Source organism: Vigna umbellata, chromosome 11 (genome assembly GCF_029865625.1).
Source record: "Vigna umbellata cultivar VRB3 chromosome 11, Vumbellata_1.0, whole genome shotgun sequence".
Lineage (NCBI taxonomy): Eukaryota > Viridiplantae > Streptophyta > Magnoliopsida > Fabales > Fabaceae > Vigna > Vigna umbellata.
Window position 1 is genome coordinate 24,650,830 of NC_142175.1, and position 72,089 is coordinate 24,722,918.

The 72,089-nt window shown below is 33.5% G+C and overlaps 4 protein-coding genes across 7 annotated transcripts; 1 reads left to right on the forward strand and 3 right to left on the reverse strand.

Moving 5' to 3' along the window:
• Positions 1 to 3,293: 3,293 nt before the first annotated feature.
• Positions 3,294 to 9,081, reverse strand: PRD3 (putative recombination initiation defects 3). Its single transcript, XM_047299128.2, has 12 exons — positions 8,871 to 9,081; positions 8,422 to 8,581; positions 7,554 to 7,698; positions 7,234 to 7,368; positions 6,814 to 6,866; positions 6,524 to 6,715; positions 6,227 to 6,292; positions 6,043 to 6,092; positions 5,104 to 5,245; positions 4,807 to 4,897; positions 3,781 to 3,906; positions 3,294 to 3,536 (listed from the first exon to the last, which is right to left on the reverse strand). The coding sequence occupies exons 1-11, from the start codon at positions 8,936 to 8,938 to the stop codon at positions 3,794 to 3,796; spliced, it is 1,215 nt and encodes a 404-aa protein (XP_047155084.1). The 5' UTR covers positions 8,939 to 9,081; the 3' UTR covers positions 3,294 to 3,536; positions 3,781 to 3,793.
• A 12,422-nt stretch (positions 9,082 to 21,503) lies between these two features.
• Positions 21,504 to 26,742, forward strand: LOC124826333 (U-box domain-containing protein 33-like). 4 transcript variants are annotated; one of them, XM_088102065.1, is made up of 10 exons: positions 21,504 to 21,659; positions 22,239 to 22,576; positions 22,939 to 23,060; positions 23,133 to 23,254; positions 23,529 to 23,633; positions 23,852 to 24,302; positions 24,393 to 24,533; positions 24,751 to 25,278; positions 25,440 to 26,195; positions 26,358 to 26,742. In XM_088102065.1, the coding sequence occupies exons 2-10, from the start codon at positions 22,309 to 22,311 to the stop codon at positions 26,538 to 26,540; spliced, it is 2,676 nt and encodes an 891-aa protein (XP_087958191.1). In that variant the 5' UTR covers positions 21,504 to 21,659; positions 22,239 to 22,308; the 3' UTR covers positions 26,541 to 26,742. The 4 variants fall into 4 exon arrangements, with proteins under 4 accessions (XP_087958191.1, XP_087958189.1, XP_047155093.1 ...); XM_088102063.1 differs by having other exon boundaries at positions 21,521 to 21,672; XM_047299137.2 differs by having other exon boundaries at positions 21,521 to 21,672; positions 24,396 to 24,533.
• A 10,949-nt stretch (positions 26,743 to 37,691) lies between these two features.
• Positions 37,692 to 40,615, reverse strand: LOC124826335 (large ribosomal subunit protein uL18-like). The gene is made up of 9 exons (XM_047299143.2): positions 40,527 to 40,615; positions 40,200 to 40,269; positions 40,017 to 40,108; positions 39,767 to 39,893; positions 39,603 to 39,682; positions 39,396 to 39,512; positions 39,185 to 39,319; positions 38,912 to 39,081; positions 37,692 to 37,999 (listed from the first exon to the last, which is right to left on the reverse strand). Exons 1-9 carry the CDS (start codon positions 40,527 to 40,529, stop codon positions 37,891 to 37,893), a joined length of 903 nt encoding a protein of 300 aa, XP_047155099.2. The 5' UTR covers positions 40,530 to 40,615; the 3' UTR covers positions 37,692 to 37,890.
• Positions 40,616 to 49,068: 8,453 nt separating this feature from the next.
• On the reverse strand, positions 49,069 to 51,940 carry LOC124826334 (large ribosomal subunit protein uL18-like). Its single transcript, XM_047299142.2, has 9 exons — positions 51,851 to 51,940; positions 51,527 to 51,596; positions 51,344 to 51,435; positions 51,093 to 51,219; positions 50,929 to 51,008; positions 50,722 to 50,838; positions 50,511 to 50,645; positions 50,237 to 50,406; positions 49,069 to 49,384 (listed from the first exon to the last, which is right to left on the reverse strand). The coding sequence occupies exons 1-9, from the start codon at positions 51,851 to 51,853 to the stop codon at positions 49,276 to 49,278; spliced, it is 903 nt and encodes a 300-aa protein (XP_047155098.2). The 5' UTR covers positions 51,854 to 51,940; the 3' UTR covers positions 49,069 to 49,275.
• Between the last annotated feature and the right edge of the window lie 20,149 nt (positions 51,941 to 72,089).

Sequence of the window (72,089 nt, forward strand, 5' to 3'; positions counted from 1 at the left end):
CAATTTGAACATGTTGACTGAACTGGATGAATGGGTCGACAACATCTTCTTCATCATCTAGGATTCCTTGAATGTCATCATTATCACTAAATTCATCAATGTTATCTCTTATAAATGGTTGGTTGTCATATTTTCTTGAAGAAGATTCTCCAAAGCTCTATGAATACATTGCTACGTATTCTCTGAAGGTGTATACAATAATGCAAGTGAATTTGTGTTTGAAAGAAATTGTTACAGATAGAAGGATGGTGTGATGTGAAGTGATATATATAACACAAAATTTGCTCCAAATGAAGTTTGAAATGCATTAGTTATTACTACCTTCATGATATGTCAATTCCTAGTTCCCTATTTGACCTACTGCATAGTATAATGACATTGATTTAATTAAAGGTTCATCACAGTTGTGTTCCATCTTGTAACGTGAAGAACACAAATGAATATTATGCAGGTTATAAAACATAGTAATCGATTACATTACTCGAGTAATTGATTACCATGGGGTTTGGAAAAACATAATTCTTATTGGTAATCGATTACATTATTCATATAATTGATTACCATGACAAATTTCCAAGTCATTAAGTCACTGTGTAATCAATTACAACTCGTCACTAACTATAAGAGACCCATTTTCTCTGTCTAAGTGCACAACCCTATTTCACCTTCCTACAACGCCGTCTACACACAAAAAAATATCCAAATCTTCCTAATTTCTTTGCAAAATTACTTCCAATAACTTGGGAAACCTCTCCTTATCCAATCCCTACAAACCCTATCGATTGAAACTTCAAAAACCATCAATGGTAGAACCATCCAAGAGATGCAAGAGTTCTTCTTCCATTGTTGGTGGTCTTGGCTGTCGTCAACCCTCTGACAACCCAACATCACAACCAAATCCATCCATCCTCGCAACACAACCTCATATTATTTTCAACCAATACTCAGTATGAGAGGTATTGCTCAAAATTCTTCGATCGTGATATTCTTGAACCTAAGTACCTTGATTCTAATTTTTTTTATAAAGAAAATTTTGAGTGTTACAATGTCTTGAGAAATATTGGACTATTAGATTTCATGACTCTAATAGAACCATATTCTCCATAATTAGTACAAGTCCATTATAACAATATGCGTATTATTGATGATGGAGTTATTAATAGTGAAGTTAAAAAAGTACCAATTACAATAACTCCATCATTATTCTTTTCTTTGACAAAATTACCAAGCCAAGGCGTGTCTTTTGAAGAAAATATGGTAGATGATGATAAAAATGACTATTATAGTATTGATGCTAGAACTATGATTTGTAAAGAGAATGTGAACATTATTAGTAGATTACTTACTGGGTCTATGAAAGTTGACAATCGAATAATGCACTATATTATTTGTAGCATTCTGTTTCCCCGTGCCACTAATCTTGCATAGGCAGCTGAAGAAGACTTAATTTTGATATGGACACTTTTAATTGGAAGGGAGATTAAATGGGCTTATCTAATAAGACATCACATGAAAAAGGCCTTACAGGACAATGCACCTCTAACATATCTCCACCTCATCACCACCTTTTTCGATCACTTTGGCATTCCTCTTGATGATGGACCTTTTGTAAAAGTTAAAAGGTCTTTTAGAATTGGTATTAAAGGTATAACATAATTTGGTTTTATTAAAAACATTGATGATTAATGGGTTCACAGACATGACGATCCTCCAATTTCTAACAAGTGCATACCGTCTCCACAACTGCATGATACTTCCTTTGCTCTCCTCACAGATATTATGCATGATATTTGTGGTCTCTGTGCTTTTGTTGGTATCAGATTTGATAATTTTGGTGCTCGAGTTGCTCAACTTGAGAAGACACGGGTTACTTCGGCCATCACTTTGGGCCCTTACCCTTTTAAATTTAATTTTATTACATGTTTATTTGGACTTCAAAATTTACTTTTTGTACATGCTTATTTGGACCATGTTGACTATTATCTATTTATGAATTACTTTCACATTTATGTATTACTTGTTTTTATTTTATTTTATTTTTGTTCCTAAAGCATAAAAGATAGTAGTGCTATTTATCTATGACTAACAATCTAGGAACTAAATGTTATTTATCAATTAAAATAAATGATTCAATCAATGAACAACAATTTACAAACACTTAATACTTAATTATATACTTATATACCTTAATTACCATAAAATATATACCACAGATCATTTAATTAATTAAAATTTTCGTCAATTATAAGATGTGTTTCACTTTTGATAAGGACCAAAATACTTCGGTAATCAATTATATTGTAATTGTAATGAATTATAATTGTGCATTCTGGAAATAAATTTCCTTAGTAATAAATTACAAACATTGTAATCGTTACCAACAACAATATAAAAATTAGAAATTGTCATAAAAATTAGAAATGGTCTTCTACCAAAACGATTAGTCAGCTCTAATTAATTTTTATAAAATATAATCGATTAGATATTCATTATAATCAATTACATTTCAAGAAAATTATTAGAAACTGACGATTTCAATTTTGAATTGACATGAAAACAAAAATCTTGTGGAATTATACAACTTCTTCATTTAAAATCTTTCTCCCCTAACACGTCTGTTCTCGTATTTTTTTTTAAAATTGGCTAATAATTACGACACCAAATCTGCTAAATTTTATATAAAATTTTTTTTTATTTCATTGTTCAGCAACGGTCAAATAATTTGCAGTGCATAAGGCAGCGAAGTGATAGAATTGTTTCCTTACAAATGGTACAATTCACGACCCCTGTGTCGAGATGAGATTATATGATATTATTATTAGTAATAGAAAATATTAATCTCTCGCTAGTGTTAACATACAAGAAGAATCGTTTAGTTGGTAGTTTCTGGGTTCACCTGTCAAATAAAAAATATCCTATAATGCACTTGATGTTAATTAAAAAAAACCCGGTATATCAGTCTTTCCTCTCCATGGTGGTGTCTGTACACAAAAAAAAATATCAACGGCCTCCCAACAAATAAGATTTCTCAACACTCTCTTCTAAACTTCAATCCCTCTACCACTTCGAATTTTCCGCCAACCGGAGGCTCAAGAAGGCCCAATAATTTGAGACAGCAGAACCCAGTCTTACAAAGGGAAAATGGGCTATTGTCCACTGAATAGTTTATCCTTTTTTGGTGTAATTACTATAATGAATTAATGAAAAACCTATGCATAAGCTTTCGGTGAAGCTGAATATATTGCAATCCAAATAGAAAGAGAAAGCAACTTCCTATGTAAGGAAACGTGGCATTGCAAAAAAGCCCAAAAAGGAATAATTTCTGATGATAAACTTACATACAATTTAGTACTTCTTTTTTATACTATTTCTAATTAAAATTACACATGACATGAGTAGTACCTGTATAACTAAGATCGATACTAATTCTTAAAGCGAGACTTCACTTTATTAAGAAAAAACACCAAAAGTTCCACAATTATATCCAAGTTCCAGCCTCGGGTGTTTTCCCTGCATCTGAAAATAACAAACTTCTCCTGCACAACAAAGAAAGTGGATTAAAATCGCATGCGTTTTTGAATGGTAAAGATAGCTTTTGCTCCATACATTGTAAAATTGCATAAATATTAGAGAAGATTTAGGTTTGCCTTCTGTCATACATAATAAAACAGTTGAAAGGAGTGACCATTCAATCTAAAACTTGGTCAAGTGTACTAGTTGGTATTTACGTCGTAGCAGGAAGTAATATGACACAAGGAATTTAGAATTGAAATAGGTAACCTTCAGTATATTTTTATAGTATTACAATACTTTTCCTCTTACGCCTCCTTGCTTTCCGCAAAATTCGCTCAGTTTCTTCCTCTTCTTCCTTGGTCAATTTGCCAAATAGGTCTTCTCCTGATCTCCCTGGAAGAATATATTAAAAACAGTTACGATTTCTATCAAATAGCAACTTACAAAGAGTTAAAATTAAATTTATATATTTCAAATTAACAGATACACGTCGTGCTATAAATCATTATCATAACAAGTAATAAACTATATACAATGTACACTAATTTCCATAATTAACATAAGATTTTTAATTAGCCAATTAAGTATAATCATATAGCAGTTGTATCCATGACTGCTATATCCTCGGTAGTATTAGGGAAACAAATATTATACGATTATATTTCTTTTAAACAAATAAGTAATGTTTTCATAGTTCAAAACTACATCTAGAACTAAAATCACACTGTTGTATACCATGACTGCTTCCGACTATAATAAATAAAATTCAATACTACAATATTTAAAAAGCAAATAAAAAGATGCAAACACAATCCTTTAACTAAGATGTCCTCTAACTAATACAATTATGACATCCATCTTTTTAAATAACTATTTAACAACTTCTTTCTATAATAAAATATTACATTTAAATAGTAATATAAATTTGTTGGATGATTGTATAAGATATGCAAGTTGTCAAAGTATCCTTAGACTAATTTTTTTTTTTTACTTTTAAGGAGGATAAGATCTCTCTTGTTAAAGCTTTTTTAATAGTATTACTTATGTGTTATTATGTTGTTTTTATTGGAATTTACCTTATGTTTTAATAACTTTTTTGACATTTAATTTAAAGTTTTATGAACAAGATTATCAAAATAAAACTTCACCTATAATCGAAAACAACACCTAATCTAATTATGTGGTTTTGTCACTGAGTAATATCTAACAATCTACATCTAACTTTTGTTGTTTTCCCCATAACACACCATATTAAGAACGAAAATGAGGAAGTTCTAAGTTTTTACAAACTACCTGCGTTTTCTTTGACCAAGCAGGAAAATCCCACTTCAGTCTCCTCGTCAGATTCAATGACAATAGCACAGTCTATACCTCCCTTCATAAACTGTCATTCAAAAAGAACTTGACAATTGGTAAAGCACGTATAAGATTTGTAAAATTAATGAAAATAAATCATTTGCGTGAAAAATGAAGTGACAATTGTCATTGTTGAGTGCATCTTATATAACTGTACGCATCATATCAGCAACTTATAGAAGGGCATGCAACTTTCTGATCATGAAAGGGAACACTGAATTTCTTTTAGAATACCTTCTCAGTTTGTGGCTCTTTTTTCTTTTGTACCTTCTCAGATGCTTTATCTGAAAAAGTGACTCGTTCCTTTTTTACTGACTTCCAGCCGCCCATTTCTACCTCTGGAGCTACAGCAGCTTGTAAACTAGTATTCGCCTCTCTGAAAAATACCTTGTCCTTGGTCACACTACGTAACAAATGCTTTTGCAAGTGTCAAATATAACCAGTCGTAAATAGAGCCATTCGTTATTAATTATTAAGATTAACAATTCGATACATAGGGGATAAACAAATATATACTATAAAATAAATCATCCTTCCAATATACCTAGATTTTGTCTGCCAAAAGCAAATATGGATATATAATTTTATCATCTCTCGTGTTTGTCGTAAAAGAAAATAGGAAAAGCATAACTCTCCGAACAAAAGGTTGAATAGCATTCAAAAGAAATTACTTCACCCGCCGTTCAGCAGGTGAGAAATCCATTTATTAAGCAATTTTCTTTTATATTGTTGGATTAAAGAATATAGAGAGGCCCAGAAGGATCAATTGCTGGATCAGTGTTTCTGACAGAAAAAGGAAACTTGCACACACACGCATTGTGTGTATGGATGTCTCTGCTCTCTCTTCCTTATAGCGTAGTGTGCTTTTCACATATAACTCATCATCCTCGAAGCAATCCAGTAAAATCCGGGTTACTCGTCAACTATGAAAGCTGGGAAATAAATATTTGACACTAATCTACCATTTTCACATCCAATATATTTACAGCAGATTAGTTCTCACGTTTGAGACTGTAAAGTATATGAAAAAAATTAACAAATTGAGAAGCATACGAAATATATGTAATGTCAACGCTTAGAAAATTTTCATAAATAAAGCTTACTGAAATTGACAATGTAGAAAAAATTGACAGGCACTACACTATTAGTAGAGTAGATGAAGTTAATACATACTTAGCAAGAGGCTGTCGCTTTTTCGGTGTGATAACCTGTTTGCTTAAATTCTGCGAGCCAACAACGTATCAGGGATAAAAAAAACGATGCTTTGCACCGTAGAAAATAATCAGGATTCAGCAGACTAATTTTTCACAACGAAAAAATTCGAAGAAAATATGGTTCATCAACAGAGGTAATGAACCTTTAAGGACAAAGACGGCGGTGCCATATTCTTTTGGTTGAAGCTTCTAAGATTGGAAGAAATTCCCTGCAAGCGCTCATTGGAAAAGCATTATTTTTTGACGGCATTCTAGTGACGTAAACAAGAAGGAAAAGAAAGAGAGCTCGGGAGAAGGCATTTTCCTGTAGCAGTATAAAAATGAGAAGAGGGGTTCTAAGAAATCTTACTTTGTAAAAGTATCTGTATCTAACCTAAAGAGTTTAAAAGTTTAATTCGTCTGCATGTATTAATCATTATAAATTGCCATATGGTACGTGCCTGCATTTCCTTGGTGATGTTACAGAGATCGTTTTTTACACTTTGCATAGAGGCTTCAATTAGCCGAGGCAATGGAGAAACCGCCAAATATACATCCTGTAGCTTCTCTTTCTTTGAAACATGGCTCATTTGTTCAGATAAAGATTTCAAGTTCCCATCAATCCTTGCTTTGAATTCTTCTTGTCCTTTAGTCTGATTTAAAACCAGACTACTGCAATCAGTCTACTGAACTTCGATATCCATTGATGTTAGTGAAACCATGCGAGTCAAGGAAGGAATCAGGGCATTACCATCAACTGAAATGAGTTATCCTGAGCTATCAACTTCTGCCTTATGCATTCCACTGAATGAAAAGTAAGGAATTCAATAAAAGTAATTTATAGACCGAGCTAGAGAAAACTCAGAATATTATAAATTTGAAAATGAATGCAAACGTTCATATCCGATAAAAGTCCAGACTGAGCAAGCTGGCATCAAACACTTAATGTACAAAACATCGAGTCAGAAATTAGAGTTCTTAGTATAAAAAACGAGCATCCTTCAGTTGAATTATGTTTCAAACAATATACAATGATTGGAAAATGCAAGACAAGCAGATAATCAAAGGAGAGCCAAACATAATTTCAGTAGAACGTTTCTTGATTGGTATAAATACAACTCCCAAAACCTTTTTTAGAATATCGTCAATAGTTACAATATGAGTTACTTACCCTCCAAAATAATTTCCTTTGTTCCTTTGTTTACTTGCATAACGTCACTTTGAACAGAATCCAAGATCATCGCAAACCTACTCAATGAAGTTTCCATTATGCCTATTCGGTGTTCAAGTCCTTCACTTAACTGACCTGCTAGAGCAAACAATGAATTTATATCTTGAGTAAAGTTATATGCGAGGGTAAAAGGACTCTAACTTATTTTGCTTTCCGCCCTTGTATCATGAAACTCAGACCACTCTTAAATACGTCTAACCTGGATGCGAAAAATATAAGCTAGAAAAATAAAACCCATATTTTTCATTAAATACTCTTACCTTTATGATCTGCAGAGTTCCATTTGAGCATTAGATTGGACGAAGATCTAGAGTTAAGGGGGTGACTCTCTTCCCTTGAATATGTAGGTCGGGGCAAGCTAGAAAGCCTCCTCAAAGAGTTCTCTTGTTCTTGAGAACCAACTCTCTAAAACACAATAATAATATAATAGACATTGAAATAGAATCTTCAATTGCTTATAATTATGTTAGTCAAAAAACAAAATATATTCGCCTTATTTGCAATATTTAGTAATTGAGTGAAGGATATTTGAAGATGCTCTCTATTTACCAGGAAAATTTCCGGTTAATATCCTACTAGTACTATGCAATTCCTTAGGTGTTCTTAGTATTTTCAATCACGATTGAAGTTGCAGTCTATTAATTTATGCTGATAATTTCAATGGAAACTCTTGTTACATAGATTTTGAAGCTGAAATTCCAATTAAAATTGAACACAACACAAAAAATACTCAATGAATTGAAATTCAAATTTTGTCGTAAATTTAATGCAAGCTAGCAAGAAATATGATTGATAAAACTAAGGATATCCATGGAATAGATTCACAGTGTATCCTAAGTAGCACATGAACTAATTGACAACAACATTAGCTTTTTTCTCTCCCAGGACACGCTTTGATTCCACTTGTTTGACATTAGATTTTTTGTGAAGCCACGAACAATTTATAAAAGAGGAACAATTATTTTTCAACGTGAGCAATAATTACAATTATTTCCACCTCATATTAACTCATAAATTCTAATCATAATAAATTCTAATCAATATCAGTTTACTAGAAGAGTTTTTTTATGAAAATTGCTTATAAAATTAAGAATAACAGTATAACTACGTCGGTTTACAAGATCTAACCGGTTCATTAGTTGTGACGGCCTCATCGAGAGAGTTTTGAGAGAAATGAGACAGCAATCCGTGCTGAGATGAAAGTCCCTGCGAAAACGATTGCTGCGATGGTTGCGTGCGATGCTGAGAGTGAGAAACTTGCAATCCACTTGATACGTTGTTCGCTTTCCTTCATAAGCGATACAAAACAACAGATGTCAACATGAACAGTTCAGTTGAAACACGTCATGTGTTGTGATATATAAATCATTTTAACTCAGTTTCCAGATTCGTTAATTCGCAGGACCCAAACAGAGCGTGCCGCAGAAAACACAAAGTTCATGAATAAACTTCAAATGTAGAACTAAATCTTCTTCTCTCAGAGTGTGCGAACGAATAAAATGAGCGTTCTACGAGAAGCAATGGACTGAAAGAAACAATCGTAATTGAAATGTGTGAATCAGTGCGAGAGGAGAGACCTTGAATGAAGAAGAGGAGGAGGAAAGACGGAGATGGAAGAGAGATCGCAGGCTTTGTTGATCTTCATTTTCGTTTCTGATCGGAGATGCAACGGCTTCTAGTTCATCGTCGCCGGAATCTGCAGAAACGGCACGCGTTTGGAGTTTCCGACAGAGAGATGAGAAAGAAGACGGAAAGTGGAAAACAACAAATAAAGGCGGGAATAAGGGATTTGAAGTAGAGACCGTTGGTTCAGTTTGGTTTGGTGTGGTATTTATACCAATGGAATGTTTACACAGAAACGGGCCGGGTCGTTGGCCGAACCTTCTTTTAAAGTAGAAGAATTAGGAATGACTTTTACTTTCTACACCTCCATAGTTATTACATGCACTCCCATAAATCTTAAAATGATCTTTCTATCTTTCATAATCTATTTGAAACATTCTTTTAGTTTTTCTTTTATTTTTCTTCTTTTAGTATGAGGTGCAGATACTAATTATAGAGATATAAAAAAAATTCTTTCCTGTTTTTTTTTTACTATTATCGTGATTTTGGATGAAAAAGAAAACAGAAAAAATATTAGTATTTTTGTTTTCTATATAGTTAAATACAAATATTTGTAACTTGTTAAAAAATTTGGTGTGAGATGAAAGTTTTAAATTAAAGACCAATACTATATATTCATTAATTTAAAATTTAAAATTTAAAATTAAAGATAGGAATTTGATGTCTTAATAAAATCTCTTAAGGTAACAATATCTATTTCATGGAGGAAAATATACATTAGGATGACAATCTCGGATAAGACATAAATACTGTTTATCCATTATTTAATTTTTAATAAAAAAATTCAACAGTTATTTATCTCACCACTGTTAAATATTTGTTTAAAAAATATTTAAAATATTTTAAAACTTACAAGTATCTTGAATATTCAAAGATTATTTAAAAAAATGTTGTATAAATTTTAAAATAAAATTTAAATAAAAATATATATCAAATATAATAAAAATCAAATTTTAATTAAATTTAATCTTAAAAGGTATAAATTAATTTTAAATTTTAAATTTTTACAAATAATAAATATCTATAAATACAAATGATATAATATTAAAATCTATATATAAATAAATATTAAAATATTGGTTACTTTCTACCTAAAAATAATAAATATTTGGGAGTATTACCTGTTTGACTATGACGCTGCGCGGTGTTAAAGCTAGAAAATGATGGTGTGGCCTGCTTCGTGGCTTCCCTCATCATATTCCCTCGCATATTCTTTCACACCCTTCTCTAGGGTTGCAACTATATATATAAATTAAACTGTACCTATCAATGCACATGGTACTGATATTTTTTTTGTCTTTCTCTATTGTTTATTTTATACTTTATGTTTTATATCATTCACCTGTTAAAAGTTATAATTTGTCGGTTGTTATATAAATTTTAATAAATTTATTATAGATGAAAATAAATTAACAATCTTGTAAGCAGGCATTTCACATCAGTCACAATTATGTAGCTTTTATATTAATTATCTTAAAATTTATAGTTTTGATTTGACTAATATAAAATCAATTGATTTTATTATTCAAAGTGACGTTGTACCACAATAGCTCTTATGGTAGCACGCTAAATATCCATGATGCCAACTTGTTTTTAAGATTTGTTCCAGTTAGATAACTAAAAAGAAAAACCTAACATTCTTTTCGCCGTTCACTTCCATTTGTGCATGTTTCAAAGTTCACTCTAAACAATGCAATCGCACAAAATGGTTGCGTTGGCGTGACCGTGAAGTTATTGCTTCATTTGACTTCCACTAAAGAAAATTTGTGTAATGTACTTAAAAAGTTTTTCTTTTTCAGAAACACTCTTCAATTATTTAAAAAAAAAAATCTACGTATCTGAAATTTACATAAAAATAATATTTATATTGATATGGTTTCTTTTATAAATAAAATAGTATTTTAATATAATCCCACAATAACGATTTTCTCGATATTTTATTCAATTGAGGATACACTTGTTGGGAGAGTATGGGATGTGGCTCTGAGAGAGGTTTATATTGTTAGGCAAGTGGTATTATAATTGAGTAAGGATGTCAAAATAACTTAATATGGTCTGTTTTGACACATCTTGCCATTGGTCTGCCAAAAACGTTGGCCCACCACAAGAAAAGAGGTTGAAAATTCAAACCTGCTTCACCAAAGGATGGGCCACAAGATGACAGGCTAGTTTTTCTTATTTACTTTTAATTTAGTTTTTTAAAGTTTTAATTGACTAATTAATGTCTCTAATTAAATAAATTAAAATAATTATTATTTTTACATATTAAATTATTATATTATAATTAATAATTAGAATTTAATTTATAGTTTTTAATAATTTAAATTACAATATAATTATATATTTTCATCTTTTAAACAATATAATATATAGATATTTATTTTTAATTATTTTTATTTTAATTTCTATTTAAGAAAACAATCATTCTGTTCCGTCTCGTCTTTAGCTTTCCAAATTAGTAAGTTAGAGTCGATTGACGGGTTAAAAATTTCAACTCGACCTATCAAAATTTGTAGGCTAACGAGTGGACCTACTGTTTTTCATTCTTATCGTTCATATAAAAATATTTTGTAAAAATAAGAAAAAAAACTCAAGGTGGTTAAGTTGTTGAAATTAATTCACTAGACAAAATTGTTTGGATTTTGTTATAGAGTTTGGTCATAAAATTTTGAAAATCTTTATAGCTTTAGGGAAATAAATGTTAACTGAACTAAGTGCTTGCTAGATGACACATTTGTTACCCTCGTCAGACAATACATTCATCAAACAAGTGTATATGTCCACTAAGTGAGAGAGAAAAGAAAAAGTTTGTAATTATATGTAATTTTTTTAAAGATGAAAATGCATGAGATGATCTTGCTCTAGTAGAGTTTGTAGTTTTTTCAAAATTTTATTGATTTAATGTTTGGTCTAGTAAATGTCAGAACCCTTAAAAACCCAGAGTCAGTGGAAGTCAGGTATATGTGCAAGGGTTCTGAAATTCAGAAAGTGGAAGACAAGTGTGGGCTGCAGAGTGGACGATCGGTTTTAACGGTAGTTTATAAGTTAAGTTTTCAAAATTCGTGTCACTTTTCTGCATGCACCATTCTCTTCCAAATATTCTGAGTTCTTCATTTCTCCTACTTCTCTCTACAATCTTCTTCTTCTTCTCTCTAAAAATTCTAACTTTTTTCTTCTTCCAATCTTCAATCAGACCACGTCTGAGTCTTCCTGGTGTCAGGAGCTTTCTTTTGCACCGATCAAGTTGTTGGTTTGAGCTGGTAAGTTCATTCATCTCTTAAAACTGTTGTTTTCTGGTACATGCAAACCAAGTTTCTGGTTGCATGAGTTTATAATCTCATTCTGAACACACTTCTGGTCTTTTGATTGGTTTAGTTTCATAAATCTTGACCCGTAGGATTCTAAGATTTCTGGTGGTGAGTTATTCTATTCAAACTGTGAGCTTTCGGTTCAGTTTAAGAGGTAAGGGAAGCTTATATAATTTGATTATGATTCTTTGTTCTGAATGGTTGTATGTTTGTCTGATCATTTGATGAATATGAAGTATGGGTGTTACTGCATGTTTGTTTGAATGAGGGGATAATTTATAAATGATGTGAACTGGGTTGAGATAGTGTTTGATCTTAAGTCTGCAGCATTCTGCGTAATTATGGGTTTGTCACCGAGAGTCATTATTGACCGTTTGGTTTTTCACTTGGGTATTCGGTCTGAACCGGATTCTTCTTCTATAGAGAATTTCAGTTAATGACCGATCGGTTTTTCTCTTAGTACTCTGGTAAATAAGCGTTCGGTCTAAATATAGCTTTCTCTTTGTAAATTAGCTTAGTTAAGGTATTCTATAATATTTAAAGTCGTAGATATTATAATTATCCTTTATTAAAAATAAGTGTTATGTAATGGTATTAGATATATCTATACTCCTTCATTTCGGTATAAACTAAGTAGTGCTCGGTCTTAAACCCGACGCTCGGTCTCAGCGGTGCTCGGTTTTAATCCAAGCACTCGGTCTCATCATAATACTCAATTATATTATTTTTGGAATAAAAGTGTTCGGCCCTCGTTTGTAGTGTTCGGTTTAAACTCTTAGGTCGCAGATAAAAACTTTCATCATCTTTGGTTAGGTTTAATTATATGTATTCTATAGTATTCCATACATTCCTTGAGTTCTGTTAGTAAAGACCTTTCGGTCAAAATGGTTAAGTATCTAGGAAACGTTCCTTATTATTATAAGTGTTAGGCTTCTGATGAGTTTTGTCTCGTATGGACCGTTCGGTCTTGTTCCGTGGATAAGTGAAAGACTGCTTGGTCTTACACTAAGCGTTCGGTTATGATAATCTAAACAATATTCTCTTGTGTCGGTCTTACTTCTAAGATTTAGGTTATCTCTTTAAGCTCTGTTTTAAGATGGGATCTGGTTTTATTGGTTTGGTTTGACTGTATTGATAATGAAGTATGATGACTTTAAAGTATGATGTGATTTAAATGGTACGAATATGAAAGAGTATTCCAGGAAGGAATATCTCAGGATTTGTTATAGAATGGTAAAGTATGAATGTGGTCATGCTAAGGTGGCGTTTATCCTGATATTCTATGATTACTCATTCTCAAGTAGAGAGGAGTAAATCATGTGTGAGAATGAGAGGAGGTCCTAGTCCATAAGGTTAAGATGGGCGATGTAAGAACGGACTAACCTCGAGTGGCAGCTGTTGAGGGCATCCCAGCTACTACATCACCCGGGTGCAAAAATGTCGTAGCTACACATAATTCATTCAGTCCGAACAGTCAGAGTCAAATGGTTGGTCATTGCATGCATTGATGAATAATTATGGTTGGAAATGTATGATTGGTTGTTGAATAATTGACTATTGAATTATATCAGATTTATGAGAAATATATGTCTTACTAAATTAATTAAATTACATAAGCTTACCCTATTTCCTGTCTTATCTGTTTTGTCCATTCTGTTGTCATTCCTGTTGCAATGATCATCTTGTGGATGTGAGCAGAAGGGAGAAGAGTGCTTGCTGGAAGAAGCCTTAGAAGAAGTGGAGGTTAAGGCTGAACCTTAAGACCGTTCAGTAATTAGAGATTTTCATTATGTATAATCGTTCAGTTAAGATTGTTTTGTTGGAACCGTTCGGTCCAATATTTAGCTTTATAAAATTTTAAATTTTGTAGTATTTTATAATGTCGTTTGGTTATAAACGTATCCTTCCTTTCTGAATTGATCTGTAATATTGTTAATATGTGAGTATTCTTGATATGGTTTTATACTATATTTTTGGTATATTACAGTAAAGCATATGGAGCTAGAAATCTATTGATTCTCTGTTACGTTTTGCTAAAAATCTATCTATATATATATACACACACGTGGGATTCACCATTTTAGTGTACATATTTTATTTTTAATTTCACCTTTTAATAAGTAAATGTTTCTTTAATTTATATCATTAAACAAAGGAATTCACCATTTTGGTGCACACATTTTGTTTTCTAATTTTACCATTTAATTAATATCTGTTTTTTAAATTAAAATAATTAATTTATCAATTTTATCGTGAAGTCTTTTTAAGGATTAAGTATATTTAGTCTCTAAATTTACATACAGAACTAGAATTCGTGTATCTCAAAATTCATATAAAATTCATGTTTATATTTTAATAATACATCAAAATATATCCTTCAAAATCAACCCATTAACTTTTAAATGATATAACTAACTACCATGTTGGCTATTTTAAAAAATAAAAAACATGTGTTTTCATATTATTGACACATGTAATTTTAAAAATTAGATATATATTTTTTGTTTTTGTTCTGTTTTGTTTTTTTAAATTTTTTTTTTAGTTTTGGAAACGTATTTCATGAAATATTAAAATATAAGAATGAATTTTAATTAAAGTTTGAAAAAGAGAAAGAGAAATTCCAGATATAAGTGCAGGGAGTAAAGATGTGTCATTTTTCATAATAGGTCCTTTTTCATAATGAGTAATTTTTCATAATCTGTTTTATCTATTTTCATAATTGTTCATAATTAAGAATACATCTAAAAATGGATAATTTTCCATAATTTGTTTTCTATTTTTATCATTTGTGTATATTATGAATGTTAAGTCTTTAAATTTTATCTACTTTCAAATGTTTTAGTGAATATATAAGTACAAAAAACATAAGGAATGCTGATAAAAACATGGATGAATAATGTTTTGGACTATCAAACATTCTCTCTCATGAATGGACATTTGTAAACCTTTTATAAGGGTTCATAATTATTGAAATTAACAAAATTTATCTTTTGATCGGGTTTATGCTTTTTAAATTTCAGTACGTTTTCTCTAATTTTTATTATTTTTACTTTTTAATTTCATGCTGCCAGTTGATTGAAGTTCATGTGCCCAATATTTTAAATCTTTTGTCTCATTTAACGATATTGTAGTGAGCTGATATCTGATAACGTATTTATTTTTTATGTTTATTCCAAATTAATACACCATAAATTACTTATCTATTTAATTAATTGCTTTACAGGGTTTTCAACAAATGGCATGGCGTAATTCCTTCACTATTCTCTAACTAATTTTTAGTGCAATGAACCAAAAAAAAAAACTTAGATTTATGTCGACTTTAAAATTAATTTATATTTTTTTTTCTCTTTCTTTCTAACGGGAAACGTCCGTGTACCTTCCTAGATCTTTACGAGGAAGTTAATATTTAATATCAACACATTACGTCTGGCATGAAAACTACCTTTAACAAAACTATTAATTGTAATGATCAAGTTTCCAATGAATAATTCTAAATTAAATTATTTTCCTTAACTAATAGTTGTTGTGAAAAATGTTGAATAGATGACAATTAAAACAATAAATTATAGTTATGCAAAGAAAAATTAGTATTAACCTTTTAGTTTATAAGGTTAAATATCTTTTTGATTTTTTAATTTTCAACATAAATTAGAATTAGTTTTTTTTTAAAATTTTAAATAAGAGTGGTTTTTCATTTTTAAAAAGATATGGATTTAATTTTTTAAATCTGTTTCTCAATTTATATTTAAATAAAAATGTATCACATAATATAAATAAATCAAATACTAACGTCAAATAAATATGATAAAATTTCAATTAAAAAATTAAATTTACACGTTGAAAGAGACTAAATTATTAGATGAAAGTTTTTTAAAGAGAAAGTAACTTCAATTAAAAATATATTTAATTCAAAATATAAAGTTGTTATTCTGGAAATTTTATCCAAACCGTCATTTTATTGTCTAAAATTATGTGATGTGGTTGTGTTAAACTGTGAATTAAATAATTTTATGATAAGTAGTTTATTATCATTTTATCTTTGAATACATATTAACGTTTAAAAAAAATAATTATTGTGATTAATAGATTATAAAATTTCACGGATATTTTTTAACTTTAAGAACTAACTATGTTAAAATGATTGTTTGCTTCTAGAAAAAGATTATTCAACGACTTGTACTTGTTGGTCTCTCTCTCACTCACATCCTTTCCATTTGCCTTTGTGTCATTCTGTGTAGACTTTCATGGACATCTTTTAGCCATCTTTTAGCCAGCCATGCATGAAATTCAATAAGGGTGGCCAGGAAAAAAGTTTCTTTAATTTTTTTTTCTCCAGCAAATTTAAAAAATTCACAAATAAACTTTTGCAAAATTATTTATTAGATATACTTGTACTTTACTATTTATGTTGAAAATTTGGTTTTCGAAAAATCGAATTTAGAACATCAGGACTGCAGAATCAACCAAAATTTATTTTCCAAAAAGCTAAATTTTCAACTACAATAGTACTATTAGATGAATCTATTCAAAATTTAATTTTCAAAAAAAATAAAATTCTCAATTGTAAAAAATGTTGCTAAAATATCGAAAACCTACTTGAAATTCAGTTATTGAAGAGTTGAATTCCGGTAAGATTTTTCATATTTTAAAAAGTTAATGAAAAGGTGATAAAGAATTTAGACACAGTTTAGAAAGAAAAAGAAAAAAAAACTGACAAAAATTTAATTATTCAACAAATCAAATTCTAACCTGTTTTTCACATTACAAAATTGACGTTTTGAAAATGGAACTTTCGACATAATAAACACATATATTCTTATAAATAATATTGATTAAATAAGTTTATTCTAGAAAACAAAAATGCACATTCTCCTTTACACTGTCCATTTTCTTATAGTTGGAGATCTTCTAGAAAACAAAATTAATAAAAACATCATTTAGCTTTTATAAAATATAAATATATTGTGTATACCCTTGTTTTTAATGTATATACATTATGTTCTACCAATTAAAGACATTTTATGTATACATATTTCCTTCCTTCAACCGTAAGTTAGCTAAAATGAGGATGAGATGTATATCTAATAGATATGAAAATAATAAACAGTTATACATGTGGATGCCCAGAAGTTTATCTAATAAATAATTTTGCTCAAGTTTGAAATAATCAGGAAGGGAACATTGAAAAGAATAAATATTTGAAATGGGTTATATATTTAAGATCATTTTATCTTATGAAATAAACAGTTATACATGTGGATGCCTAGAAGAAAATATGAAAATAACTCCTTCATAACTCATTTCCAACTTAAAGTATTACAATATTTTCTTTAATATACTTTAGAAAAATAATCTTCAATCATATTAAAATAACTTAACCTTATTTCATTTGATTAAAAGAACTTCATCTACAAAATTGAGTGTTTATATACTAAACACTTATATAAATATTTAATTAAACTAATATTCAGGAAAACCACTCAAAAATATTTAGTAAAATAGTATATTATTGAATTCCTGTGATAGAAAATATCATAAATATTTGATACCGATAAATTATGAATAAATTATATAAAAGATTTCAACTCAAACTCTCAAAAATAATAAATTTGTTGGTTTCTTTATTTTATGCTATTACTTATTACTTTTTATAATCAAATTAATAATTGAAATCTTATCAAATGTCTCAAAAACAAGATTTCATAGGTTTAATAAAATAAAATTACAATTTATAAATAATTTAAAATGTTTAATATAATAATTAACACAAATTAATTGTACTAACATATCTTAACTTAGTATTGTGATCAAAACTTAACACATTCTAAAATTGAACATGTGACGTTATATTTTAGAGACAAAACAAATGTAGGTGTTTTCTTTTGTAAGGTGTATACAAATAGAACCAGTACAATTTTACTTATATGGCCACTGTTTTTCCTCTTTTTTCTCTAAGAAAAAGTATTGTTTTTGCTTTCAATCACAACATATATCCATTGTAGTTTTTCTTTTTTTTTTTCTCCTTCAAAATCTTTGCTTTCGAGGATATTTAAGCAAGATTTTCACTTTTTTTCTTTCAAAAATCAATTCTATCACTCTTTCAATTTTAACTCTTTCCTACATTTGCATTTTTTTCGGCTGTTGCATTTTTTAGATTTTGAAGAAAATATTCTTATCAACTCTTCATCGTGTCCTCTATGCTAATTTTGTCATTTTTGGATAAATTATTGACCAGAACAAATAAATAGTGTAAGAATTCAAAAACCAATTTCAAATTCAAAGTAATAGAATACATTTGGCGCCTAAAAGGTCGACCGGCCATGATAACACCCTACAATCAAACACGATCGGCTTGAGTCAATAGTGTGTACGATATCATGGATGGACGGTCACACAAACACACTAGCGCCAAGTCAGAACACACAAAGACAATTGGACGCGGCAAAATCAATGTGCATGACCGGACGACCGTAGGTAGGACGTCCAGCTTCCCATGCAAAGATTAAAGTAATTGGTAATTAAGGGTATTCGGCTGAAATTGGGTCGTGATTAAAATCTCACTGATCTCAAACGCATGCCGAAAATTATAAATATAGGTCAAAGGTAAGTGATAGTGTTTACATTTACGGTACATTTATTACTATTGCATTAAGCTACCATACAGACAATTCACTCACTTTAGCATCAGAGAACTTTTGGCAGATACACCTCTAAACATTAGAGTGAAGACAAAGACTTGGGTTAGTTCCCGGACAACTTTATTGAAAAAAATGTGTAAGTATTTGGAATGACTCGAGCTCTGAAACCACGCATATGTTCATTTCTTATATATTATTTTCTCTATATATATACATTAATGGGCATCATCTATTTTGTATCATTTTTTCTTAATGGTTTGTTTGCACTCTGATTCTCTTCTTTGACAATACAAAATGTGACAGCTAAAGATATGATCTTACTAAAGTTGGTTGAAGATGCAAAATGTATTTTCATTATTTGTTTGACCTTTTCTTTAGTTTCCAGGTTAATCTGCAACCATAACTATTTTAGTAGTACACGTGTTGGATTTACATGAACTAAAAACAAGTTAGCTTACTCAAATGTTTATTTTATATCTTACTGTACTTGGAACACCTACCAGCCATTATTGCAGTTAGGAAGTTATTGATTCATAAATCAACTACTTTGGCCAATCCCAGAGACAGAGAGTGTAGTGAGCAGTTCAGAACTTCCACGTTTTAATTCGTAAACGACAGAAACAAACTCCTTGGACCCACCACAAATTGTGCAAACCGCGTAAACAAGACCTTTTACCCAAATTACCAAATTTAACATTATTCAAAGATTGTTTACTTAACTAACCTATTTTTAATTTAAGAAACACAATATTAATAGTGTTAATTAAGGTAGCTAAAATTGAGATTATGATTAAAATTATGAAATATTTATAAAATTGTAAATCGTAAAATTATAATATAAATAGTATAGTATGGATGTATACCTTAATTAAGTTTTATTATTAAAATTCATCATATTAAGAAGATGAAGGATGCAACAGAAAATACTTTTAATATTCAAAAACATGTTTTGAGATTGTAGAAAGAGGGTTGTGAAGATAATGAGTGGTGGAGCCAAATCAAAGTCGCATCAAATGACCTGTATGTAAGCTTGTTCAAAAGTTTTCCACTTGATCCTCATATTTACACTTGAGTCGCAAGTCTTTACCAAAGCAATGAGCAAATGTTTTTAATAAAGGTCAGTTTACCAACACTGGCATTGTCGGGATTAGAAGAATTCCATAAGAAGTTGGGCAAAGGACTAAACTTTTAATTTGAATTCACGCTATGCGTGGTAACATGAACCAGCAGTTGGTGCTGCATCAGGCTGGGTGAGAATTAAGATGATCTATTATTGAAAACAAAAGAGGCTAGGATGAAGGCCAGGTTGGGCTAAGACAAGGCCATCAAGCAAACGAGCCCGCTCGGTTTACTGAACAAAGTCAGGGTCTTGAGGCAAGAGATAGTTGAACGGTTACTGAGGAAGGGCTGAACAACAACCACTAGCTTAAGGCAAGCAATGACTACATTGTCGATGTTTGAACAAAGCCGAGTGCATGCAAGTGCCGAAACTGGTTTACGTTGGTGGTGAGATTTTCTACTGTCACTAGTCAGGGCGAGGCCTGGCCGAAGTAGCGATGCTCAGGCCGAGTGCTCGTCTAGTTTCTTATGGTTACTGGAGAATTTCGTCCAGTCTCACTGTAGGTCCCAAAATATTTTGGATATGGGTTCAGATCCTTTGCTTAAAGCACTTAAAGGTGTCTTGAAGATCAAATAGACTTCCTGGTGGTCCTCCATCATCCAAGTTATGTTGTTCACTCTCTCTCTTTCTTGTCCAAGTCGTGTGGGAAGATACCTGTCAAAAGTAGTCTGACACTCAAGTCAGTGATTTTACATAATAACGTTGTCATAAAAATAAGTAATCAGAATTAATTATATAAGATATTTTATAAAATATATATTTATAAATCTTATAATGAACTTATAAATAAGTCTGATCCATTAATTACCAATAAATATTTTTTATTATTTTTATTAATTTTTAATTAATAACTATTATTTTTATTAATTATTCGTTAATAATTGTTATTGTTCAGATTAATTATTCCGAATTAATTAGTCATTTCGGTTCTAGATGATATCGTCCAATTTTTTTTGACGGATCAGTTATACAATATACTTTTCAATCTCTCACTTTCTTTGTATAAATACAAAAATTAATTATTTGTAATGACCAAAATACTTATAAAAGTAGGTTGTCAACATATGCAAATGGTGTAAAAAAACATTTTACATAATTAATATTGTAAAGTAAATTGATTATTAATATATGAGAGTAAGGTTGGGTTAGAAAGCGTTAGGAGTAGAGATCTTTACATAATATATCTCCTTGTATAAGAAAAGAACGTAATCTCATATTTTGAAACAGGTATCACATTAAAAGACCCAAACAAAAATAGCATGTATTCTATATAAAGGTAAAAATCTAACTCAGACTATATTTGTTATTCCTTTAATATGAGAAATAGTCGTATTCATTGCATGAACAATGACACGTGTCTATATGCAAGTATGTATATATTTTTTGTTCATATTCGCTCTTAATTGATCTTCATTTTCATTTCTTCATTCTATCTTCTGCTATCAAACACAAACAAGGGTGCATCACTTTCATGATTGTATATGAAGACAAGTTACACCTGTCCCGATGTATGACAGGTTTACGTTTACTGCACAGATTACTTCCAGAAGATTGGAAATTGGAGGTCCACGTAGTTGGGCTAAACTGTTTCGTCGAAACTTCATGTGAAGCAGTCGTAGGGAACAAAGAGTGGAAGAAGATGAAGAAAAATAAGGAGCACGACCGTGGCTGGAAGAGGTAGAAAAATGAGGTTGTTCTTGTAATTTCCAAGGTTTCACTGTGTTACTTCTTTATCTATATTTATGTCTCTTCTGTTTGTTCACTACCATGTTATGAGCTCAAGACAACCGTACTCTTTTCCATTCCTACGAGACAACATAGATAAATACCTGCACATAAAAAAAGGCATTTCCTTTTCATTTCATCATTTGGTCATCATGACTTTCCATCATCCTATGAACTTTGTTTATATGATGATAGACAACGGACATGTTTCGTGTCTTTGCAAATGTGGTCCCAGATTGGGTCTTCGCTAGGCGTAGAAAAAATGAATATTTTTGTTCAGCTGGGAGAGATTTTGGTTATGGGGTCTCTTAATTTACACCAGTGAGATGCTCTGGAGATATTAAAGAGAGTTTTTGGTTAGTTTGAGAGATTTTATTTATTGATTTATTCCTTTTTTGGTTTGGGTTAACTGGGTTTATCAAGTTTTCTTGATGTAACGTTTATGTATAGGTAGAGAGAAAATTCCCAGTAGTTGAATTCTTTTATAAGTTCCTTTGGCTAGAAAGTTGAATCGGCTCTTCTGAGTTACAGATTATCGTGATTCTCTTCAGAAGTGAAAGAAAGAGTCTTTTAAAGGTTCAACCATCCTTCATCTATCAGCATGGCTGTGGTGAGTCCTATGCCTGCAACTGCACCACAGATCAACCGTACGAGCAAGCTTCGTGATGTTGGGGTTCCTGGAATCATGACTAGTAGGAGTGAAATTGTGAGTGAGCCCAGTCCAAGTATGGTTGATGATACACTCTATGTTGCTGTGGCAAAAGATGTGAAAGACAGCAAATTAAATCTCATATGGGCAATACAAAATTCTGGAGGAAGGAGAATCTGCATCCTTCATGTTCACGTGCCATCACCTACGATCCCTATGAGTAAGTTTGAAACATGCGTGTGCACTTGCAATTGTTTGTGGGTTTGAGATAACTTAAACCTTTTTTCCTTTTTTGATTTGTACAACATGGCTGAACCTGAGATAACTTTATCATAACTTGGGTGCAAATCTTATTATTACTGTTAAAATTTGTTAGGCTTTTGATTGATTGTGCCTATGAACATTATTACTCGTTTGGTGTGAGTATATAATGCGTTGTTGAACATTATTTTTGAAATTACTAGGAGATTTGAACTAAAACTCAAAATGACCCAGAATATTTAAGAAACCACGCTATGACTTATGATTTATGGTGTGTTTCACAAACCGGATTTAACTTGGTTTATTTGGTTATTTTTACAGTGGGTGCTAAATTTCCTGCAAGTGCACTGAGAGAACAGGAAGTTCAAGATTATCATGAAAGGGAAAGGCAAAATATTCCGAAGACTATGGATCCCTATCTTTATATCTGTCAAAGAATGGGGGTAATTTTTCTAGTGAACCTTGTTTTCAAAGCTTTCTTCTTCTTCTTTTTTGCTAATAATTTTCTGATATAGGTGAGGGCAGGGAAAGTACTCATTGAAATGGATTGTGTAGAAAAAGGGATTGTAGAGCTCATCCACCAGTATGGCATACAGAGGCTTGTAATGGGAGCAGCATCTGATAAGAACTATTCTAGGTAAGTAGCCAGCTAAAATTCCTCAAGCAGCTATTACACATTATTTTAACCAAATTATCTGTTTGAAATTTGGAGCTTTTTGTTAACCATGTTATACTTTCACACTTTTTAATTACTATTTCTCAACATTCTTAGATATGGAGCTTAATCTTCCCCTCTGCCTGTTTGATTTTATTCCCCTCTTGAAGGCTTTGCTTCATGGAAAATTTTGTAGCCCTTTTGAAATTTATATTCTTATTGCTTTTAACGAGCTTCCACTTGCATGATACTGCAGGAGAATGATATCCCTCAAATCTAAGAAAGCTATATATGTATCTGAACAAGCTCCAGCTTCTTGTCATATGCAGTTTGTCTGCAACGGGTACCTCATACACACAAGGTATGCTGTCTTACGAATACTTGAATAGTGGTGGTGAGTACTGAATTCCAAGGAATAGTGTCACACGGAGATAAGTGTAACTTTGGAGTAAGCTTCAAAGGAACAATTTCAGAAAGCTTGTGTTTTGATTTTTGTTTGAACTTTGATTTGTTGTACTGTCCTAAATAGTATATTCTCATATTATATTTGGTACTGATACAAGTGCTATATCAACTCAGGGATTGCAGATTGGATAGAGGGAATGTAGAGGTTGGATCTCCTGTGCTGCAAATAGCAAACTCTGAAGTTGGGCATTCACCAAACACGGGATCCCCATCCTCAGTGGAAGGGCAAAATCGTTGGAGAAAACCAATTAATACCGGACAAGAGTTATTTCGTAGAGTTAGGACTATCAATGGTGCACTTCGGAAGAGCATTGGATCTGTTTCTTCTTTAGAAGGGTACTTAACTCCTCAGAGAAAGTTCGGTAAAGAAGCAAGTTGTGATGAGTTTGATGAGCAGTCACGAGGGAGTCCTTCAGTATTCTCAATGTGCTTTGAGAGCTGTTTGGGTGAAGCACAATTGATCCCAGATTTGATTAACAATGGCAGTGAGAATGTATTAGGCTTGTCATTGAATGACTTTTCTCTGGATAACAAGGATCTTCATTCACCATCTCCAAGTGTATTGGTGTGCACACTTTTTCCTCTATCAGAATTTCTATGTATACTATGGGGCTGAGCTTTATGATAATATTTTAATATTGTAATTGAACACCAGCAGGATGAAGGAATGGATGATGCTCTCTATGGTCAACTTGAACAGGCAATGGCTGAGGCTTGGAATGCTAGGAAAGAAGCACATCAAGAAACTGTTAGGCGCGTGAAAGCAGAAAAAGAAGCCAAGGATGCTATACGCAAGGTAATTTTCTTATGTGGAGTTCTTATTAGTTTTCAATGAGTAAGATGATCATGTTTGTAAATCATCACACCAAGTTAATTGTAGGTGTTTTATTCAGTTCTATGTTTTTGAAATTATCCTTACCAGACCGAAAGAATAAGATTGCGTTAGCTAACCTTAAACAAACCTCAACTGATTCTAGGATCATTTGAATGGAAAAACATCTTTTTATTGACAGGCTAAAGCCACTGAAAACCTGTATCAAGAAGAGCTAAAACTAAGAAAAGAACAAGAGGAAGAAGTACAGAAAGCAAATGAAGAACTTGATGATATGAAGAGCCAGATAAACAAAGTTAACGAGGAACTCCAACTTGCCTTAGATCAGAAATTATCTCTAGAGAATCAAATTGCATCTACTGAACTTATTGTGAAGGAGTTGGAGCAGAAGAATATATCTGCTGATGAGTTGTCTCAAAAGTACAGGGATGAACTAGATGAGTTGCAAATGCAACTTGATAATGCATTGGGAGAGGCTGAGGAGTTAAAGAGAAAACAAGGGGAATCCTCAAGCATGCACGGGCTTCAACCCTTCTCAGAATTCTCCTTTTCAGAGATTAAAGAAGCAACAAGAAACTTCAATCCATCCCTTAAGATTGGACAGGGTGGATATGGAAGTATATTTAAAGGTATCTTACGTCACACTGAGGTGGCTATAAAAATGTTGAGTCCTGACAGTGCCCAAGGTCCAATGGAGTTTCAACAAGAGGTATGGCTTCGGTTCAGTTTTACTTCATATTTTGTGATTCATCCTATTTTGGTGAGGAACAATCTTTTTGTGTGTTTATTTCACAAAATTTATTGCATGTCATTTTTTTTTCTCCCAGTTGTACAAATAATAGCTCTCTGACATGGTTTTGCTTGTATCAGGTTGAAATATTGAGCAGGTTGAGGCACCCGAATCTTGTGACACTCATAGGATCCTGCCCAGAATCCTGGACTCTTGTGTATGAGTATTTACCCAATGGAAGCCTTGAAGATCGTCTCAACTGTAAAGATAACACACCTCCATTATCATGGCAAACTCGAATTCGCATAGCTGCAGAACTCTGCTCGGCTCTCATCTTTCTTCAATCAAGTAAACCTCACAGCATAGCACATGGTGACTTAAAGCCAGGCAACATTCTCCTGGATGCAAACCTTGTAACCAAGCTCAGCGACTTTGGAATCTGTCGTATATTATCTTGTCAAGAGGGTTCAAGTAGCAGCACTACAGAGTTTTGGAGGACTGTTCCAAAGGGAACTTTTGTGTATGTGGATCCTGAATTCCTTATTTCTGGTGAACTCACACCAAAGTCAGATGTTTACTCGTTTGGAGTCATTTTATTGAGATTGATCACTGGGAAACCTGCTCTGGGAATAACAAAGGAAGTGCAATATGCATTACATAGTAGAAAGTTGAAATCCATCTTGGATCCATTGGCTGGAGACTGGCCAGTTATGCTAGCTGAAGAGCTGGTTCGCTTGGCTTTGAGGTGTTGTGAGATGAATAGAAAGAACAGACCAGATCTTCATCCAGATGTTTGGAGAATACTGGAACCAATGAGGGCTTCTTGTGGGCCCACTCAACTGGGTTCTCAAGGAAAATGCCAACCTCCTCCATATTTTATCTGTCCAATCTCTCTGGTAGGAAACTCTTTCTCACACCATCTTCAATTTTAGTTATATGCTACATGTGTTTGTTTCCCTTCTTGCATTACACTGCTCACAATTGTCTAAAGTAATAAAATTATTTACATATCCATGAGACACATGAAAAGGTTTTCCAAATCCTTGGATATTTTGCAGGAAGTGATGCAAGATCCACAAGTGGCTGCAGATGGTTTTACTTATGAAGCTGAGGCTATACGTGAATGGCTGAAAAGTGGTCGTCACACTTCACCAAGGACAAAATCTAAGTTAGCACATCACAACCTTATTCCCAACCACTCTCTTCGCCATGCAATCCAGGACTGGCTTCAAACTCACTGATCTGCAAGCTTCTCATTTTTCTCTTTGCTTCTTCAAACTCACTCTCTTTACACATTTTTAAAGTATGTAAACAACATTTTTATAGCCTACATGTTGTATAGGTTGTGCACATTTTGAGTTCTTGTAAAAAGGTTACATATGTATGTATGGTTAAAGAGATGCTATTTGTTATCTTATGGCAATGAGCAATGCTATTTGTTAATCTTAAACATCCCAATGAACCGTCCCAACAGCATTCAAGGAACATTCTATGTTTATATTAACGAAAATTATACATATGTGTTCTTAACTCAAATAGATAATATAGTAACATTATATTAACTAAAAAAAGATACGAGGAAAGGAAAACAAAACTTACGATAGAAACTTACCATAATATTAACTAAATTGGTCACTAATTAATTAATTAGTGGTTAATTTAAGCATTAATTTTTTGGTAATAAAAAACTCGATAACTAATATTAGTGATCAATTTAAAATCTAATTCACAAAGTAATTATAATTTTTTTAATAAAGATTATTTTAGATACTAATAGTTTTAAGTTTATAAATCATTATCTAAATTAATCATTATAGTAACTAATTATCTGTTGTTTCTAAAATTATATGTTATTTAAGAATTTTCTTGTAATGTATCTTGTCTCGTAGCACATGAAGTATGGTCTCAAAATTTTACTTACTATGCATCTCTATATAAGACCACAAGGTAGTTTTATATATAGGGTAGTTACTACACGTGACTGTAAAGTAGAAAGCGAAAAACTCCAACCCGTTTTGCAACTCCTATGCCAGATATAGAAAGGTATGAGAAATCATAAAAAAAGTTATCACAATCTAAGTATGAGTATGAGTTATAAATAGGTTAAGGTCGTTATTTTTTATTTTTCATTTCAAATGACTCTCTCCCTTATTTTTGTTCTTCATTAGGTTCTTAAATTGGTTTAACGACATTAAAATTACTTTGTTTTGGCATTAAAACGACATTAAAATTGATTTAACGACATTAAATTATTGACGTTACTTATTTAAACGACATGGTAGAGTTAGGGCATTTTAGGTAGGGCACTGACGCAAACTTTTGTATTTTAAGCATTAAAGAATAGTAAAATTTAATTAAAAGTGAATTGGGAGTGTTTCGAGTGAACTTACATTGTGCGAAATTAAGATTCCTTGATAGGATTTAGGGTTCCATCATGCAAATTTGGAATTGATTGAAATTGGGATTGATTGAACACAATTAGGATTCAGTGAATAGATTTAGGTGTTTTTTGTCATCTTTCGAACGTTCTTGGTTGGAATCACGAGGTAGTGTTAGGTCAATTGCGAGGTGGTTCAAAGTGAATCGCGTCGAAGGTAAGTAAATGTTGTATTGGGGGTTTCAATTTATTCTTCGATGATTTTTGTTGTCATATGTGTTTCATTTTTGCAAAGCTGAGTATTGTCCCACAATGTTGACATGTCTTTCATGTTCATTACAATGTGGTCCCCTTGTTGTCCCCCATGTTTAAAGTTATGTTGGAGCATTTGTTTCAGTGCATTCTAGTTTTAATAGGTGTTCCTTTTTGTCGATTTATTATTATTTCATAAGTCTACAAATATTTATATTTTGTTGTGCATAATTGAAGAGGATTTTGAGGTTGTTTTCAACCATAAGGCAAAGTTTGTAAATGATGGCAGGCTAAAGTATGAAGGAGAAACTTGTACATTATCTTTTGACCTAAACGTTTGGAGTTACTTTTTTGTAGTAAGTGTAGTGAAAGGGCTGGGGTATGTTGGATTCAAAGAGTTGTGATACTGTGTAGGAAGGGGTTCTGTGTAACAAGGGGTTTTGTCTTGGATGACAGGTTGGAGCCTTTGTGTGATGACTTTGAAGTCATGCATATGGTCAACTTAGCTAGGTTAAATGGTCAGATTCGTGTATTCGCGGTTCACACAGTGTCTAAACCTCAGGTGACACATGCTGAAATATGTTACTGATGAAATAGTTGAAGCAGAAGTTGTGCATGTGTTGCATGAGAGTGGTCAATGCATACATATAGGTGATGATGAATGTGAAGGTCAGAGTAACCCACAATCTGAGGTGCGTCATTATGAAGAAAATGTTGTTGTTTCACACGAGAGGAGTCAATGTCATGTTGATGTTAAAGGTCAAACTGAAATATAGCTTGAAGTGGCTCATTGTGAAGAGGATGTTGTTGTGTCACAAGAGAAAGGTGAATGTGATGTTGATGTTAAAGGTTAGGCTGAAACATAGGTTAAGGTGACTCATTGTGAAGTACATGTTGTTGTGTCAAAAGGGAGGGGTGAATGTGATGATCATGTTAAAGGTCAGAGTGAAACACAGACTGAGGTCCCTCACTATGAAGGAGATGGTGTTGTACCCCAAGAGAGGGGTGATTATCATGGTGATGTTGAAGGTCAGGGTAACATAGACCAAGAAGTGTGTAACTATGAACCTACATTAGTTGTACAAGAGGAAGTTGATGCTTGTGGTTGGAGTACGTCGAATGATGATGGTAATTTTGATGTAAATAGCGAGTGTATGGTGGGACTAGTTGACATAAATGTTGAATGTGATATGAATGTGAGTTAGGAGATGGAGATTGCACTTGTAATGTGGAACTTGAAGTGAAAAGTCTTTCACATTAATATGAAGGACCATCATGGACTAAGATGTCTAGCAGCGATTTTGATAATGATATAAATTAAGGTAATGAGAGAGGTTTGTCGGATGATGACTGACAATCTAAAGAATTTCTTAGTGTAACACATAATGATGAAGAACATAATGAAGAAGAGGATTATAGGAAGTTTGTGACCTTTTATATGCTGAAAAGTATGGTTGATTTTAAATGAAATTGAGGACATATTTTGGTGAAAAAAAAGACTTTTTGGATGTCATAAAAATCTACTCATTGAAAAATCACATAAATTTAAAAATTGTTAAAAACGATAAGAGAAGAATGAGGCTGAAATGTTTGGATGCAAAAGGACAATGCCCCTTGATGACATACTATGCTTATATGGATACAATCCATACGTGGCAGCTCAGGATTATTGTACATAACCACACATGCAGTAGAGAGTACAACCTTCGTTTACTTAATACGAAGTGGTTGAGCAAGAACTCGGAGAAAACCGTGAGAGAAATTCTAAAAGGGAAGGGAGTTGAAATTCGAGAGAAAATCAGTAGAAAAGGAAACATTGGTATATCTAGGAGTATAGCTTACAAGGCGAAAGCCATTACTTTAGACCAGGTTGATGAGTCATTCAAACTATAGTACAAAAGGATATATGATTATGCTCATGAGCTTTTAGCTTGAAATCTAGGATTGATATTGAAGGTGAAAGTTGACGAGAATGATGATTAACCAATTTTCAAGAGGCTATATGCATGGCTCAAGGCATACAAAGATAGTTTTGTTTCATGTAGGCCAATAATTGGCTTTAATGGAGCTTTCTTAAAAGGGAAATGTGGTGGGGAGTTGCTAAGTGTTGTGGGTTGAGATGTTAATGACCAAATGTTGCTTATTGCATATGTCATTGTAGAGGTGGAGAACAAGGATACATGGAGGTTGCTTTTGGAGCTTCTGGTTGAAGACCTCAGTGGGGCTCTAGTCTTTTCATCTATTACATTTATATCAGACCAAAAAAAAGGTAAATCTCATATACAAAACAACCTCTAACCTTTGCACATTAGATCTTTTGAACATGCATATTGTCAAAACTGACAACACTATACATTATGTTGTATATGACAGAGCCTACTACTAGCTATACAAGAATTGCTTCCTAGAGTTGATCAAAGATTCTATGTAAGGCACTTATATGTCAACTTCAAGAAGAAATACCCTAGAAAAAAATCTAAAGTGTCTAATGTATAGGGAAGATAAAGCAACAGACCCACAAACATGGAAGATGGAGATAAGAAAGATAAAAGAGCTTAATGATGAGGCTTTTAAACATTTAATAATTATTCCTCCAAAGTTTGTATGTGTGACTTAACCACAATTTATGCCATCAACACATTAGGGTGAAGGTCAAGCCTAAGAAGGGATGAAATTCAAAAAACATGATATTTTTTGAAGCTGAACTTTATGTTAATACTTTTGAAATAGTTGTCTAAACAATATGAACACTTTCATAATGTTATTATGTAATACTTCAATATTGTACAAAACTTATACGGTGATAACGGTTGATTTTACGTATTTTTGTGTATATATTTTGGTGAATAAATAAACTCCTTCACAACTTTTACCTTGGTTTATCGTCAAGTTTAGTGTGTTTTCTAGTTTTCTTGTGTTTTATTTAGTATATGCTTGTTTTTACCTCTAGTCTCTTTGTTTGAGTGCGTGAAATAAATGAATAAGAAGTCATTCTAGTGAAGAAAAACAAGCAAAAACTCAAGGGAACATGTTTTAGGACAACAAAAGATCAGTTTGAAGCAAATACCCATGTAGGACAACTTCGGAATCGCACAAGAACTTGAATTTTAGAATGTTGTCAAAACTGTTGTCGATGGGCTGCGACTGAGCGCTCTACTCTCCAGAATGCTATCGTTGGGCAGCAGCTGAGCGCTATGCTCTCTTGAATCCTGTCGCTGGGCTACTGCTTGAGCAATAACGACGCTGATTTGTCAAATTGGGTTATTTAAACATGGGTCTCACAATTTTTTGGGCATTATTCTTCTCCTTCTACATTTCATTCTTTACCTAGAGAGATTAAGAGAGGCCCTTTGAGGCTGTTTGGGATGTTGGGAAGCTCTCTCACTCTTCCTTGGGCCTTCAAGCTTCATCAATGGTGATTTTGTCCCTTTTGGATTGAGGAAGAAGATGAGTCACGAATTGGAGATGGAACTGCGAAGGGGAGGCGCACATGGAGCATGGAGTAGCTGCCAAGAACCTTGGGAAAGGCTGTGCGTCTTCTCTTTGGTTCCAATTTATTCCCTATCTCTTCAATTTTGTAGAACCCTAAGTTCTCCACCATGGAGGGCTTGTCTTATTTGTTGATATTAGTTGTAAAACATGAAATTCTTACGTATTTTGTGATGTTAATGATATATGCTTTTCCAATTCATGTTAGTATTCAATTTCTATGCTTAATGCTTGTTTTGGATTGATCACCCATGCATGAATTGTGGTTCTTGATGTATTGAGAAATATGATTTGAACCTAGAATTGAAATTGAACACCTATTGGATGGAATTTAGATGTTTATGAATGCATGAGAATGAAATGAATGAATTCTAACCTTGACAAATTGTAAATACACTATGTTAAATTCCTTGCACACCAACTGTTTGATAAAATATCAAAAAGAGTTTCTTGTGTTGTTTTGTGCACTTTGATGTCTAATTGAGTTATGAAAGGAAGAATTATCATGTGTTGCATAAGTCCCTTAGGAGAGGACGATATTTATCACTTGCTACGCTGCGATGGGTGCACTTGTTGTTGGTTTTGCAGCCAATAAATTTTTGGCGCTGTTACCGGGGATTTGTGTTCCAACACAAGGCAATTTGGGCATTTATGGCTCTTTTAGACTTTGTTATTTGTTTTGTATTTGAATGTTGTTTTGTCTGCAGGTTGCTTTAGTTTTTAAGACTTTCCATTGATTTAGTTTGAACTTAATGTTTGTCTCGGGGTACGCCTTAGAGCTTGATGCAGTTATTGAAAGTTCTTAGGGATGAGATTTCAATAGCGGAACTAACTAAATCAAACCAGATGTGCAAATCACCAGGGATGGGGTTGCATGTTTAGATTCACTGTTTTGGAACTTAAGGCAAGTTTGATGGACTTCTTACACCAAGGGATTGGGTGAGGGTTTGTCATACTTAGGTAGGCACAACAAGAGGGATATGAGTGTTCTAACTTTAGAAAACAGGGAAAGTGGAATTCTTTGCTAATTGTATGTCTGTTTTGTTTGTGTTTCTTATATGCAGTTTGCCTACAGATGTTTATACTTTCCACTGGTTTGGTTTATGCTTAAAGCTTGTTTCGGGGTACGCCTTAGAGCATGATCTAGTTGTTGCAAGTCGCTAGGGATGAGATTCAGCAGTCGAACTAGTTAAATCAACCCAGATATCGCAAGTCGCCAAGGATGGGATTATGAGTTTGGCCCCCATTGTTCTGGTTCTTAATGCAAGTTTTAATACATTCTTAGGCCAAGGGATTGGGTAAGGTGTGTCAGACTTAGATAAGCGCAACAAGAGGGATCTAAGTGTTTTTACTTTAGAGAACAAGGAAAGCAGTATTCATCACCTTAAGAGAGTACTAAGTGATCTTGCAACAAGAGGGATCTGAGTGAGGTTATTTAGGAAATTCATTTCAATCATTCTGCATATTGGAATTGTTGTTTGGTTGGTGTGCTTATGTTCTGCAATTTTTGTTTCTTCTTTTCCTTATTTCTTTGTTTGTGTTTTTTTTTTCATTTTTCTATTTTTCTTTTCTATATGTTATTTTTATTTTTATCTTTATGTTTTTCAATTCTCAAATCTTGGTTTCTATAAAAATTGGACTAACATGTTTGTTCGAGTCTCTTGGTGTTCTTGCAAGTAATAGGTATGAATGTTGATGAAGAAGAATATACAAGGAGCTGAGGAATTTGAGCAGCAAGTTGGTCCACCAAAAAAAGAGTTTGTTTTTTCCTTCCCTTCTATTTTCTTTTCTTGTTTGTTGATAATAAGTGTAACTTGGCTGGTCTGACAAATATGATGCATTGGTTATGTGACTTTGAGTGAGTTTTGCATGACTTTGAGGATAACCATTTGTGTTTGCTCATAAATTAGTTTTGGAATACATTGAGAATGTGTTGTGATTTAGCGAAAACTAATCCTTGTGGTTGTTTTCATGTGAGTATATCGAGAATGTTGTTATTGTTTTTATTGTGGTTAATGATTGTGGCAAGGTGTATGACAACCATAGGAAACTAAAGAACTTAACCGGGTGAGATTTTGTGCCTTAGAGTTTTTATCTATGAGTGTTACCTCTTTTGGTTACAATTAACTTTGCTTGAGTTTCATTGCTAGTTGTTATTCATTTGCATGCTTACATTGAAACAAGGTCGTCTTTCTTTCCCTCTTTGCATCATATACCCAAAATAGTCAGTTGTGTTTCAAAGATTAGAACCCTTGTGCAATCCTTTGAGCATTAAAAGAAACTTACCTTTACTTTTGAAACCTTAAGCCTTATTGAATATGATTGATCATCTCACCTTAATGGGAAAAGTAAAGTTTCCATGGTCAGTAATGTGATTCAAGTGTGGGGTTTGGTTGATGTGTTGCATTCTTGTATATATCTCATCTATAAAAAAAAAGAAAAAAAATGGAAAAAGAAAAAGGAAAAGGAAAAGAAAACATATGAATAAGGTGACTGCAAGTTGGTGTTTGGTTGTTCTAGTTCTCAGGTAAAAGAGAGTAGAATGATAAGATTGTGAAATTGATGTGATTGCTCTCTATGATAGTTCATGCTATCTAGATACACCAATTTCCTTCTTTGCCTTGTCCCAACATCAAATAAAGCCCTTATTGTGTTTGTATGTTTTGATAATTATTGGTTCTTGAAATGAAAAACAAAGTCAAATTATGTGTTATTAGAGGTAGATGAGAGACTGACACACCCTTATACACTAGTGTGCTTGAGTGAAAACACTTTCTCTAGTGAGGATTGGTTTGGTTGATCAATGAAAACATCTTTGTCATGGTTGTTAATCTCTCATAAAACATGTACATTTATTCTTGTAATATTTGCATTGTGAGCACCATAGCTAAGGATTTACAATGTTACACATATTGTTTTTGGATTGTTGATGAAAGAAGAACATTCATGAATGTTATCCGATTTGATTTTGTGAACTTGCTTTCTAGTTATTTGACCTTTGTTGAGTATATGTTTTTCTTGGCCAAGTTACCTTTTGCTTGAGGACAAGCAAGGTTTTAAGTGTGAGGGAGTGATAACAGTTCATTTTACGTGTTTTTGTGCATATATTTTGGTTAATAAATCAACTCCTTCACAACTTTTACCTTTTTTATCCTCAAGTTTAGTGTGTTTTCTAGTATTCTTGTGTTTTATTTAGTATATGCTTGTTTTTACCTCTAATCTCTTTACCTGAGTGTGTGAAATAAATGAATAGGAAGTCATTCTAGTGGAGGAAAACAAGCAAGAACTCAAGGAAAATGTTTTGGGACAATAAAAGATCAATTTGAAGCAAATACCCATGTTGGACAGCTTTCAAATCGCACAAGAACTTGAATTTTAGAATGTTGTCAAAACTGTTGTCGCTAGGCTGCGGCTGAGCGCTTTACTCTTTGGAATGCTGCCGTTAGGCGGCAGCTGAGCGCTCTCCTCTCTTGAATCCTGCCGTTGGGTTACCGCTTGAGCGTGACGATGCTGATTTGTCAAATTGGGTTATTTAAACATGGGTCTCACAATTTTTTTGGCATTATTCTTCTCCTCCTACACTTCATTCTTCACCAATAAAGATTGGGAGAGGCCCTTGGAGGCTGTTTGGAATAATGGGAAGCTCTCTCACTCCTCCTTGGGCCTTCAAGCTTCATCAATGGTGATTTTGTCCCTTTTGGGTTGAGGAAGAAGATGAGTCACGAATTGGAGATGGAACTACGAAGGGGAGGCGCAAATGGAGCATGGAGTAGCTGCCAAGAACCTTGGGAAAGGTTGTGCGTCTTCTCTTTGGTTCCAATTTATTCCTTATCTCTTCAATTTTGTAGAACCCTAAGTTTTTCACCATGGAGGGCTTTTCCTATTTGTTGAGATTAGTTGTAAAATATGAAATTCTTATGTATTTTATGATGTTAATGATATATGTTTTTCCAATTCATGTTAGTATTCAATTTCTATGCTTAATGTCTGCTTTTTATTGATCACCCATGCATGAATTGTGGTTCTTGATGTATTGAGAAATATCATTTGAACCTAGAATTGAAATTGAATGTTTATTGGATGGAATTGAGATGCTTGTGAATGCATGAGAATGAAATGGATGAATTTTAGTCTTGACAAATTGTAAATACACTATGTTAAATTCATTGAACACTAATTTTTTGATAAAATACCAAAAAGAGTTTCTTATGTTGTTTGTACACTTTGATGTCTAATTGATTTATGAAAGGAAGAATTATCATGTGTTGCACAAGTCCCTTGGGAGAGAATGATATTTATCATTTGTTACGCTGTGACCGATGCACTTGTTGTTGGTTTTGCAGCCAACACACGATAGATCAAACCTTTTGTTATCAATGCTATCATTTTATTCTATAATACCATTTTCATTTATGTTTTGATTATATCATTTTCCTTAAACCATTTTCATTAAACCATTTTCATTAAACCATTTTCATTAAACCATTTTCATTATACCATTTTCATTATATCATTTTCATTAAACCATTTCCATTATACAATTTTCATTAAACAATTTTCATTAAATCATTTTCGTTAAACCATTTTCATTAAATCATTTTCATTCAACCATTTTCATTATACATTAATGGAAAAACACTTATAAACAACTACAACTCTTTAATTCATTGAACAACATTACATTCAAGAACACACTAACACTAGACAATATCAATTGTCCATCCTATACAATGCTAATTGTCCATCCTATACAATGCCAAGTATACATCCTAACAACAAATAAATTAACTTAACTAACTAAACACCATAAGACAGTTATAGCACATCATGGAGTTGTTATCAACATTGAAACTAAAATTATGTTGATGGCGCATAGAATACAAACCACACCTATCAACACTTTCATCCACATTTGAAGAATCAACACAACTTTATCCAAATTATGTATCATCTTCTTAATAGCTTCCTTTTCTCCAATGTTCACCAAGTTGTCATCCTTTCCTTCGCACTTCACATAGCTACCAATTTTGTCAAACTCATCATCAATGCATCATCTGAAGTAGTTGCAATCAACATCTTCACTTCCATTATGTTAAAAAAAATCAATAATGACATCTTTTGAAAACCAGCAATACAAATACATAGGTTCTATGTATTTTACATTGTAAACCTAAAATTGTTTCCATCGGTTCTTAAAAGTTTTTGTAGTTCTCAACATTGAAAAAAATCATAAATTTAATCTTATAAATATTAAAAAATTCATAAATTTATTTCTTTTAGGATTTTAGATCGAAGGTTGTGTGCAGTTTTTTTTTATGTAGTTTGATTATGATGTTGTTGAATCTCTCATGTAAGCCCATCACAAACAAACAATAGCATACAACAATTTCTACCTCTATGGCAAAAATATTAAAGCGCTATGGACCGAGGTTTAGCTGACCTATGCACACTAGGATAAGCTTCTCTTTTCACCCTCGTATTAAAAAGGACCGGACCAGATACACAGAAGGAATGAAGGAGGGTTTAAAACAAACAATCCATAATATAATAGACAACATAAGCAAGACTTAATTAAAAAGTTTGAACTAGTTGTACCGAAAACTCCCGTGCATGCATGAAACAAAACGTTAAAAGCTTTCTTGCCATCGAAACTTCGATTGTGATAACAGTCTTGAGCCCTTGTTAAGTACCTTTTATCGTGTTCAGTTTTAACAAAATCCCAGAAATCCTCCGAATGTAATATAGGGCAGACCACGATGTCAATTCAAAGAATCAAGAAGTTTATTGTTGAATTGTATTTTTGTGCAAGATGAAAATGCATCATTGGGGAAAATTAAAGACATGTGCAAATTATCATTAGAAAATGATATAAACTGGAAACCGTGAATGAATGCAGAGAAAGCAATGGATGAATGAATCAAAGCTGGACAGTAAACTAAGGGCAAAACAGTGAATGCACTATGCATGATAGGTTATTAATATACAAAACTGAATTTGATGCAATGAGATGAATCGAATCATGAAAATGATTTAGAATCATGCCAATTGAATCATAGAATAGAGAATTGAATCAAAACATACAGAATTAAAAATCCTAAAACTGGAAAAACTACCTAAACTATGTTACCAACTTTCTAAAATGGGTAACAAAGCAGAAACCAAAACTAGAATTGAAACTATGACTATGATTCAAACATATAAACACACCTTCAGCAATGCACAACCGAGAGTTGAATGCAGAAAATGAAAACTGATATTCAATTGCAATGCAGAATTAAAAATCAAAGAACTATATTAGCTACCCTTACAACATATCTGAATGAAATTAAAAATAACACATCAATCAATCCCAACAAAAAATGAAAGGCTAACTCAACTCCAAAATTATTCAAAATTTGTGATCTGCAAATTATTGCTCATAATGACAAAATGCAAGTTAAGACAGATCCTATTACATCATCAATGATGAACTTTCACTCATCATCCTCATCATCATCATCACCGGCAGCAGAGTTGAGAGCCTGCAAGCGTGCAACCAATTTAGCCTTTCTCTCCTCATAAGTGAGTTTCTTCAGATTGTACCTGCACAAAGATGCAAATATTCTCAGGAACATCCTCCATTCTAAAAACTAAATTACCAAAAATAGAACCAAAAAGGTTCAAAATGTCGACCATGCAACAACTTGAAATATAGCCAAAATAGAGTACATAAGTTAAATACAAACAAACTATTATTATTGTGTAATTATTATGAAGTTTTGACAAATAATACACAGCTAATCATAACTTAATAATTATTATAATTGAAGCATTTTTTAAAGAAATTATTGAATAATGTAAAATCGTAAGTCCATCCTGATATAAATTAATCAGGTCTATGAGTACTACACTTGGGTATAACAATTTTTATATAATACTAAGAGTGAATTAAATTAGATCTACTTCATACAACCATAAATAAATAATTATAGGACTGATGAAAATTTTATGTAACTTATAAAAGAAACATGTGATTCTTATTTCTCAATCCAATTCTTTCATAACAAGACTTAGTGATTCATATTTTTAACATAAAATGTCATCTTAATATATATATATATATATATATATATATATATATATATACACACACACATATACATATATATATACACGTGTGTGTGTGCATGTATACATAATATTTAAACATAAAACCATAATATATATTACTAAAAACTAACATTAACATTAGATTTAGTAAATTTCAATACTAAACCAAACCTAAATATTACATACTTCCAAATCAATTAGTCATACGGAACCAGTAGCAAAAATAAGATGAACAAAAGATAGATAAATAGCAGAAACAAGATAAACATCACAGGATTAGTTAAATATACAGCCAATCCAACAACAGATCCACTTAAAATAGCCAGAATTCAAAATGACAAAATAGATATATGCATTTCCCTAATTCTAGAATCTATATGCATTCAAAAATTATCAGCCACTTACCTCTTATGCTCCTTTGGTGCCTGTTTCTCGGATTTCTTGAAAGTAGGATCAGCTCTGATGGCAGCATGAACCTTCTTATACAGATCTTCCAGACCATCAGGCTCTATTCCCCGCTTGATATAATCACTAAAGTGTGATTGGTATTTCTCTGGCTCATCCTCATTCAATGTCTACATAATACATAAAATAGTGTCGGAACACATTTTCTTAAATAGTCATAATATAGTACTACCTTTTCAACACAATTGTACTCAATAAAACATCTGTCCGTACCTTCATATAAGCAGCAACATGTCCACCAAAGACATATTTGCGATGAACCTCAGCATCAAGCTCCTTCTTATCCTTATCAAAGCCAGCAAACCTTTTATCACTATGAGGGATATCCAAACCCCCATCCAGAGCTCCCTGTAAACACAATTATTCAATTTGGCTATTAATAAACAAAAATCACACTAAAAAGCACTGTATTCAAATAGATTACCTTAAGGGCACCAAAGACACGATTGCCTGTTGTGGTCTTAATAAGACCAACATCAAGGAGAGCACGGAATGGTCTCCTGGTGTCGGCTGGTTCCACTGAATAATCCTCTCCGGTGGCCTGAAAAGAGAACATCCAAATAACTTAGAAAGATGTCACAAATAAAAAAAAAAAAGAATAAAACACAGAGCATAGAAACTTCGTAGATACCTCTACATTTCCTTCATATTCCTCATCCATTTCAAGCTTCTTGAGCACTCGACGGGCCAACAAGAGTCCAGTGCAATAAGCTGATGACAGAGAAAAAGAATGAAAAGATAGACACAAACCGTGGGTCACAAAATGGTTGGGAATTAGATTTCCTCACAAAGTACCTGCGGCATAGTTTGTAAGGCCCACTTCGAGACCATAGCGTGGCAGCTCATGTGCATATGCTGCAGCAAGAACATTATCACCAGCAATGGTAGCAGATGTTATTTGGGCAATGATGTCCTTGTTAGTCTAATATCAGGTTAAGGTTTATGCTCACAGAAAAACATCAACTGAGCCAAGAAATTCAGTTATTCACATGACAAAACACAACAATTCAAGCTCAATAACAAATTCTTCATAACAGTAGGATACAAATCGAACTACAAAGCGATATTTTGGTGTGTTGTACTTGTTCTTATCCTGGTTAATCAACCGAATCCTGGCTCGGTAATCGGTTTTTCCCTCTGCAGTAAATAAAATCACAGTTACAAACGATGATTGCAACGAACAAGACATACACTGAATACAATGAATCAAAACAAGCAAACAAAATACCTCTTCTTCTCTTGAACTTCACCTGATATCTCTTGAAGTAGGCCCTTGATTTCTGAGCCTTAACAAACGCCTTTAACATGCACACAAAAAATGTTGATACAGATTATGTGAGAAAAAAAGAAACATTAGAACATAAAGACTGATCCATTACAAGCTAAGCTACCAAACGTAAAAACTCAACACCAAAACCAAAATGGGTGACACAGATCAAAACTTCGCCTTTCCACTAAGCTCAAAAACTATAAATGCATAACACTAAAACGTAGCTGAAACGAAACACGAATAGTAGAAATCTGAATCTGCAAAATAATGAGGCGTGATACGCACCATTGTGAGCTCGCTCCCTTCAAACGAAAGAGGCGGAAGAAAGTCGGGGAAGATTAAGGGTTTGCTTATGAGGTTTTTTTTTCTAATGGGCCGTTATGAGTTTTGGGCTTTATTGGCCCAATTGTTTCGGTTTTTTTATTCTAATTTATTTTTTTATGGCCATTATTATATTCTAATATAATCTTCATTATTTTTTCAACTGTGATGTGATAAAAGAATCGTACTCGTTGCATATTTTATACTGTGTTAGGTAAAGAAGAAAGAAATAAATAAGGAAATAAAGAAATATATGACAAAAACATAAAAGTAAACTTTATTTTATAAAAAAAATAAAATTTAAGTTTTTATTATCATTTAACTTAGGAAAATAAGAACCATTATTATATTACCATTAATTTTATTAAGTTAGTATTATTTAGTATTAATATTGTTTTCTTTAACTATATTTTAGTCTAATAAAAGAAAATTCCTCTGCGTATTGTATTTTACTAAATAATCAATTTAACTTTTAAATTAGTTAAGATAATATTTTAAAAATTATAAAAAAAACATTATTCACTTTAAACTGCAGTGTTTCGATTATAAGACAGGAGTATTTTTTGGGTCTATCAAAACAAAGTTTTTAAAATAATCACTTTATTTTCAATTTATTATAAAATAATCCTTCTATATTTTCCACTAAAATAATTGTATACTTGTTGGTAGGTTTTATCTATTTTTTTTATTAATTGTCAAACTTAATTATTTAAATTGCGTATGTATATATGGTTAAGCACACTCTTATGTGTTTATCTTCGGCAATGAGCAATGCTATTTGTTAATCTTAACCATTCCAACGAACCGTCCCATCAACATTAAATGCTCTAAGTTTTTATATCGTGTATATGTAAGAAAGTTTTAAAATAAAATAAAATAATTCATACTTCTTTTTAAGGTTTAAGATTATAAATTATTTAAAGTCTTTTAAGTATTTTCTTTTCTTAAATATTGTTGAATCTTTGCTGTGAATCATTTCAAAAACTTCCCAAAAACAAACAATGACATGTAAAAATTTCTATTTTTTTTTTCGCATAAAATATTAAAGTTTTATAGACTGGGAAATTTAGTTAACCCTGTACACACAGATAACTGTAAAAGATAATGTCTATTAATATATTTTGAAAGTTCAAATGAAAAATAACACTGAAAATTGATGAACCACTTAAACAAAACTAAATTAAAAGGTTGAAACTATTGGTAGCCAAAACTCACGTGCATGCATGAAACAAAATCGCAAGAGTTTTATTCCACTCCCAAAATAAATTTTTGGAATTAATTATTAAGTTGTATATCCTGCAATATGCAACTTTACTTGCATGTGAAGCATAACTATTCAGATTGAAAGCTCTATTTTTATACATTTACTAATTTGTATTTTGTATTAGTTTCCATTGTTAGATCATATGGGAGATAATTTTGGTGCATAGAAGAAAATATACTATTACTTATCTAAGCGAGATATTGGGTGTGAATTTGTAGGCAAGTGTCAAGATTTTATATTGGGTTCGATTGAAGGGATAACATTGTTTAGAAGGATTAGAGAAGATGGATTTGCGAAGTGAAGTATGTTTACATTAATAAATTTGAAAAGAACGATTATCACTGATTTGCGGGATGAAATACTTTTTTCATCTCCGCGGATGTCATGCAATTCGAGGGTTATTTTAGTGGAAACCTGTTTTTATCTCTAATAAAAGTGATAAAATAAGTGTTATGCAATTTTAGGATTTAGGGTTTAGGATTTGATTCCAATTTTGAGTTTTGTGATAATTAATGTCACATGGTTGTAAAAGATAATGATATTTTTTTAATATAAAAAGTGTTATGTTTCAGTGAGACTAATAGTGATGGAATTTATTGCTAAAACCCATTTAATGTAATTTAATTAGTGCCCAATTGCATATGTTGAAAGTGCAAATAAAGGGTAGGTGGTAGTCTGTTTGATTTTTATCCAATTAATATTGCATGTAAATATATGAAGTTTTAGCTCGTTATTTGTTCCAACCGCGTAAAATATTTTAGCAGGGAGCATTACAATATACAAGGCAAGGCCACTAGTAAATAGGATATAATATGCTTATATTAAAGATCAGGGACACCACATATTTGATTACAAAATTCATGCAATAAGTTACAAGACCGTGTATTTCATTTCAAAAAGCGGGAACCGGTTACACTTACAAGTATTATCGATTATATGTCCACATATGTATAGGCTTTCACGTTCTTTTGTTTTTACCGATTTGATACCCTCAAATCCGAACATATATGCGAGGAATGAAAATTCATCTAATCCCGCAAATCATCGTTTTTTTTCTCTTTCAAATTCACTTAAGTGAGCACAATTTTAAGATCCAATCCATCTCTACAAATATGCTTCTACAGTGTTTTTCATTCAAGCGAACACAACATTAGTGATGGTAACTTGAAAGCTCTTACTGATCATAATGGAATTTCTTTCTATTCAAAGAAGAACATTGCAAAAAACTCTTCGATGTTCAAATCAATAAGCGAGTTTAGATCTATGAGTATGAGTATAAAATATTGGGTTAATATTAACTGAGTATTCCTTGAAAATACTGGTTGTTGTATTTATAGGATCCACATGAGTCGTTGACCTATTTTATTATTGGAATAATATTTATCTCAAGAATAATAACAAAGTATTTGATAATAACAAATTGATACATCGTCATAAATAATAATCATAATATCAAATTTTCGAGATTAGCTATGATACGTGGATATTACCCAAATAGACATAGGTTTGGATTGTTCTAGAACTAAAAGGCTTAATGGATGTTGTTGAGTTGTGCTCTTTATATGTCTATTAGGTCGGGTAGTAACAACTATAAAAGTGAATATTGCTAATGAAACTGATGCTTTAGCTTTAGTCATCCTTATTTTAAATTACCGTACAGGTGTTGCATTTTCTTTTTAATGCATTTTGAGATCATACAGTGTATTTTGTTTCTTAATTGTCAACCTTATTGAGCAAGAGAAGCTTTTAAAGGTTACCTAGTTCCATTTTGTGCCAACATTACTATGTCTCAATAGTGAAAGAAACAGGAGTACCAAGATATGGAGGATAAGATGTTACTTAGCCAAATAGAGCCAAACAAAAAAGTGTTGAACAGACAAACACTTTAAAACAATCAAGCTTTTGCCTTATTTGCTACCTCTCAAGGAGGCTTATACAACAAGTTTTTTCCCCTTTATAACAAATTACTTCCCCTTATTTGGAAATTCATGATCTAGTTACTAATATATGGCTAAATTTATGTACTCGCAGGATGCTTCAGACGGCTATGCTAATACAGAAAAATGTTGGTTCTGGTGGTTATGTGGAAATTAGTACTATAGCAGCAATATTATTCCTCGTGATTGCTTCATGTTTCTTGGTTATGCTGTATAAATTAATGTCATTCTAGTTTGTTGAAGTTTTGTTTTGCATTGGTTGGGTTGTATGTTGTTCTTGTTCCATGTTGAGTATCCTTTTCTCTAATCTAGATTATAATCACTATATCGATCGACCATATTTCCATTCTTTTCTTATCATCATTTTGCATCTTCTTTAAGGCAAAAAATTCCGAAGACTATGGATGCCTATCTTTATATATGTCACATAATGGGGGTAATTTTTCTAGTGAACCTTATTTTCAAAACTTCTTTTTTCTGTTGCTAATAATTTTCTGATTGAAATGGATTGTATAGCTGCGGGCAGGGAAACTACTCATTGAAATGGATTGTGTAGAAAAAGGGATTGTAGAGTTCATCCATCAGTATGCAATATAGAGGCTTGTAATGGGAGCAGCATCTAATAACTACCATTCTAGGTAAGTAGTGTTGTAAATCTAAAAGTTAAATTACAAAAGCTTTTCAGAGAAAGTAATTTGAATTTGTTTTGCACGTGGTCAAAACCGTTTGGCAGTAACGTTATCATTCAAAACTACTTCTTCCGCAAGCCAAGGCACTTTTGCTTGCAACATTCCCTTTATTTGTTAAAATTGTTTTGCTCAATTTTTTTTACGAGATATTTTCCTGGTTTAGTGGCCACGTTGGCTCTCAACCAGCTCTATAAATAGAGCCTTTCTTTCATTCAGAAACTCTTCTCTAATTCTCTCTTCTATTAATTTTATTCTTTCTCTTTTTCTTCTCTTTCCCAAAAATATTGTGGATTTATTTTATTCTCTTTTTAGAGATCCTTGCTAGTTCTGAGATTCTCATAAATTTCTGAGAAGTTCCTGTTGTATCCTGAGGGACTTGCGCAATATATCGCGGATAAGTCCTTAAGGACAGTGATCCACACGCCTCAGGAAATCCTTTGTTCGTGATCTTCATTATTTTATTGTCAGCTTTTACAATAATCTTAAGGACTTATGGCTGACATCAACAACTCAATCCCAGAGGATCAAATCCCTGTTTTCAGAACTCAAACGGTATTTGCGAAACCATTTCCGGACGTGTCAAAAGTCAAGGTTTTCTCTAGAAGAACTTTCGAAAGCAAGCAAGGTGCTCACAACAATGGTGGTTTTTTATCACATTTGTAGGGACCGCGGATGAGGATGAAGAAGAGGGAGACAAGGCGACAAATTGGAGTTCGTTGGAGTTAGGATGATGAATCCTAATTTTACTGTGTCGTGCCTTTGTAATGTTTGAGGAAAGATTCCAGAGAAAGAAAAAGAAATAAGAAGATGAGGCTAGGTACTTGAGTAATTTTTCGTATACTTTACCTACAAATGAGAGAAGCACAACCAGGTATTTTCTCTGTTTACCAATTTTAAATATTTTAAAATTGTGGGGTGTAGGTAATTTTACGTAATTACTTGAAGAAATAACTTTGGCTTTTCACCTAACGATGTTGATAAATGTGTGTACTCTAAATCTGAAGACAGTGATTGTGTCATTATATGCTTGTATGTGAATGGCATGTTAATCTTTGGTACATGCAATGAGATTGTCGCTAGAACTAAATTGTTTCTACGATCAAAATTTGAAATGAAAGACATGGGTGAAGTCAATGTGATTTTAGGTATTAGAATCATAAGGAAGGGAGATAGTATATTACTATCTCAAGAACAATACATTGAGAAACTTCTTAAGAAGTTTGGGTTTTATGACTTAAAACCAGTGAGTACCCCTTATGATGCTAACTCTAAATTAATGAAAAATAGAGGAGAATCATTATCTCAGCCTCAGTATGCCCAGATAATTGGGAGCTTACTACACTTGATGAGCTTTTCTAGACCTGATATTGCTTATGCAGTAGGTAGACTAAGTAGGTACACTCAATGTCCAAATCAAGAACATTGGGATGCACTTTCTAGGCTTATAAGATACTTAAGAGGTTCAATGAATTATGTCATTAAATACAATGGATTTCCTGCTGTACTAGAAGGGTATAGTGATGCTAACTGGATCTCTGATTCAGACAAGACAAAATCCATTAGTGGTTATGTATTCACAATTGGGAGTGGTGCGATTATATGGAGATCAGTCAGGAAAATAATTATTGCAAGATCAATAATGAATTTGAGTTTGTTGCTCTTGAGATGGCTGATGGTGAGGCTAAGTGATAGAAAAACTTCTTAGCAAACATTCCACTAGGAATGAAACCAACTCCATCGGTATCAATACACTGTGATTGCCAATCGACAATAGCTATAGCTAAAAACAAAAATTACAATGGAAAGAATAGACATATTCAATTGAGACACAATTTTGTGAAGCAGCTGCTAAAGAGTGAAACTATTTCCATTGATTATGTGAAATCACAACGGAATCTAGCAGATCCTCTGACAAAACCCTTGGGAAGAAATATGATCTTAGAAACATCGAGGGGAATGAGACTTAAGCCATTGGCAAACAAACAAGTGATGGTAACTCAACCTTTGTGATTGGAGATCCCATTAATAACGTTCATATGGGTAAAAACAAGTCACTTGTTAGTTCTGATAACACTAATTTGATTTTAAATCAAATATGTCCATTCCTATGATGTGTGTGAAAGTGCTAGAGACTACATTATTGAGAGGTTAAACTTTGTAATCAAACAAAGTTTTTAATGATCTTCATATCCCTTACGGGTGATGTATGATTTGCAGCATACACTTGATGAAATCACCTATATGAGTGTCTAGTGGGGCCACTTGCATGAGATCCTGGCATGATCTATAGAGCACTCATGAATATCGGGCACACGCATGGCCTAGAAAGTGCATCACAACGATAACAACAAGGATTGTGGGGGTGTAGTGTGATTGATAAACCTCTAACACACTCAAGTGTCTTTGGTTCATATAGCTTGCTATACCAATTACACTGTGTGTTAAGTTTCTTGATTTAGGACTGGTTCATATAGCTTGCTATACCAGTTCTGATGCATTACATCTTATGAAACCCAGTATAATTTTCTTTTCTTGTCTTTTCCGACATTTGTAATTTGTGGGAGATTGTTGTAAATCTAAAAGTTAAATTACAAAAGCTTTTCAGAGAAAGTAATTTTGAATTTGTTTTGCACGTGGTCAAAACCGTTGGGCAGTAACGTTATCATTCAAAATTGCTTCTTCCTCAAGCCAAGGCACTTTTGCTTGCAACGTTCCCTTTATTTGTTAAAATTGTTTTACTCAATTTTTTTTTATGGGATATTTTCCTGGTTTAGTGGGCACGTTGGCTCTCTCCCAGCTCTATAAATAGAGCCTTTCTTTCATTCAGAAAGGAGGATCAGAAACTCTTCTCTAATTCTCTCTTCTATTAATTTTATTCTTTCTCTTTTTCCTCTCTTTTCCAAAAATATTGTGGGTTTATTTTATTCTCTTTTCAGATATCCTTCCTAGTCTGAGATCCTCAGAAATTTCTGAGAAGTTCATGTTGTATCTTGGGGGGCTTGCGTAATACATTGCGGATAAGTCCTTAATGACAATGATCCACACGCCTCAGGAAATCCTTTGTTCGTGATCTATATTATTTTATTGTCAGCTTTTACAACAAGTAGCCAGCTAAAATCCATCAAGAAGCTAATACACATTGTTGTAACTAAATTATCTATTTGAAATTTGGAGCTTTTTATTAACCATGTTATACTTTCACACTTTTGAATTACTATTTCTCAACATTCTTAGTTATGGAGCTTAATCTTCACCTCTGCCTGTTTGATTTTATTCCCCTCTTGAACGCTTTGCTTCATGTAAACTTTTGTAGCCCTTTTGAAAGTAAACTGCTACTAATATGAAAACAACAAACTGAATAGCCACATTAGAATTAAAAGCAATAACAGACTTGCTACTTACTCATGTTCTACATTCCTAAAAACAGTAAATAAAATGAAAAACTCTCAAAGCAGACAAATCCTTAATCTATGCAGCAAAAACAAAGGTTGAACACATAAATTTAAAACTGCAAACTCTGAGAAAATAGGCAGAAAAGCAAAAATTTGAACCCTCCCCCTACACTTGAATTACACATTGTCCTCAATGTGCAAAGGAAGTAAACCAGAAGTGAAAAACAGAACTAAAACCAGTGCTAAATTTGAGATCAAAATTTAAAAACAATAAAGAAAAGCTGCAGATGAAAACAATGTATCAAATGGAATGTATATATGAACTGGTGCAAACTGGTGGTAGAACTAGACAACTAAAGCTAAATCTAAAACACAATTAAAAATAGTAAATGTTAAAAGAAAAGAATCAAAGCTCAGCAATAAAACCAGCAACTGTAAAATGAAAATGAACAACGATTAGCAAAAGAAATAAAAAATGCAATGCATGTAAACTGAACAGCAGTGATAGCAGAAAAGGAAAGAAATTATGAATGGTTATTGAAATTAAAATGCAATGGAAATGCAAAACTAAAACTGGCTTTAACTAAAATACAATGATAAAACATAAAATGGAGTGAAAGATGCAATGACTCTGAAACTATAAAATGCGAAAGTAAACTTGAAGATGTTAAGATAAACTAAACTAATGCAAAAGGAAAATAATCAATGCAGCGACTCCCATAAAACTAAATCCAACTTGGCCTAACTCAAATTGATCACAAGCCAGTTTATTCTCTTTATTTTGATATAATATATAACTAACCTTTTATACTATTCTTGGTGCTGTACTCACTACTAATACTAAAGTCTAATATTATATTTTCAAACCCAAAAAGCTTGCATTTTTACGTTAGTTATTCCACATACTACCGTGTGCTTACATAATTTTGGGAGAAGGTTTAACTGCAATTATACTATTAATATTTTATTTATAATTTTAAACCTTTTATTTTGAATTATTTAATTTAAATTAACATTGACTGAGAAAAGACATAGAAGTTACTCGTGTCCATATCAACCTTTCCAATGATCAGTTCGAATTAAAAAACCAAATCTAATCATGTAAGTTTGGATCATAATTTGATTCTCAAGATATCAAATTTAAATTTAAAATCTTAAATAAGTTTTCTGTCATTTTCTGAACCCAAACTGATAAGTTCAACCTCTAATAATAAAAATTTAGAATACCACGTAAACAATCTGATTATATTGTAACCAACATATCTGTAAAGCATGAGAATAAAATATAACACATTAATCAATCCCGACACAAAATGAAAGGCTAACTCAACTCCAAAAGTATCCAAAATTTGTGATCTACAAAATAACTGCTCATAATGACTAAATACAAGCTAAGACAGCAGCTCATATTACAGCATGAATGATGAACTTTCACTCATCATCCTCATCATCATCATCACCAGCAGCAGAGTTGAGAGCCTGCAACCGTGCAACCAATTTAGCCTTTCTCTCCTCATAAGTGAGTTTCTTAAGATTGTACCTGCATAAATATGCAAATATTTTCAGAAACACCCTCCATACTAAAATCTAAATTACCAAAAATCGGAACCAACATGTCAACCATGCCACAACTTGAAATATAGAGTACATAGGTGAAATACAAACAAATTATTATTATTGTGTAATTTTTATGAAGTTATTATAATACACAGCTAATCATAATTTAATTTAATAATTATTACCATGGAAGCATTTTTTTATGAAGTTATTGAATAAATTAATCACATCCATGAGTAGTATACTTGGGTATGATCATTTTTATATAAAACTAAGAGTGAATTAAATTAAATCTACTTGATACAACCATAAATAAATAATTATAGGACTGATTAAAATTTTATGTAACTTAAAAAGGAAACATGTGATTCTTATTTCACAATCCCAACATTTCATGACCTAATGATTCATCTTTTTAACATAAAAAGACATCTTACTATATATGAATATATACGTATGTATACATAGTTTTCTAACATAAAGAGAACATGTCTCATAAAATAAACTAAACCATACTATATATTATAATATTACAAAAAAAATAGCATTGACATTAGATTTAATAAATTTAAATATTAGATCACACCTATATATCCATGAAATTGCTTACTTCCAAATCAATTATTCAATGCCATACGGAACTAGTAGCAAAAATAAGATGAACAAAAGCTAGATAAAAAGCAGAAACTAGATAAAAAGCACAGGATTAGTTAAATATACAGCCAATCCAACAACAGCTCCACTTAAAATTGCCAGAATTCAAAATGACAAAATAGATATATGCATTTCCCTAATTCTAGAATCTATATGAATTCAAAAAATATCAGCCACTTACCTCTTATGCTCCTTTGGTGCCTGTTTCTCGGATGTCTTGAAAGTAGGGTCAGCTCTGATGGCAGCATGAACCTTCTTATACAGATCTTCCAGACCATCAGGCTCTATTCCCCGCTTGATATAATCACTAAAGTGTGACTGGTATTTCTCTGGCTCATCCTCATTCAATGTCTACATAATACATAAAATAGTGTCGGAACACATTTTCTTAAATAGTCACAATATAGTACTAAACTTTTCAACACAATTGTACTAAATAAAACCTCTGTCCGTACCTTCATATAAGCAGCAACATGTCCACCAAAGACATATTTGCGATGAACCTCAGCATCAAGCTCCTTCTTATCCTTATCAAAGCCAGCAAACCTTTTATCACTATGAGGGATATCCAAGCCCCCATCCAGAGCTCCCTGTAAACACAATTATTCAATTTGGCTATTAATAAACAAAAATCACACTAAACAGCACTGTATTGAAATAGATTACCTTAAGGGCACCAAAGACACGATTGCCTGTTGTGGTCTTAATGAGACCAACATCAAGGAGAGCACGGAATGGCCTCCTGGTGTCAGCTGGTTCCACTGAATAATCCTCTCCAGTGGCCTGAAAAGGGAACACCCAAATAACTTAGAAAGATGTCACAAATAAAACAATAAAAAATAAAAAACACAGAGCTAGCAACTTCGTACATACCTCAACATTTCCTTCATATTCCTCATCCATTTCAAGCTTCTTAAGCACTCGACGGGCCAACAAGAGTCCAGTGCAATAAGCTGATGACAGAGAAAAAGAGTAAAAAGATAGACACAAACCGTGGGTCACAAAATGGTTGGGAGTTAGATTTCCTCACAAAGTACCTGCGGCATAGTTTGTAAGGCCCACTTCGAGACCATATCGTGGCAGCTCATGTGCATATGCTGCAGCAAGAACATTATCGCCAGCAATGGTAGCAGATGTTATTTGGGCAATGATGTCCTTGTTAGTCTAATATCAGGTTAAGGTTTATGCTCACAGAAAAACATCAACTGAGTGAAGAAATCCAGTTATTCACATGACAAAAAACAACAATTCAAGCACATATAACAAATTCTTCATAACAGTAGGATACAAATCGAACCACAAAGCGATACTTTGGTGTGTTGTACTTGTTCTTATCCTGGTTAATCAACCGAATCCTGGCTCGGTAATCGGTTTTTCCCTCTGCAGTAAATAAAAGCATAGTTACAAATGAAGATTGCAACGAACAAGACATACATTGAATACAATGAATCAAAAGAAACAAACAAAATACCTCTTCTTCTCTTGAACTTCACTTGATATCTCTTGAAGTAGGCCCTTGATTTCTGAGCCTTAACAAACGCCTTTAACATGCACCCAAAATATGTTGATACAGATAATGTAAGAAAAAAACATAAGAAAGCAAAAACTGATTCATTTCAAGCTAAGCTACCAAACGTACAAACTCAACAGAAAAACTATAATGGGTAACAAAGCTCAAAACTTCGCCTTTCCACTAAGCTCACAAACTATAAATGTATAACATGAGAACATAGCTGAAACGAAACATGGATAATCGAAATTTAGAATCTTCAAAATATTGGGACATGATACGCACCATTGTTGTGAAGCTCGCTACCTTCAAGGAAAGTGGAGGAGGAAAGTTCGGTAGAATAAGGGTTTGCTGATATGATTTTTTCAGATGGGTCGGGTCGTCATGGGTTTAGGCTTTATTGGCCCAATGGTTTTAGTGTTTTTAGGCTGTTGGGCTTATTGCTTTGGTTTTAGGTATTTCCCTGCACCTCCAAGTTTTCAGTTTTACCCTTCAATAAAAATTTATATAAAATAGAAAGAAAATATGTAATTAGTAATTATTGTTTACCAAAATTCATTCACTGTGTCTTTCATATTTTCTGAACTATTCACCTCGAGTCTTTGAGTTTTCTTCTACTGTAGTTATTTTTCTTATTTTTATTTTTTTTATGTATTGAATTTTGAAATCAAGTTTAGTAGTTTATTGAATTTTGAAATCAAATTTAGCTCACCAGTCTCGTCCTATACCTTCTAATTTTTGTATTATTTCAATTGTGCCCCTGTCACCCTATCAAAACAATAAAATATGTTGACTGCTTTTATTTGATGAGGGTTGCATAGTTGTCCACACTTGGAAGTGCGGCGGCAAATGGTCTAAGCGCAGTTGGAGATGCAGTAAATCATGCGCACAGTTCGAAATGCGGTTCTCGCACTTGAAAGTGCGGTGAAGCTTTTTCATTCTACATTTACTACATTTAATTGTTTTTTAATTTTATTTGTTTTTGAATTTAGAAGTGCGGTGAAAGCTTTTTCATTCTACATTTATTATATTTAATTGTTTTTTAATTTTATTTGCTTTTTATATTTTTTTTATTAGTTTATTTAAATATTAATTTTGTGGTTAATATTTTGTAATTTGTATTTTATTTTTGTATTTCATATCTATTTAAATTTTATTTTTAATATAATTATTTTTTCTGAATTTTGAAATTTTATTTTATTTTTTAAAGTTTTTGAATCTATAATTATTTATTAATATTTTATTTTTTAATATGAATTATTATTTAGTTATTTGTTGTATATTTTTTGTTTTTATTCATTTATTAATTTAAATTTAATTTTTTGTATTTTTGTGGTTTTTTTAAACTTTTTATATTGAAATTGTTAACATTTTTTAATTTTTAATTTTTAATTTTTATTATATTTGATATTTATTTAATATTGTTTTAATATAATTAATTTGAAATTTATATTTGTTTGTTAATATGTAATGTTTTTGAAATTATTTATTTATTTAAAAAATATTTATTATGCGTAAATTTTAATTTTTAAACTAATAAAAAAATAAAAACAAATCAAATTCATAAAATAGTAAATCAAAACAAAAAGAAAGAGAATAAAATATTCATTCATCGCATTTCTAGTTACGGCCCAATGAGCTGCACTTCCAAGTGCGGCTACTGCAATTCCTACAGCGGTGTCGTATGAATCGCGCTTCCAATTCTGACGAGATGTGAACCGTACTTCCAACTGCGGTTACGGTGGACGCTCAACCCAATTTCCAAGTGCAGTAACCTTTGCAACTGCTCTTTCACCAGCGTGCTATCAACCACTACGTCTCGACTCGACCTTCGTCGCATTCAACCCAGAAATGCATCCAATATAGACCTTCGTCCCACCCAACCAATAAATGCATCCAACCCAGCATCGGGTCCTCTCAATCACTACAGTTAAGGTTTGGACCTTCATCCCATCCAACCCAAAAATCCATCCATCCCAGAAATGCATCCCAGCACATACAAATACCACATACAAACAACAGTCAAAATATTCTCTATGATTATGTGGTTCTAACAGGAATACAATTGGAATAATAAAAAAATTAGAAGATACAGGGTGAGGTTGGTGAGGTGTAGGCAGAAACACTCAGTTTAGAAATATATAAATTTAAAAGTCCGTATTTACTATTTTTAAATTTTGAATTTCAGTATTTATTTTTTCTAAATTTTAAAATTCGTTGAACACTTGTTTTAAAATTTAATGAGCATAAATAATATATTTACGTATTATAATTCATAAATGATTTATTATTAATGTTATAATTGATATAATATTACTAATAATATTATAACTGATAATATAATAGTATTAATGATATAATTTTTCATCATTAATTATTGTGATAATAATATATCAATTTTTACTATTTTTATTTATTATAACCAAATTCATTTGCGAAAACAAATTGTATTTTTTAAATAATTAATTTAATTTATTATATTCCTTCATATTTACTTATTAATAATAAATGCATTCCAAAGCCACTTCTATAATTGCGGAGGAAATGTTGTTAAGAAAAGAGAAAATGTGAAAAAAAAGTCATTTTGAAAACCATATGTTCTGTACAGATTTTTTCGAAACATGTTTTAGGTGCAGTGTTCCAGAAAACTTATTTTAAAAAATATTACCTTCATTCTGCAAAAAATATTTTAGAAAATCTATTTCACAACGTATTTGATGTATTTCAAAAATTTGTTTTGACAATTTTATATTAGAAATTCTATTCCAAAAATCTTAATTCAGTTTTGTTTTAATCCAAAAAGTGACTTTTTTTAAAAAAAATTAAAATAATCATTTTAAAAAGGAAAACTTTAAGGGTGCAAGAAGCAATTTGGGATATAGAAAATAAAAGCCCCCATAACTTTGTTGGTTAAATTTTCGACATTGGTTGCCCTTTTGGATACTAGAGTCAAGAACTACTCTTTCACACTTCATTCTTTCACTTCGTTCATAATATTCACACTTTATCATTTCACTTCGTTTACAAGGTTGTTCCTCTTACTGTAGTTTCTTATTTGTTCTTCTTTAGAGTCTGAATCGAACGGGTGGATACTTGTCAATTTGAAGCAATTCCGTGAAGAATGGTATTCAGACACCTCGAAGCAGCCTTTCTAGAGTTCCTGAAATGTTTTTTCGTAGTTTTATTCGTCAAGAATTGAAGTGTTTTTTGTCTTTCTCGAATTAAAAACCAATCCATAACTAAATAATTCGCTTAGCGCACAACTATGCATGCGATGAGCGAAAACTCAACTGTTGATCTCTTAACTGACCCCATTCGTTGTGCGAATGGTAGTGGTGTGTTCAACGTATAATATTCCTTGTATCTGAGCGCATGGTGACTGGCTTAGCGAGAAACTGATGGCAACACTCCAATGATGTATAAGATTCTTGTACAAAGAACTACACCACTTTCCTACTAACTATTACATATTTACTATGAGGAAAACACATAATACATGAATAATTACAACTTTGAGCTAGTTAATAAGTATGAAAACAAGTAGTTCTCACACTTATCAGTATGACAAATCCACTGATTCAAACGAGCATATATAAATCTTCATGAACCAAATGTCGTTGTACAAGATGAGGGACGTCATATGGTGTAGAGTTTTCCCCATCTCTCTAGAGGAGGAAATCCTTGCTTGGTTTTCTCTATCATCATTCTTAAACTGCATTGCGACTATCCACTCCAAATTTAGAGCTTAGTTCGCCACAAGTCAACCACACCATTTAGCATCGATCACTTTGGTCAATGTTAGGCGGAAGAAAGATTAGTCCCTTTAAGCCTTCATAGAAAGGTTTGAAAATGTCCCTAACATGCATGAGTTTTCCCTTTTGAAAGGCCATTTGAACATCAAACTTTCCTTTGTTTAAGGGGATGTTGTATAAGTAGGTCGTCTGATCCAAAGCCTTTTGGAAGTTGGTTTTGTGTTGAGCCATGACCTATTGTCAGTCTTGTCAAACTCCTTAGCCATGGACTTATATTTCTTCTCCACTCCTCCAAGGCCTTATGATCGACTTATTGCGCCAAAAAAGAGGTCGTCAACCTACTATTGTAATTGACGTGTCTCGATCAACAATTTCTCTCTCTCTTTCAACCAAGGTAGCAACCTTGGCTACCGAATCATGTTCCTTCTGCGCATACTAGGCATAAACGACCTTAATATCCTCTAGTTGGGTCGTCAGGACCATTAGCCTTGAGTGCGGTGGCAAGATCTATTTCAGGAGTTTGCCAAGTGTTTTTCCAATTGGACCACCTCCAACGCTTAGACATAGAGCGGTCACATGCAAGCTGAATTCTACCGCATCAGCTTTGAACAAGCCCTTTATCAACTCCTTCTATCTAGAGATAAGATGATAAGAGACTTTATTCCTCATCCGCAAATTAATGCTAGAAATGCCACCAGCAAGAGGGGTCAATGTCTCCCCACCCTAACGGTCATGTTTGTGATAGCGGGTAGAGGTAGACCATTCACCATGTTTCCTATTTCCTTTTCTTCTATGAGCTTCTTTCTCAATTAGTGGGAGTGACGAAAGCAATCGTGAGAGGAGGAATATTAAGGATAAGCAAAGGGGAGGTCGTTGTCCCATCAATAGGATCGAAGGACGTTCTTTCCTCTAATACTCTAGTTGAGGGGCCTTCTTGCGTGTTTGGAGCGACCTTGGAATAACTGACATCAATTAGGTGCTTATCCAACAATTTCTTGAAGAAATTAAGGTTTAGGGGATTAGTGCAGACCATTATAGCTATAACACAAAAGAAAATATAGCTAAGTTAAAAACTAACTATAAATAAACCAAATAATGAAAATCTATTTATCATATTGGTCGTGGTTAAAGGATCAAAAGCATTTAAGAACCTCTTTGGTCATGAGCATTTAAGAACTTCTTTGGTCATAAGCATTTAAAAACATCTTTTGGTCAAAAGCTTTGGGGGAGCTGGTATAAAATCTCAAGAGCAAAACATTTTTCGAGGTTCATCATCGACGATTTCTAAGAATCCAACCGAGTAGGATTTTAGGTATAGTATAGAGGGAATTTCGGTTGATCGTTCCCATCAAAGAATAGTTTGCGGCCCTTGAGCAAAATGGAAATCTTGAAGAACCATCCCTTAAAGCCATAAAAGTAGCGAAAAGCTAGAAGAGGTTTCGACCAGTCTCGCTTATTTAAGAAACTCATCCTTTTTGAGCAATAAAATGAGCACGATAATGATAAAGGAATAAAGTTGGGGTAGGAGTGAGGCTCAAATCCTTGCACAAAATATCAAACGCTTGCATGTTGCCCAAGCGTTCGGATGAAGCTGAGTGGGAGCAGCGTTGAACTCCTGCAATACCCCAACTTGAAAGTCTTCAAACGACACGTGTATGAACAAGTTAGTGAAAAAGATGGAGTAAACAAAAAACAAATCCAACTTTAAATTCTCCCGACTGTGACACGCTCGATCGTTTCTTCGACACACGTGAAGGTGCACAACATCATCATCCACCTCATCCCTCAAAATGAAAGTCCAACCAATAAGGACCTTTATACCGTTACCCTATTTGAAATGGGTAGCGTACTTGTAAACCTCGTGTGCGACCTACTCATATACGAGAACCTCTAGAAGTTTCAACTCATCCCCCTCAACGATGGTGTTAAAGCGAATCTCCCCGACTATATGATCACTCCTTTACCTTGTGGCTGTCTCTTGGCCCTCGTTCTAGATCGGACCCTTATTAGGAGTTTGTACATGTGTTGTACATTGTTCACAATCACCAAGCTCTACTCGAATTACCCATGATCCTTGGACAATGACCTAAATGATGACGATGACATAGAGGCGTCATTTGCATACCCCCTACCCTCTCGACCAAAAGAGCCTTTCGAAGATATGTTAATGGCAAACATTATTGTCTTAAGACTTGAAATAATTTGAAACTGCGGTGCAAGAATGCACAAACAAAAGCGGTGAAAATGATGGGACCGCATGGTATGTGCTTATATAACACTCAAGGGGCAAATGACACCCTCATGAATGTTATATCTTTCACCATCCAACGAAAGGGACATGTGACGTTAAGTATTCAGTGTCAACGCTAATAATGCGATTTGCGAGGCAATACATTTGTCCATCCCAGCGATCATATTTTTAAAGGTGGGTCGAATCGTAGTAAATCTTTTTTCGCTTGTGGTCTTTAGACAAACTTAAGGCTTGAGAGTTATGTGTTGTATGTATCAATCAATATATTTCAATCATAATAATATGATTGATTGTTTGGACATAAGAAAATCAATCAATCATGATAAAAAAGTCAACTACACATCTAATTAATCTATACATGTCGATAATCAGATTTGAAAATATTATTTGAAGTGAATGTTTGATTTTACAATCCAAAACATAAAAATAAACATAATTTTTCTTAACAACAAAAATATGGATGTTTACATATCTGTTTCTAGAAAATTTTTTAATTTATATAATACGTATGAACAGAATATTTTTAAAATTAATATTTAATAGGAATTCAGTTTAGGAAAAATGGTTTTATTCAAAGAACCATATTATATATATATATATATATATATATATATATATATATATATATATAATAATAATAATAATAATAATAATAATAATAATAATAATAGTAGTAGTAGTACGTGTTATTTATGACTTATTGGGGACATTGAATTCACACTATTTGAATATTTTTATTTATTTAATATTATCATCATGATAATATTAAAACCAATTACGTGTTCGTTATAGTTTTGACTAAAATTAGTTAAAATTTTAAACCTCGTATTGGAATTAATAATCATTACTAGTTTGAAGAGAAAAATGGTCAGAGTGCAGTGAGTGCCATCTTAACTGTACGGTACATACGACATTTGAGACTTGTTGAGTCGGTAGCCGGTGACCAGACCCTGTCGTGATAAAAAAAAGTGGAGAACAGGTTTTGTCGCAGACACGTGGCATGTGGTAAGTGGAAGAAGCACCGTACGAAAGCATACTAATTAAGCTTTATGAAGTTGTTTTTTCATGTGGAAGTCGAACCTCCATTATTATATTCTGATTTATTTTTTATTGGCATTATTATATTCTAATCTAATCTTTTCTAATGTGATGTGACAGTGCAAAAATTGTACTCATTGGATATTTTATACCGTGTTCGGTAAGGAACAAAGAATTAAAAAAAGAAATAAAAAGTATATGGCAAAAAGATAAAAATAAACTTTATTTTATTAAAAAATATTTTTTAAGTTTTTATCATTATTTATAAAATAATAAGTTTATAGTTTTCTACAGATATTTTACCAATTCATTCTCTCGTCTCGTCCACTATATTTTTCTATTAACACCTGTTTCGGTGTACATTTTCCTGTGTGTCTTTGACTGTCTGGGTTGCTTGCTGGTTGTCTGGGACGCGTGCTTTTCTCCAATCATTGTTGTTCTTCATACTCGCCAAAGGAGGGGAGGTACCTGCAAAGATACTCCGACGCTCAAGTCAGATGTGAGTTATGGAGCTGAAGCTCTCAAGAGAATGATTACGATACTGCTCTGAAATATTATTCAGGATCTCTAGAGCATAAAGAGAACGTACCTGGACTTTGGTCCTGTCACTGTATTTATAAGCAAAATAAGAATAACCACCTTACCTAAAAATGTGGTTAGTGGCTTTGACAAATATCTAAGATATTTATGTTGTTACATAAATATCCTTACTACATAACATGCCCCCCAAGTCCGAGTTAACCGTTCCGTTTTATGGACGTGGTAACTATAGGACTTATGAGTTTGAGGGAGGCTGTCTTTGCTGTAATTTAGAGAGCGTGTTCCTGGTTATTGCTCATGTGTGGATTGAACGTGACCGAGTGGTTGAATTTGATGGACCAAAAGGAGGCAAAGTCAAACGGCAAAAAGCTGGAGCAAGTGAGGCCGAACGTGAAGATACGTATGACCGAGCGGTCGAGGCCGAGTGGCATGCGAGGCCGATCATGACGACTGTTTGAACGTTCGACACATAGGTGGTCGAGTGGTCGAGTGGCATGTGAGACTGAGTGGTTGAAAGTAAAGGGAAGTCGAACGGCCGACTGTTTTGAACGCTCGTACACATGGGTTGTCGAGCGCTTAAAACCAAAAGGCTGAACAAATTGGAGGCCGAACGGCCAACTTCTTGAGCGCTCGTAAACATGGATTGACGAGCGCTCGTTGACATGGATGAACGAGCACTTCCTGAACGCTCGTTGAAGTGGAATGTCGAGCGATGTTGGGACGTTCGTTGACATGCATTGGCGGGCGCTTCTTGAACGCTCGTTGAAATGAATTGACGAGCGGCTCCTGAACGCTCGTTAAAATGAATGTCGAGCGATGTTTGGACGCTCGTTGACATTTTGATTGCCGAACGGTAAGGCGGAACGACTAACTGAATGGACGCTCGTTGACATTTGATTGTCGAGCGTTGAGGCCGAACGACGGGCTGAGTGGACGCTCGTTGACATTTGATTGTCGAGCGTTGAGGCGGAACGACTGACTGAGTGGACGCTCGTTGATATTTGTTTGTCGAGCGTTGAGGCGGAACGACTGACTGAGTGGACGGTCGTTGACACTGATGGTCGAGCAGTGAAGCCAAAAGACGAACGCTTTGAGGCCGAACGGTCGAGTAAGGGTATATCGGGTGTTCAAGGGAGAACAGTTACCCGTGGGAGGGTATCCCGAATGTACTGGGTGTTCTTGGGCGAACAGTTACCCATGGGAGTGTATCCCGAATGTACTGGGTGTTCTTGGGCGAACAGTGACCCATGGGAGTGTATCCCGTAGAACGCTCATGGACATGGTTTGTCGAGCGGTTGATGTTCTGGGTGTTCTTGGGCGAACAACTACCAGAGGGAGTGTGTCCCTTTGTTCAATGCACCTGGGTGTTCTAGGGCGAACATCTACCAGCGGGAGTGTGTCCCTTTATGTACCTGGGTGTTCTTGGGCGAACATCTACCAGGTTGAGAAGTGCTTCAGGATTTATGCACCTGGGTGTTCTTGGGCGAACATCTACCAGGTTGAGAAGTGATTCAGGATGGACGGCTCTCAGGTGTCTGCTTTTATGTACAAGAGACGATTATCTGCACTGTAAGAAATAATATTGAGTATATAAGTGAGACCATTTGGTCAAATTGCAAACCTGGTGACCGAACGTTCATTAGGCCGAATGCTGCACGCTTGAGGCCGTACGTCAAAAAGATGAAGTGACCGAATGCTTCCTGCGGAAATAGCCGAACGTTAATGAAGTGATTGGCCGAACGGTTGCTGCCAAGATGCCGAACGTTAATGAGGCCGAATGCGGGAGCGCTCGTATTGAAGAATGGTCGAGCGGTAGAGACCGAACGTGAGGACGAGCGGTTGAAGGTGAAGGGATACCGAACGGCCCATTGTTTGAACGTTCGTACACCTACTGATTGTCTAGCGTTGCCGAGCGTTCGAACCCGAGGGCGAACGGCTAATTGCTCGAACGTTCGTGCACCGGCGTTTCCGACTGTTCGAATCCGAAGGGTGAGGCCGAACGATCGATTACTTGAGCGCTCGTCCATAGGCATTGCCGAGCGTGCTGATCCGAATGGCGAGGACGAACGGTCTGCTGTTTGATCGTTCGTCCACACTGAGTGTCGAGTGTTAGCGCTCAAATCCGAAGGGAGGACGAACGTTATTTATTCGAGTGGGCGAACGCTGAGGAACCGAGCTGACGAACGTTGGTGACGAGTTGGCGAACATTGAGGACGGAGTCGATGAATGTTGAGCGAATTTCTGAGCGCTCGTTGATATGGACTTGACGAGCGCTCGCTGAAATGTACTGACGAGCGATGTACTGTTTGAACGCTCGTCCACATATAGTGTGTAGCGTTCCCATCCTAAGAGCGAGGACGAACGGTGGAGTGATCGAGTGACCGAACGCCAAGAGGCCGATCATGAGTATACGCGCTCGTGTGCGAGTATCAGGTTTAGTCGAATGGGCGAACGCTTGTGGACCCGAGTGGACGCACGGTTCAGACCGAGTTACCGAACGTAAGGGATACGGGTGGCCGAACGTCGGGGGACAGAGTGGACGAGCGTTGGAGATCGAGGGGAGGAACGATGTTGACAGTTTGAACGTTCGTCCCTTGAGCGTGAGGATTGCTTGCACGCTCGACGCATACTTTGTTGAACGCTCGTACATACAGAATTTCGCGTGGTTGAAATTAATGTTAGGCCGAACGGCCGATTGTTTGAACTGCCACACACAGATTGTCTTGGACGCTCGTAAACTAAAATAGTCGAGCGTTTGAATTCGAAGGCCGATCGACTGCTGTTTGAACGCTCGTCCACATTGAGTGTCAAGCGTTCGAGTCCAAAGGGCGAGGATGAACGGCCTTTCGTAACCAGAAGGCGAGGACGAACAATCTTTTGTTTGAACGCTCGTCCACCTTAAGTGTTGAGCGTTCGAATCCGAGGGGCGAGGACGAGCGGTCCGAGGACGAACGGCGGATTGCTTGAACGCTCGTCCACAGGCGTTGTCGAGCGTTCAAGTCCGGAGGACGAGGACGAACGATCCGAGGACGAACGGCTGATTGCTTGAACGCTCGTCCGGAGGCGCTGTCGAGCGTTCATATCCGAAGGTCGAGGACGCACGGTCCTTTATTTGAACGCTCGTCCACATTAAGTGTCGAGCGTTCGAATCCGAAGGGCGAGGACGAGCCCAGGGCTGCTTGGACGCTCGTACACACTGATTGGCTTGGACGCTCGTACACCAAGTTTGTCGAGCGTTTGAATACGAAGGACGAACGTCAATGACGTACGCGAGGTTGAGTGCAGGACGTTTCAGGACGAACGTCATTGACGTATGCGAGGCTGAGCTTTTTGAACGTTCGACATATAAGTTGTCGCTTTGGCCAAGTGGCACGCTCGTACAGATTTTGAACGCTCGTACAAATGTTGAATGGACGACTGACGTTTAAAGTTTGGGGAATAGAAATTGGGTTGGATGACGTGGAGGCAGAACCGAACTACGCGTGGATGGCGCGAGTGTTGCGGAAGACGTGGAGAATGGGTCCGCGATCTGGGAATTTAGGGTTTTGGTTTGCGGATTATGAGATCGTGGAGACGATGGGGATGACTTAGCAATGCTTGATGGTGTGACGGAGGATGATGGGCGGACCCGATTTGGGGACTGTTCTTGGAACACGTTGGGTGTAATTTTCAGAAAAAAGATTTTGCCATTGAAGACGAAGAGTGAGACCCTGAGTTCAATTTGGGGATTTAGGGTTCCACTTTTTCCTGCGCCTGCTGAGAAACGATCCTCTGCAGCTAGGGATTTTACTAAACGGAGGAGAAGATCATCTGGCAGTTAATCACGCTCTGATCACAGAGTGTTTGTTCATCACCGGATTTCAGTTCCTGTCTCCTTAGAATTTAAGGATATAGAGGTACGAGCCTACAGCACAGATATATCTTTGTACTGGATCTGACCCGCAAGGGGGTGCGACTTTGCTGAGGTTCCCACTGGTGCGCTTTCGCGGAGATGCTTGCCAGGGCGACTTCTGGCGGTGACGGGGTTTTGAGGGTTCCTGTTCTTCTCCGTTTTTGGGGATTGGGGTCTGTCTAGATTGCGCGTTTTGGGATTTGAAGAATGGCCGCGAATGGAGGTTCTGGTGTGGGCTGTTCTTGTTGAGATGCTCCGTGGATCGGAGTTCGGTGGTCTCTACCACTGTCGCAAGATCAGCGTGACCGTGTTTGGGAGGCGATGGGGATGAATTAATGATTCCCCTGTGACAGTGGTGTTCGGTGGCGTGACGGTGGCTGATGGATGTACCTAATTTGGAGGCGTTCTCTGCGCTGAGTCTGACCCGCGAAGGGGTGTGATGGTGTGATTTCGTTGATGTCTACTGGCATCAATGACTCACGGGGGAAGAAGGAGAGAAACCCGATGGAGGCGTCATTTGATCTGATAGTGACAGTGATGTCAACGGCTCGCGGAGGGGAATCTTGATGGCGATGCAGCGATTTGATGGAGTAGTTCTATTCGAAGGAGTGATTCATTGAGGCCGAGGCCCCTCTTGTGGCTTCTTTGGGTTGGCACTCGGCCCCACGGTGGGCGCCAAAATGTTTCGGTGTACATTTTCCTGTGTGTCTTTGACTGTCTGGGTTGCTTGCTGGTTGTCTGGGACGCGTGCTTTTCTCCAATCATTGTTGTTCTTCATACTCGCCAAAGGAGGGGAGGTACCTGCAAAGATACTCCGACGCTCAAGTCAGATGTGAGTTATGGAGCTGAAGCTCTCAAGAGAATGATTACGATACTGCTCTGAAATATTATTCAGGATCTCTAGAGCATAAAGAGAACGTACCTGGACTTTGGTCCTGTCACTGTATTTATAAGCAAAATAAGAATAACCACCTTACCTAAAAATGTGGTTAGTGGCTTTGACAAATATCTAAGATATTTATGTTGTTACATAAATATCCTTACTACATAACAACACCAGAAATATAAATATACAACAATTTATTGTAAAATAATTATTCTATATTTTTAACTAAAATAGTGGCACGCTTGTTGATAGATTTTATATAGCATAATAAATAAGATAATGATACTTTGATAACATTTTTTGATAATATTTTAATAATGTCTACGTGTCATTCTGTGATTGGTTTATATTGGTGTTTATGATTATTATTATTGATTGTGGAATAATTTTGGACCAATCACATAATGACACGTAGTGTTAAAATGTTGTCAAAAAAATGTTATTAAATTATTATTGTCCAATAAATAATCGAGTTGAGTATGTGTAATCTTTATTATCCATTGGATACATGTGAAAAATTACTCACAAAAAAGTTATACTCATTTCTATTTGTGAATATTTTTATATTTTATTTTTTTAAAATTTAAATAAAAATATTTAAAAGCAAGTCTGTAAAATATAAAAATAAATAAACATAAAATTTCAAGTATAATCAAAACAAATTATTTAATAAAATATTAATGCAAATAAATTTAGTATTTATAAAATAAAATTAAATGAGTTGCATCAAAATTTAAATTTTAAAAAGTTAATGTTTTATGAAATAACTTTATTTTCATAAGTATAAATTAAAAAATAAAAAATATATATTTTAAACTATTATTTCATGGTTAATATTAATAATAATATTATTTTAATCACTTGAATTAAGAAAACACTTTAATAAAATTAACTAATAATTAGTAATGAATAATTAATATTATATATATATATATATATATATATATATATATATATATATGTATGTATATATATTGTGAAACTCCAAAAAATGATATTTTAAGAGTGGTGATAATTTAAAAATAGTTTTATTATAAATAATTTTGTTATAAACGAGTTTCATTATTTTACAACATACAATCACTTTGTAAACTACTTTTCTAGAATTTTCTGTTTGAGGATCAGGTAGTTCCTATGGGGTCAAAACTGAGTAATCTTCACTTCTAATCAATCAGTTCTTGGTATAAAACATCCTTTTGTTCTTTATTTATGATCATGTTTAGGAAACCTCGATGCATGTATCATTGGTGTTTATTTCTTGGTTCTTTGTCAATTTGTGGTCCTAAGGGCTCTTTCCTATCACAATTTGGTGATTCGTAGGTGTTTTTAGAGTTTCTTGTGCTGGAAGCAAAGGGTGTTCGTTCTTAAAGCTTCGTAGTGTTTCATATTAACTGTTAATTTATAAGTATGATTTGTGATTATTTGGATGATAGTATGATTTAATTGAAATTGTGATATCTGTTATAGTATTTATTGTGTTTGCATGATGTTATTTGAATGGATGTTGATGTAATGTTTGACATTATGGGAATTTGATGATTATTGAATGTATGAATTGTATGTGATTAAGTTGTATTTGATGATTGCAATTGAATGCTAGTTGTCAAATACATAGGTTTTGTGGTTGAAAATGGAAGTTTTAAGCGGCAAGTTTGTGAGATAAAGTTTTATTGAGAAACCTGATGTTTTAGGTTTATTTATATGTTATTTGAGACTTGTTAGAAGTGTGAATTAATTGAAATATGATCTAGAAATAATGGATAGTCCATTGGTGGTGTTTTGGATAGTTTTAATTGCAAAATTGGAGGTTTGAAGTAGGGAGATTTTGAATTAGAAGGTTTGGGCTAAAGGTGATGGTTTGTAATGTATGATTGAGTCTATTAAGACTTGTTCAAGTTGGTAGGTTGCTGAAACTAGGTGTAGAATGTGTAAATCTGAGTCTGGGTACTTTTGAAGGTGTCAAATGGTTGAGTGCACCTAGTTTTGAGTCTAATGATCAAAGGAGTACTTTGCTTTAATTCTAAATGTGATTTTCCATCAATTACAAGATGTAAAAAAATCCATTTAATCATTAGAACAAAGCTCAAGTGTATCAAATGCCAGTTTTAGAAGTGTGCAGTTTGTTGTCATGGGGCTCGAGCACCCCTTAAGCGCCCCTAAGCTCCTTTTTTTGCGCAAGCTTTGAGCTTGAGTGCCCCCTAAGCGTCCCCTAGGCGCCCTTTTTTTGAGAAGTATTCGCTTGAGCGCCCCTAGACGCCCCATTCTTGTGAGGCGCCCCTTAGCCAGTTTTTGGGGTTTTTCAGTGTTAGTTTGTTTTTCTATGCATTATTTTGGATTCTTTTATGTATGTGAAATGGTTTATTATGAGTTATATGGTGATATATGAAGTGGTATGTAAATTGTATATTGAATGGGAACTGTGAAAAAGAGTTCCAAGGAGGAACTTCTTATCGGTAGTTTAATTGTTGTTAGTTTAAAATGTAAGAAGTCAATATGAGAGCTATCCTAACACTCTAATGATCATTCATGTTCAATTAGAGAGTGATCAATCATGTCGTGAGAGGAGCAGGAGGTCCTTGCCTGGTGACCTTTCTCTAGTTGGCAAAGGACATTTTAACAAACTAACTTTGTGTAATAGCTTTGAGTGAGTCAACTATTCCACCATACAAGTGCAAAATCCGCCATGACTCGACATTTAAACTATTTCTAAATGGCCAAGTCTAAGTCAGGGGGTATGATCTTGATGAATGTTATTCTTGGTGTGATGTGTGATATGTTATGGAATTTAATTTTATTATGTTTATCTGTGTTTTCTCACTAATTTATCCTTGCTTTTGTATTTGTCAATATTATTTTTTCTTTTGCAATGATCACCTTAAGCGATGTGAGCTTAGAAAGAAGATATTTTTTCAGTTGATTCAACTTTTGATTGATAGAGAAACAATATGATAGATAAATTTTGTTCTTCAAGAATAAAATCACGTGCTTTAGTAGCCTAAAGTTTTATTTGTAAGTATCATATATGTAAGTTTTATTTTAATAATTTTATATTATTAAAATATGATATTATATATATATATATATATATATATATATATATATATATATATATATAAGTATATATTAATAAACAAGTATTAATATACAATTCAGGTATTAAATATATGTGTCCAGTGTGTATTAATTAAAGAAATATATTTATTATCTTTGATAAATTTTATGTACATGTGCAAATTTTTTTATCAACCTTAATTTTTTTCATGTTTAATTATTAAACTTAATTACTTAAAAGTTACTTAGTTTAAGATGCAACCTTTTTATTTCTAATTTATTATAAAATAATCACTTTATATTTTTCGCTAAAATGTTGTATGCTTGTTGGTAGGTTTTATCTAGTTTTTTATTAATTGTTAAACTTAACTATTTAAAATTGAGTTAGGACCTGGTATAAACTAAGATGCAGCATATTTTTTCTTCTTTCAATTTTGGTGAATAGATTTAGTTGTTAGTTATTCTCATAGTTTTGGACTATGAGTTTTATTTTATGAGGCTTTCGGTTTACATTTTTTTTATTTAGGGTGTGAAGGATTTGAGGGAAAGTAAGTGGATAGATTTAAGAGTAAAATATGTGTCTTTTTTAAGAGATTTAAAAGTGATTGAGAATGAATTTAAAAATAAAATTTGTATAACATTTTATTAATGTGATAGATAAAAAATATATTTTAATAAATAAAAATAAAGATTGTCAAATCGATCTTAATGGTAATAATGATATAAAATGATATTTGTGAATTTAAGATATTTTTTGATAAAAAATATTTTAAAATTTTAAAATTTTAAAAAATTAATAAATAATTAAAATAATATATTTTTAGGATTATTATTATTTTTTTATTGTTTATTATTATTATTGCTATTATTATTATTATTATTATTATTATTATTATTATTATTATTAGTTTAATAATACAACCTAATAAATACCACAATTCAAGCATTGAGGATTAACTTATTCTCCAAAGAGTGCATTCCCTCAATTTGAACACGTGTAAAGTACAAACTTAACCCTAAATAGGAACAATATAATCAACATACTTCAATTACCCACAAATCAACTCCTACATTCTTCTTCAAATCTTTAACTTCGAACATAAAAACATTTATCGTATTTAACACATGTTTTTTTTCATGTTAACAATAATATTAGGAATTATTTTTTAAGCAGCAGATAACAAGTACAAAATATTTGTATAACTAATATTTTATGGTTTTAATGGTTAATATGAGTGATATATGTTTGAAGGAATTTTTGTTTAGATTAGAGAAATATTGTAATTGATAACATTACGAATAGTAAAAGAGAAACCATTTATCATGTATGATACTAAATATGGATTTGTTCTAAATTAGTATGTTATATGAGCTATAATAATTTATATTTATAACATTTTTTAAAAAGACTATTTTACATCAAAAGAAATTAAAAATTAAATATATTTTTAATTTTAAATTTTGACTTAAAATTAGAATTTGTTCACTTTAATATATTTTCTTCCCAAACTTTAAAAATAAAAATGAATAAATATATTTATTTTAATCTAATTGTATTAATTTTTTACTTACTAAATGTCACCATTTTAACTTAAATGTTATATAAGTCAAACGTAAATCTAAAATATTATCTAATATATAAAAAAATATTAAAGCAATTGAAATATAATGATTTTTTTTTATTTTAAAAAATTAATAATCAAATCTCATCAAAATTTCTAACGAATTTCAAAAAATAAATTACTTACAGCTAAAAACAAAAACGAAATAATTATACTACATACTTAATTTGGATAGTTTTTCAAAACTACAAATTTTTAATTGAACCAATATTTATAATATAAAAATATTTTTTATTTATTTCATGTGTCACTACTGCATTACGAGGATATGGCACCGGTTGGTTTTGTTTATACGCACCGGTTTTACAATCGAAGCATATTCGGACGAGGTAATAAGACATTGGTTTTATGCCTCGGTTATCAACTAAGTCAGAAAAAAATGGATTATACCTCGGTTTTTAGGTAACCGAGGTGATAACTTGTTTTTTTTTTTAATTTATTCACTGTGAAATGATCTTCTAACGTTTCCAAAGCTTAGGCATCATCTCTTCACTGTCAACCAACAATAAGCCTGTTTCAGTAAGAACAACAACACAGAAAGCATACAAAGAACTCAAGGCTTCATTTTGGGGGTTCATAGCATAGTAAGAACTCAAATCATGTTTCAGTAACAACAACAACACACGTATAAACGAAGTCAAACATAATATCACACACACACAGAGAAGTTTCGAGAAGATTCTAGGCCTTCGCCGCAGGCAATGATTCGGAGGCCGTCGGGGGACCACTGAAGGTGGTCGATGCGGTCGGAGATTGTTTCATGTGCTTCAGATCGTGACGGTACCAGAGGCGTCGGCGGAGGCGACCCACTCGCCGTTAGGGGAGAAACACACGATGGTGGCCGGAGGCTCACGATGACCACAGATTTGGCATTGAAGGCTCACGATGACCACAGATCTGGCCTCCATGCGCGCTGCAAGTCCGACAGCGGGCAGAGGGATTGCGGTTCGGCAGGTGGTGGTGAGGATTCCGGCGAGGGTTCTAGCGGCGGGGATTTGGGCTTGATAGGGTAGGAAACTGGTTGGATGATGATGGGTTGGGAGGGTCTGGCGGGAGGGTTTGAGTAAGAATCGGAGGAAGAGTAGAGAGAACTGGAGCCGCGGTGAGAACTGGAGGCACCGGTGTCAGGTGTCGGAGGAATAAGCGGCAGCAGCGAGAGAACTGGAGGCACCATGGAGTCCTTGGAAGAAGCACCGGTGGAGGGAGGCAGACACCATCTTGATGGCTCGACGGAGAGGCAAAGATGAGAGAGGCGTGCGAGAGAAAATCCCGTGCGAGAGAGAAAGATAAAAGCCTTTTCAGATTTTTCAGATTTTAACCTAAAGGGGCAGCCCATTATGCTTCGGTTGGGCCTCTACCCGAAGCAATAACGCATATTATGCCTCGGTTCTGAGTTGAACCGAGGTAATAGCGCTTTGTCAGAAAAAAAACTCCTTGGCAGTGGTGAAGTGACATGACTTTTATGCTTTGGTTGTCCTTTTACTCGAGACAGTAAAAGACATAGGCACCGGTTCAAAAATAACCGAGGCATATAATCATTCAATATTTACAAAATTGCCACCGCGCTTTTATACGCTTCGGTTTCAGTAAAACCGAGGCGTATATAGCGCGTTAAAATAGCTTTTTTTTACTAGTGTGTCAATTGTATGACATCAAACTCACTAGATTAGTCAAACTTAAAAAGAGCTTTTTCTGATATTGAATCAACCATTTAAAATGTAATGAAACATATGTTTGAACATTCAAATGAACTTTCAGGTTTTATTAAAATTGTACTATATTTTTGACACCCCTTTTAAATTTATATGAATTTTCAAAAGTATAATGAGTTAGTTTTCTCTAAGGGTGTGTTCTTTTGGGAGTATTTGAGGGAGATGATTTGGGGAAGATGATTTGAATGGATTTGAGTGGATTTGAGGGTAATTTTTTGTTGTTGTTTTGAGTGGATTTGGAAGGAAAGTTTGTGAGAATTAGTGTAGGATTTGATTGATGCGATAGATTTTAAAAATTAGTTTAATTGGTAGAAAATATAGATTACCAAATTGCCCCTACTTATAAAAGTATTATAAAATGTTATTTTGTAATGTTATATTTAATTGTAGAAATGTTTATAAAGAGAAAAAAATTATGAATAATTGTTAAAATTAATGTTTAAAAATTATAAAAGTTATAATGTAGTAAAATGAATGTATTTTAAAATGTAGAATTAAATTGTAATATAATTTAATACGAAGTGATATCAATTTATTTGTCACGCATGTGATAATGATGAACATTAATCAAACAACCACAATTAAGTAGCAAGTTGTAATATCACACGACCTTGCATTGAAACCTACAAATATAATGATATGTGTTTATTAGATAACAGCCCCAATTTTCAATGCTTGCACAACACTGAATATAACTTTCAATGTTACATTAACCTTTACCACTTTGGTCTACTGATGCACCACACTCGCCCACTTTCACAAACCACACAACCACCTCTTTTCTAGTAATGGAAGTCTATAAAACCAATTAGTTTCCTACCAAATCAATAAAAATTGCTTAATAACTCATACTTAAACTATCCAAGTCATGACACTTTGGTTTGATTTTGAACAAATAACAACAAAACACCAATTCATTTCATTCAATACCTACTACTACTACGGTAAATGATACAAATTGATGCTGTTGAATCACCTCCTTCACCTTTCGTAGCTCCCACACCGGTTCAGCAACTTCGCAATCTCGACCTCCTTCACGCACCTACGTCCACCGGGATCACAATGCCTCCAACCAGTCAACACCTGCATCACAAACGCACTGTCAGAACAAGGACCATGATCTTTCACCCACCACCATCCACTCCTCTGCATGGACAACATATGTTTCACTGCTCATCCGCATTCCATATGCTTGCTTGTCCACCGTTGTTATCAATATCATTGTTGCTTCCTTCTCCAGCTTCTTATCTCTCAGATGGCCTCCGCCACGCTGACGACGTCCTCCATAACAGCCTCCACCCAAATCGTGTCATTGCCTACTAACCACAACGATTCCAATGCTTCTCTTCAGCACTCACAACCACTCACCCCTACCATACCTCTCCACTCCGGTCAATCGTCTCCTCCACAGTGCCGTCCAACAACAACCGTGGTCCAACGCTTGCAACTGCTCCGGAGGTCCTTCTTCAACCCAACAACCGCCTAATCGATTACACTTACCCCTGTAACCGGTTACAAGATTGCGGTAACCGATTACAGATGTGCAGCAAATTCTTCAAAACGCTGTAACCGATTACGTCTGTTGTAACCGATTACGCGAGCCTTGTCCTGCACTGTTCATCATCGTCTTCTTCGGCTCTCAGACACGCAGATTCATCTTCTTCTTCAATCCTTTGCTTGTTCACGCCATCAACATGCACAACGTCCTTCTTCCTCCTCCTCTACAACCCTACAAATCAAAACCAACAATATGTGCTTGGATATACGATTTTGGTATGTT

What these genes read in the sequence shown, in the direction of transcription:
- PRD3 (XM_047299128.2), bottom strand. Translation starts at nt 8,938, where the DNA reads ATGAAGATCAACAAAGCCTGCGATCTCTCTTCCATCTCCGTCTTTCCT. An exon ending in CCGTCACAACTAATGAACCG is followed by an intron (nt 7,699 to 8,421) that starts GTTAGATCTTGT and finishes ATTGTGTTTTAG; the next exon opens with AGAGTTGGTTCTCAAGAACA. An exon ending in GAACTCTGCAGATCATAAAG is followed by an intron (nt 7,369 to 7,553) that starts GTAAGAGTATTT and finishes TTGCTCTAGCAG; the next exon opens with GTCAGTTAAGTGAAGGACTT.
- LOC124826333 (XM_088102065.1), top strand. Translation starts at nt 22,309, where the DNA reads ATGGCTGTGGTGAGTCCTATGCCTGCAACTGCACCACAGATCAACCGT. An exon ending in GGGTACCTCATACACACAAG is followed by an intron (nt 23,634 to 23,851) that starts GTATGCTGTCTT and finishes ATATCAACTCAG; the next exon opens with GGATTGCAGATTGGATAGAG. An exon ending in TTATCTGTCCAATCTCTCTG is followed by an intron (nt 26,196 to 26,357) that starts GTAGGAAACTCT and finishes GATATTTTGCAG; the next exon opens with GAAGTGATGCAAGATCCACA.
- LOC124826335 (XM_047299143.2), bottom strand. An exon ending in AATATGAAGGAAATGTAGAG is followed by an intron (nt 39,513 to 39,602) that starts GTATCTACGAAG and finishes TTCTCTTTTCAG; the next exon opens with GCCACCGGAGAGGATTATTC. An exon ending in ATGTTGCTGCTTATATGAAG is followed by an intron (nt 39,082 to 39,184) that starts GTACGGACAGAT and finishes TGTATTATGTAG; the next exon opens with ACATTGAATGAGGATGAGCC.
- LOC124826334 (XM_047299142.2), bottom strand. An exon ending in GAAGTTCAAGAGAAGAAGAG is followed by an intron (nt 51,436 to 51,526) that starts GTATTTTGTTTG and finishes TATTTACTGCAG; the next exon opens with AGGGAAAAACCGATTACCGA. An exon ending in CCTTACAAACTATGCCGCAG is followed by an intron (nt 51,009 to 51,092) that starts GTACTTTGTGAG and finishes CTCTGTCATCAG; the next exon opens with CTTATTGCACTGGACTCTTG.